Source organism: Miniopterus schreibersii, assembly GCF_964146895.1.
Source record: "Miniopterus schreibersii genome assembly, chromosome: 7".
Lineage (NCBI taxonomy): Eukaryota > Metazoa > Chordata > Mammalia > Chiroptera > Miniopteridae > Miniopterus > Miniopterus schreibersii.
In genome coordinates this window covers 8,979,923-9,052,011 of record NC_138108.1, presented here as the reverse complement: position 1 = coordinate 9,052,011, position 72,089 = coordinate 8,979,923, and the positions used below count along the sequence as shown (strand labels likewise).

The 72,089-nt window shown below is 42.1% G+C and overlaps 1 protein-coding gene across 2 annotated transcripts; it reads left to right on the top strand.

Moving 5' to 3' along the window:
• Positions 1-13,041: 13,041 nt before the first annotated feature.
• ACSL3 (acyl-CoA synthetase long chain family member 3) lies at positions 13,042-59,022 on the top strand. Of its 2 annotated transcripts, XM_081142777.1 has the most exons (16): positions 13,042-13,311; positions 24,055-24,112; positions 34,378-34,795; positions 41,041-41,218; positions 42,417-42,526; positions 43,387-43,525; positions 45,638-45,788; positions 47,197-47,320; positions 47,561-47,632; positions 48,841-48,980; positions 50,230-50,402; positions 51,965-52,039; positions 53,353-53,544; positions 54,867-54,981; positions 56,276-56,433; positions 58,315-59,022. In XM_081142777.1, the coding sequence occupies exons 3-16, from the start codon at positions 34,418-34,420 to the stop codon at positions 58,470-58,472; spliced, it is 2,163 nt and encodes a 720-aa protein (XP_080998903.1). In that variant the 5' UTR covers positions 13,042-13,311; positions 24,055-24,112; positions 34,378-34,417; the 3' UTR covers positions 58,473-59,022. The 2 variants fall into 2 exon arrangements, with proteins under 2 accessions (XP_080998903.1, XP_080998904.1); XM_081142778.1 differs by lacking the exon at positions 24,055-24,112.
• Positions 59,023-72,089: the final 13,067 nt, after the last annotated feature.

The window sequence follows — 72,089 nt, the reverse complement described above, 5'->3', positions numbered from 1 at the left end:
GAGCAAAGATTACCAGCTCAAGCACCAGAGCTGGTTATGGTATGGCGGCTGCAGCCTTTCTGCATATTTTTGAAAAATGTTTTATTACCCCCACTCCCTATCTGCAGCTTTAGGAGGGAGGGGTTGGAGTGGGGAGGGGAGTGAGATAATTTTTCCAAAAGAGGATTGAAAATGACTGTGAAGGGAGCATTTATTCACCCTTCTTAGTGAGGTAGCCATCCTCATTGACCCTTCCAATGCCTGGTTCTTTCATTTGTGTCTCATTCTTGACTCCTCTTTATCTATTGGGCTTTTAAATGTCGGTGAGACCCAGGGTTCTGCCCTTCCCACTTCTCTTTTCATGTTATACTCTCTCCTTGACTGGCCTATCTACATACATGGCTGCAACTACCCCGGGTCCCTGATGCCATCTCCATTTCCAGCTCTGATGGCTCTCCTGAACTCGGGACCATTGTATCCATTGCATATCTCCAACTGGATGTCCCCAATCATATACATCATCTTCTTCTGAAACCCTAGTTATTGTTGGAATGACAGCGTCAACCAACCAGTTACTCAAACCAGACACCTGGGAACCCTCCTCGACTCTCCTCTCTCTTCTTTTCCTTCACTCCCCTTAGTTGTTCTGTCAGTTCTGCCTCCTGCATGTTGCTAATCTGTTCCTTCTTCTCCATCCCCATTGCGTTTTGTTTAATTTCTCCTTCACACAGCCCACCAGACCCCTGAAGCAGACTGCATTGAAGTGGGCTCCCTACCTCCAGCCTTACTCCTCTGTAACCTGTTCTCCCAGGAATCATTAGACAAACAAACAAAACCACATTTAGTCATACTTTTCTTCTGCCTAAAAGCTTTCAAGATACACTTCAAACATCCAGGCTCGGCGTGGCTGACAAGTTCATTCATGTCCTTGACAGCCTGTCCCTGGCGCTTTCCTACACACACCTCTCGCTGGAGTTACCCTGACCTACTTAATTACTAAAGGCGCCGTGGCCCATCTTGCCTTTGGGCTTTGGCACTTCTTGTTTTCTCCGCCTGGAATGTCCATCCACCCCCACCCCCCCGCCTCCCCCTTACCCATTCTTAGGGACATGCTCCCTGTAGAAGTGTGTCCTGACTGTCCTGAGCTGATTTGGAGACTTCTCCTCCATAATTTCCCCTCATCTGCATGTGCAGAACTCTATCCTACTCTATATCGATTTCCTGGTACAGTACCCTCACGGGGCTAATCACTGTAGGCAGGCACTGGGTCTAGCGCCAGTTTGATACATAGAAGGGATAAAACATGTTGAATGAATGCTTCCTACCTGGAGAACTATTCCTTCTCAGCCCAAGACAGGGGGTTCATGGACAACCCCTCCCAGTGTTGAGAGTAATCTCCTGAGGGCTCCTTGAGATTCCAAGTTTGGAGAGAAAAGACATACCGTATTGGCTGAGGCCTGAAAGTCAGAGCATGTTACGTAGACATTAGAGATATAAAACAGAAGGTAATGGTAATGAACCTGGATTATTCAGTGTGGCTCCTTGTCAGGGAAAGAGGTGGACATCCCTTGTTTTTGCCTTCCAGTAATGTTTTCCCTGTCCTAAAATAATAGCACCTTCGTATGTCTTTGGGATTCCAACACCCCGGCACCAACCCAATCCTGTGGTTCAAGTGGGGTTGATCCCGGGTCCCTGCCTCATTGGGAGGCACGTGACCTCGGCCTGTCCGATAAAAACAGTCCATCCCCTTTCCCTTAGCAATTGGTTCAGAGATAGGCCCGTGACCCAAGCCAGACCAACAACACCGTACAACAGGATTCCTCTGGAGCTAGAGGTTTTCTCTTTTTACTGAGGTTTCTTGGTGGAAATACAAGGTAGAATTATAAACCTGCTGTGACTGGGTGCCAGCTTGGACTTCATATAGGAAAAGACTCGGGGGTGAAGCTCATGAGCAAAGAAGGAAGAGCTGAGAGGCAGAAAAACAAATTGCTGAGGATGCTATTTGAGTGCTGAATCCAACTTGACATGAAGCCAAGCCTGTTTTTTTCTAGTTGCATGATAAAAGAAATTCTCCTTTTTAAATAAGGTAATTAAATTTGGGGCGCTGTCACTTGCAACCAAAAGAGGTTTTATTAATACTAAAATCGGCAGATCTGAAAAGTGTGAGTAAGAGAGGACCCTGGTTCTGTGGTCATGCGATGAGATGCGTTTCTTTTCATTCAGGTCATTTCACCCAGTAACCCTCTAGGCTTAGGGTCATTGACCCTCTGGGCAGCTGGCAGAGGAAGGAGGATCCTAGAAGGAGCTATGAGTCCCAAACAGCTTTAACTATGGCCCACTTAGATGGGCCACACCTATTCCCCCATCCTGTTCACATCTGCCAAAAGGTGTGTTCAGATTTATTTTGTTGTATATTTACTTTTAATTACAAAGCATACATGAATATTCTTCTTGTGAAAATGGAAATATTATAGAACGTGCAGAAAGCCTCAACTTTACTTGACCATTCCCCCCCCCCCCGAGGTCACCCTATATTCAGCTTGTATGCTTTAAACCCTATAACTCAGTATGGACACATGTAGAAACAGGTGTTTGTTTTACATGGTGACTATGTAGGGGATGCTGACTGTGATCATGTCGATTCTGCCTACATGTGCAGTAAGGATAAAGTTCTGTGGCAGGCAGTTAGATGGGCGTGAGCAGAGCAAGGATGAACGGCCGGGTACAGAAGGTCACCAGGGCAGAAAGCCCCGGGTGCCTAGCAATGAGCAAAACTGGGAAGACAAGGACCTTGCCCCCAGAGTAACTTTCCTCACCTGGCATGTTGTTGGTCCTGCAGTTTGGATCCCCTGACCTTTTCTCTCTAGAGATAGCATCTAGACCACAGTTGTATTTCAGCTTCAGGCCCAGAAAAGCAGCCAAATCAGATAAGTGACCCCATGGCTGACCTCAGGACCAGCTGCAATGACTAATGACCCCCTGCCCTGGCACCTACAGATCAGTGGAGACCACAACCCTGAAAGGACACACCTGGAAAGCAGATGAATATTCTATTGGGATCTTCCCCCTGGGACCTCCCCTAAAACCTTCACCATAAAAGCCCTTAGGATGAAGGACCCAGTGCCCTCTCCCTCCAGAGAACACAGCAGAGCCTTTCCTCTCCCCTTGTCCTGCTACTCACCCCCCCAGGCTTGTTTTCCTTGCCTCTCTCTTTCGCCTCAGCTCCTAAGCTTCTTGTTCCCCTGTAACTTGTTTCTTGAGCCCATTTCTTCTACAGCTCACTTCTTCTACCTCCATGACTTTCTAAATAAACTTTCTCTTATAGTTTGAATTCTTTCCTAGCTGGAACTCAAGTACCGAGGTTGCTGAACCCAGGTCCTGTCTGACCCCACACGTCTGAAACCTGGTGCCATTCTCCCCATGCCAATGTCCCTTCTCACTCTATCATCCAGCCCCAGGGATATCTGCAACTGCCCCTTTGAATTTTGTCTATGTATTTAGGAATCTTCTCTAAAAGGTTGCTATTAGAATATGTCCTGGGAGGAGTAGGTTGAGAAACTATAATTTTTCTCATTTTTTTCCCTTAACCCTTACCCAAGAATATTTTTCCCATTGCTTTTCAGAGAGAGTGGAAAGGGGGTAGGGAGAGAAACACCGATGTGAGAGAGACCCATCAACTGGTTGCTTCCAGCTTGCGCCCTGTCCAGAGCCGGGGATTGAGCCTGCAAACCGAGGTAGGTGCGCTTGACTGGAAGCGAACCCAAGACCCTTCAGTCCACGCGCCGATGCTCTTAACCACTGAACCAAACCGGCTAAGGCTCTTGACTCATTTTTAAAATTTTTTATAAGTAATATATGAACAGGTACTTAATATACAACATTCAAAAAATACAGAACTACCTGGGTCAAAAGGTGAAAATTGCCCTCATCTCATGGCCTCACCTTGCCATTGTATTGTATACTTTTCAGCCCTTTTCTCTGCATTTTCGTTACATAGATATATGAAAAGCAGCAATATATTTTAGAAGCTTTTCCACGCTAGTGTCATAAAACTAAGGAATTAGGTCATGAAAAACAGAATGTACCTTTGGGCGGTGAGATGAGATAAGCATCGGCAAGTTTTGAAGGGCTGGGCGGGGCAGGGCGTCCTGGTGAGCAGGCCTGAATAGGGAGGGTGGGGCAGGGTGTTGGGAGTTTGTCTAAGGCCAGGCACTCAGTGGGCCACGTCAAAAGCACACCTCGCTGACTTCCCACCTTTTCCATCCCTGCTTCTCAAATCTCGAGGCTAGGAAGATGGTTGTGTTAGTGGCAGCGATGGGACTCTCCAATTTTTTCCATCTGAATCACTGCTTAAAGCTCAGTATTTAACAACAACAATACAACACACACTGTTTATTCTTCCTTTTTTAGATAGACATCTTTTTTCCTCCTATGTGCCCATTTCATAATGTGAGATGGATGATTTTTAATGAATGATTCTTGTTTTTTGAGTTCTCTCTCTCTCTCTCTCTCTTTTTTTTTTTTTAAATAAGTCTTTATTGATTTCAGAGAGAGGAAGGGAGAAAGAGAGAGATAGAAACATGCATGATGAGAGAGTCATTGATCGGCTGCCTCCCGCACACCCCGTGCTGGGGATGGAGCCTGCAACCCGGGCATGTGCCCTGACCGGGAACAGAACCTCGATCTCCTGGATCCTAGGTCGATGCGCAACAGCTGAGCCCCGCTGGTCGGGCTTGAGTTCCCTCTTTTAACTGGCAGAAATATCCTTGCCCTCTTTACCCTTCCTCTGCCTTCTCTTTTTCCACTAGTCTTTACTCCCTTCCAGTATTCTGCATTTTGGGGGGAAGGGGAAAGGCATTTTCTTTTCATTTTGGACTTTTGTTCAATTTAGGCTCAATATTATGGTTACTTACGTAACATGTTAACTATTTTACACTGAGGCGTAGACAATGCCGATTATGCTTCCAAAATATTTAGCACATAGACTTAGGGTGTGATACAAACATGCCACCAGGATGACTGACAGTGTTTACCTGGGAAGCAGTGTGGTGCCTCATGGAGAGGAAATCACGAGCTGGGCGTCAGAGCTATGTGTGGGTCTGGGTTCTACCACTCACTAGTTTGAGGATTTCAAGGAGGTACCTAACAAAATCTCAGTGTTTTCTTCAGTAAAACGGGGAAATGCTTTATTTGGGTATTTATCAGGTTAAATAAAATCATATACACGTACACATTGATTCAATACATAAGCTCTTTTCTCCCATTCTGACATTTTGCTTTAGAGAATCGTCAATGACAATTTATACCATCCATCCCGTTAACCAAATATAGGCAAAGAGAGTGATTCAGGCAAATGCGCCCAGAAGGAAACACTGTTTTATGCTTCTCTTTTGCTGTATTTACGCAGAAACCTGAGCTTGCCCAACCAAGTGCAGGAAGAAAAGGAAGGTCTGGAAATATGATTCCTGCTTTACAGAGACTGGATGATAGAGCAGAAGCAGAACCCCCAGTAAGGGGTAAATGACTCTGTTCCCTAAAGATGTAATTGCAATTTCATAATAATAACAAGCTACCTTCCTAAGCTTCGATACATTTTGCTTTGTAGCCCTCCTTGCCCTTTCCTGTTTGTGTATCAGGAAGCTGGAGTTGTGAATGACCCAAAACTAGCTAAAGCAAACACGATCTGACTCATTTTACTGGTCAAAACAGTCATGAGCCCTGACCTCAAGCACCGCTAGACTTGGGGTAGCAAACTTAAAAACACAGGTCCTGAAGAAGATGTCACCGTATTTCATACACCAGCATTCTTTCCTCCATCTGGTGCCTACCATGTTGACCCGACTCTGTGCTCTGAGGACAGGCCCTGATTAACTTGAGCAGGAACATTTTCTCTCCCTGCATGCCAGAGCTGGTTTTGAGGTAAGGATAGCAGAGTAATCCTATCATGGCCAACACAATGCAAGGTCTTCCCCAGGAAATCTGGAAAAGATAGCCATTCTTTCTTGGGCTCGGTTTGGTGATTTGAGGAAGGGTAGCTTAGAGCTGGATGATGAAGTCAACCCATGAAGGAAGACGGCTCCACAGAGGCAGAGAAACTGAGGAGCCTGATGACAGGCGTCTGGATGAAGCTGTCCCAGAAGCAAATGTTACCTCTGCCATTTCATTTACATAACTGAATAAATGTTTTGTTTATTTAAATCAGCTTGAGTTGGGGTTTCTGTCCCAATGAAAATGAAAATGATCCTAATTGACTGGGGTGTTCTTGAAAGTGCGTGAATATCATTCCTCTTGGCGTCTCTTCATCCACTGGGCCCAGCATGATGCTTTTGCACACAGTAGGTGCTCACTAATGAGTGATACAGTGGAAGCCTCTTTGGGTTAGAAGTTGAGGCCTGATTGTCCAATCCTAGTTTTTATAATAAGAAATGAGTGACTATGCATAAATCTTTTACCTGTTTGGATCCCATGTTCTCATTTGAGATACGAAGGGATTGGACGAGTTTGATATTATGCCAGTTCTCACCAATGTGGCAGCACTGGTTGGTTACATCCTGTGTCAATTGCAACTGGTACAAGGACCTATTCTGTCTGTCCAGTGCGTCTGTTGTGCTGGTTAAATATTTTAAACATCCTTCCCTCTCAAACTTATTAATTCAGCAAATACTTACTGAGTGCCTGCTATGCATCGGGCACTGTACGAGGCACTGGGATCAGTGGGGAAGTGAACCAGACGTGTCCTCTTGTTTTCATGCATCTTACAGTCCCGAGCTGCGCTGATCAATACAGTAGCCACCAGCCAGATGTGGCTGTGGAGCACCTGAAAGGTGGCAGGTCCAAACTGAGATGCTGTAAATAAACACCGTGTTTGTGCAAAAATACCTCATTAATAATTTTTATATTGATTACAAGTTGAAATGATGATGTTTGGGATATATAGTTTACATAAAATATATTACTAAAGTTAACTTGCCTTGCTTTCTTTTTTTAATGTGGCTACCAGAAGAGTTAAAAATACATAGGTGGCTCCTGTTATATATCCAATAGATGGCACGAGCCTAGAGCAAGGTAAAGCAATTCTCAAATTTTCATGTGTCCATGAATCACCTGAAAAATTGTGTTAAAATCCAGATGTGGTTCAAGTGATTCTGGGTGAAGCCTGAGATTCTGCATTTTTATAAGCTCCCAGGTGGTGCTGCTGTCCCAAGGATCACACATTGAATAGACTAGAAGAGACTAGAAGACTTATGAAATGGCAAATTAAATGCAGATTGAAGTATATGAGAAAAAAAATCTAGGGATGAATTCATTGTATAAAGAATGAATATTAAGATAAACTAAAGACACCGCAGAAGAAATAACTGAAGTAAATGTAGATGAGGACAGTCTTTGAGTCAAACTTTTAAGAAACACTTTGATTCCCTGGGAGAGATTAAAGGTACTCTAAGTACCAACATTGGTGTGTGTGCCTCTGTAAACTTACGCATGCATGAACAGTATTCAGGAGGTGAATTCAACACAGGTTTCTTGAGCCGACTTAGTGCAAGCATTGTATCTTCCAGCACATTGGATAGATCTGAGGGAAAATAAAATGAAGGAGGCATGATATTGCTTCTCAGACAGCTCATCATGGAGTTAGAGAGAGAGAGAAACACAACGGACTTGATACAGCACAAAAAGCACTAAGCTCGGGGTGGTGCCTACCTGTTTGTTTTTCACCTTTCTACTCATAACTGCACTCTGATTTCCCCGTGGGAAATCTGCACCTGCCTCCCAACACATTTCCTTAGTTCTTTTGGGATGTGGACTGCTAAACTCCACCCTAGGGCCCCAGGGTGCAGCCAGTGGGTCGGCTGGGATAGACAGAGCGGATGTAGAAATCTGAATGCACAGATTGGGTAAGGAGGGAGTAAGATTTCTGGGACGAGAATCTGAGTTTCTAGCGGGATAGGAGTCTGCAAGGGCCTCTAGATATCTTGCGGCCATGGGAGTGGTATGTGGGTGCTCAGGATAAAGTAAATACTGACACCAAGAAGCCGACTTGCGCAATGGAGAGTCAATTGCACTTTCGGATCTAACGGATCATATGCTATCCCTAAAGGCAGACCAACTCCCTTTAATTCTGTAAGCCAGTAATTCCACTTGCTTAAGCAAGTTTAATTTGCATTTTCTATTCCTTGTAACCCAAAGAGGCCTAACTAGTAAACCAATAGCATGAACAAACACAGAGAATGGGACAAATAGTTTTTCATGGGAGCTTCACAGAGCTGGTGACATTGGAGTGAAATGTCTTAAATAATAAAGCGAGATCCAATGGACCTTCCGATGATAGGACAGTGTTCTTTGTTACATTTTATGGATTCTGGAAATTGGTCAGGACTCCTAAACATGCCAGGTCAAGTCCATGTGATAAAAGAATATGTTCTTAGTCTGTGGGAGAGGCTCTCTAGAGCTGGAGGGTGGTTTTCCTGCAAAAAAACAAAACAAACAAAACAAACAGATAAAACAGCCAGTTCCTCGTTACTACTTAGGCATCACCTCTCAGAGTTGCCTTTTTGACCTTCCTATTCAAAATTGTCTCCATTCCTCCTTTCCTCCAGTTATCCCACTTAAAGGCCTGAAGAGCACTTGTGATGCTGTAATTATTTTGTTTGCTATTTTTATTTATTTATTATAATGATCTTATCTTAGACTAGACGCTCCTTCAGGGTCTTTGTCTCGATATGTGTTATTTTTGCAGTACTTGTCATTAGGTGGCACTTAAATATTTGTGGAATTAATGTTCAGTTGATTAGAACATTGAATCTAGGTTTGTCTTCCAAATAGTTTGTAATGATGTACAGAAACTATAGCAGGTCCAGAGAAAAAGAAACAAAGATGAGAACTTTAGTAAGGAACTGAAAGACATGAAGACAGATGGCTTAGAGATTATCTATTTTTTCACAGTTATAGGAAGGCTTTTTATCTGAAATACGCAGACTAGTTGCTATTGTCCCAAACTTCTAAATCAAAGGAAGAAACAAACAGAAACACTTTCGTTGGTCCTGGCAAGACATTGAGCATTATCATATTAAAGGTACGTATTTCAGTGCCAAACATATTGTAAGTTCCATCAGCGGCCTTACATTTATCGAGGGGGCAGAGAATGTTGGCTGCTTACCCAATAACTATTGTCCCCTACATGGTTAGTAACAGAACTGTGATTTTATTTAAGATGGCAATGTGTGCCTCTAGGAAATTTCTGTCCCACCCTACTTTGTAAGTGGTGACATTCCGATCAATGAGATGGAAGGCGAGATATTGTGTGGGGAAAACAATTCCATAATTCTTTTTATTTCCTTAAAGGAATTACTGGGAGTTACATGAGTCATATATTCTTCTTTTCTTCCTTCTGGATGCCTGGAACATAGATGTGATGGGTGAAGCTCCAGCAACTATTTTATGACCTTGAGTAAAGAAGTCACACATGAAAAAGCCTCACACAAAGAACAGCAGGACAGAAAGAGAGAAGCACCTTGGATCCTTGATGAGTACATCTTGGAAAGATGTAGCTCCCCAGTAAACACATACTGGCATGTAGGTGAAACTGGCCTTTCCATTCTGGCTTTGGATGTATTGTGTAAAGATAATGCTTGGACAGTTGCAGCCACCTGGTAACCATGAAGGAAGAGAACATGAACACTGAGAACGGCACAGTAAAGAGACAGAAGAATCTGGTTCCTTGGTGACACCAGTGAGTCTTTGAAGCAACCCTGGAACTGCTTTCCTTTGGACATTTCAAGTGAGATAACAGACGGTTTTATTGTTTAAGCCACTTCTTGTCAGAGATGGGTAATTTCAGGTGATATTCATTCCTTCCCGTGGCTGCTTCTGTATGGATAGCGCCTACCTTCCATTGGAGAAGCCCCAAATGCTGACACTTGCCTAGCCTCCCTTGCAGCTAGAATAGGACCATGTGACCCAATCTGGCCAATGGGACTTGAGGAGCAGTTTCTTGTGAGCCTTCTGAGAAAGGGTTTCATTCTTAACAAGAAGTGGTGTTTAGGAAACATGTTCCTATTCTTTAGCCAGATGCTGTTATGTTTTCATGTGACACTTGAAGCTGTGGCTCCTTTCTGTCACTATGACAACCTACAAATGAAACCAAGGATGCTAAGACTGACAGAGTAGAGTGAAAAATGATAAAAGCTCAGGTCCTCAGTGACATGGCAGAGTCCCTGACCCATCTTGGACTTACCCTGGCCCTTTATTTACGTGAGGTAAATAAATGTCATAGTTTAAGTTGCCTTTTGTTGAATGTTCTGCTCCTTGCAGCCAGAGCCATCTTTTTTTTTTTTTTTTTAATATATTTTTATTCATTTCAGAGACAGGAAGGGAGAGAGAGAGAGAGAGAGAGAGAGAGAGAGAGAGAGAAACATCAGTGATGAGAGAGTCCTTGATCGGCTGCCTCCTGCACACCCTCTGCTGGGGATCGAGCCCACAACCCGGGCATGTGCCCTGACTGGGCATCCAACTGCAATCTCCTGGATCCTAGGTTGATGCTCAGCCACTGAGGCACACTGACCAGGCAGCCAGAGCCATCTTCATTCAAACATATCATATATCAACTCAGCTCTCCCTTATCTCCCCCCACCCCAATCCACCAGAAATGGAAGAACAAAAAGTTTCTGTTAAACTTATAAACATCAGCTTCTCCTGGTTTTACATTACAATGATTATGGGAAATGCTAGTAGTAGTTTTGCAATACAGTCACAGGCTACTTCTTAGGTCTTTAATGAAACAGATCATTAGGCATTCATGAGAATTACAAAGGCATTTCCCTTCAGTGCTTCTGTAATTTGGAGAAATAACAAAATGATAAAAGAAACCCGCTGGATGTTTTCATTCAGTTGCCATTATAGTTTCTGAATTGAATTTTTTCTAACATGAAGGAAAATGCAGCCAAATTCCATAACTCTCAAAAGCTCTAAATAAACATAAAAATGTACTGAAACCCTTTCTAAAAGAAAAGCAACTGCTCATGTATTGTTTTATTTAAAACACAAACCATCACCTGGCCGGGCATGGATCAGCGATTGAGCATCCACCTATGATCTAGGAGATTGCAGTTCGATTCCCAGTCAGGGCACATGTCCGGGTTGCAGGCTCCATCCCCAGTCCGGGCCCTGAGGGAGGCAGCCGATCAATGACTCTCTCATCATGGATGTTTCTGTCTCTCTCTCTCCCTCTCCCTTCCTCTCTCTGAAATCAATAAAGATATATTAAAAAAAAATTAAAACACAAACCATCTAAAGACTAGAAATATTGCATTTCTGTTTAGCCTAAGCAAGCAAGGTGAAAATTTAGAATTTTAATTTCAAGGAATATATATATATTTAAAATATGCCATATATATGTACATATGCGTATATATATATGTGCAATATATACATGTATGTGTATATAAATGCATACACACATTCACACACATACACTTTGGAATATAGAAAGATAGTAAAGAAAAAAAGAAAGATAATGCAGAAAGATGTTAAGATGTTTCTGGAATTTGACTAATCTGCTTTACACGTATTGATGGAAAAATAAAGTTCAATATTGTTTTTCCTCCCTTAGAATATATCAAATATACTTATTTTTCTAGAGACTTTTCCTGGTCTTGGAGCTCCCACTTCTAAAATATACTTCCGCCTGCATGCAGAATGGTGGTAGTCTTTTCAGGTCAGAAATTCTGGATTCCATTTATTGTCAGGGTGTACGCTTTGATAGGGGTTTGACAGATTAACAAGCAACGGAACATACAGTATTTTCTAGTGGAAGAACAGGTTGCCTGAGTCAGGTACCTGCTGCTGTATGCAGCATGAATTGGCCTGGGCCCAAGGCCAGCGAACTTGCTTTGCTCTGTGTATCATCACTCCACCCAGTTCAAGTTCAGGCAGCTTCCCCGATTTGGAGATTCCCCTGGGAATTGAGCCCCTGCTTTATTTTAGCCTGGGGCTGGCTCCTGACGGTCACCTTTCACCTACTTGACGGAAAGGTTTGCAAGGCAGCAGTGAGAGCTGCTGTTCTAGCGCTGTTTCCAGCTCCATCCCTGCTTTTAAAAAAGCAAAACTCTCCAAGTCTGTTCTATTTCCTGTGCTAGCAAATTTAATTTGTTATAACTTTGTGCATAGACTAAATAATATGTTGAATTAAAAAAAAAAAAAAGCCCAGACCTACTACTAGGGTAGTGACGGTTGTGTTTCCTATAGTGCACTGGAGTTGTCATTTTAGTCATTTGTGTTTTGGTTTCTGGCTTCTGGGTTTTTTGTTTTTTTTTGGTTTGCTTTCCGGAGGCCGTCTACCTCTCCTCGAGGTCTTCTTTCCTGTCTGTAGCGTCTAAAATGAGATCTAATGGCAAACTCCATACAGAGACACTTTTAGATTCGTAAGAAGAACGTCCAAAAACAGTAATTTGGAGTAACCTTTATCCTTTGAAGGCAAGCGCGTCTTGCCTAAACAGCGCGCGCACTTAGGGGGACGGGTTACTGGCCCGGGTAGGAGAGGCCGAAACAGAAGAAAGAAAGGAGCGCTCTTGGCATTTTTGAAACCCTCGCTCGGCTGGCATTTCCAAAAATCATTTTTATTGGGCAAAAATGACAGAAACTCGTGTAAGAACAGGATAACGAATCCAGGTAAGAGTGAAAATCATGAGCACGTTATTTCACGATCTAGACGAAGATTTATACAGCGATAACCGGGCGCTTTCAGTTCCCTTTTTGGGGGGGGGTCTTCTCCCCCAGGGGGGCGGCCCCTCCCGCAGACGCCGCGGGTCCCGCCTCCCCTCCGTCCTCAGGTCGCGGCCGCGGGACCCGGCTCCCCCCTCCCGCCGCCGCGGTCCCGAGACTCCCGGCGGACCCGGGTCCCGCCCCGCGGCGGCCGCGGCTGAGCCCCGTCGCCGCGGCCCGCTCGAGTGACCCGTAGTAACCCCGCGCCGCCCGGCCGCCCGCGTCGCGCCGGCGGCCGGAACTCGATAGGCCGAGCCCCGCACGCGCCACCGCCCGCGGGCCAATGGGCGGCCGGCTCTCTGCATATACAACGAGCGCGGCCGGGAGCGCGTCCCGGGCGGTTCAGCTCAACAGACGCTGGCGAGCCGGCGCCGGGAGCGGCGCTGCGGTTGTCGCCGCGGCCGGGGTCGCAGGAGGCGGCGGCGGACGGGGCAGCGGGCGGTCGCTCCCTCGCAGTGCGGCCGCGGCGGCTGCGCCGGGGTCTCCAGGAGGCGGCGCGGGACGCGACTGCTCTGGGGCGCAGCCAGGCCTGCGTGGGCCCGAGGTCGCAGCAGCCGGAGCCCCGGCGTCGCGGTGAGCGCGGGGCCCGCTGTGGGAGCGGCGGGGCCGGCTGGCGGGGCGGCGGGGCTGGGCCCGAGGGCAGCCCCGGCGCGGAGGAGGAGCGCGGCCGGCCTGAGGGGCCCCGGGTTCCGGACGTGGCCGCCGAGCCCGGCCCTGGGGGGGCGGGGAGGGTGCGCGCAGGCAGCCGCCGGGTCCCGAGCCGGCCCCGCGGCGTGGGGACCAGCTGCGGGGCAGAGCGGGAGGCGCCTTGGTGGGGGTCGGGGAAGCGGGCGACGTGGGGCCTCGGCCGAAGCGCCCACGTGAGAGGGATGGGGTGGGGGCCGCGGCCGGAGACGCGGCGCTGTCCCGGGGAGGCAGGACGCACGGGGTCTCCCGGCGCTCCGGGGGCGGGGCGGGGCCGGGTGGGGTGGGGTGAGGGCTGGCGACTCGCATCAGATGGGCTCTGCCGCGGTCCCCGGGGGGGAACGGCCCTGCGGTGTCGGAAAACCGCGCTGGAGGGTGGGGAGGGCGTTCTGGTGCGGGGTGCGGGGAGAAACTGGGTGTGCGCGGCGGGTCGACCTTGGTGTCTGCTCTGGTCACGCGCGGCGGGGGCGGGAGCGGGGTTGCGGCGCGTCGGCGTTCCGGCGTGGAGAGAGTTGGTTTACTTTCCCCGGAGTGCGTTTTAATTACATCCCAGGAGCGGAACGTGCGGCTCCGCGGGCGGGCTGCCGACCAGAAATCCTGGGGGGGGGCGGGGGGGTTCCCAGGCCCGCTGCGCGGACGCGGCGCCCCAGGCCGGGAGTCGCTGGACTGGTTCGCCCAGTCCGCTGCTGGAAAACGTGCTGTGGATGCGCGGCCCGCAGAAATGGAAAGGTCGGAGCGACGTCTTCAGAATGAATGACATGGAAGCTAGAGAGGGACTAGGCCTTGCGAAAGTGACTGCAGCTGAATAAAATGACAAATAGCTGACATTTACTGAGCCTTTATTGTATGCCAGGCGCTGAATGTACTTAGAGCTTTATGCGTGGTATCCTTTATGTTGTTAACAACCCTCTAGGTGGTTATTCCCATTTTACAGATGGGGAAAGTGCAGTCTGGACAGGTTAACTCGCCCCAGATCACAGCCAGTGAGAAGAGATGCGGGGCTCCTGAGCTCGCGCCTTTGGCCACCGCATTCTGCTGTCTGTCCTTGGTGGCTGGCCCAGTAGTTGCCTCAGTGGGTTTTTGTGAGGACAACCGTGGTTGGGTGATACCGTCTTTCATGATCATCACGGCCTTTCTTGTTTCCCCAGATTAGTCTCCAGAGTGGAAGGGAGCTGCTGAGTTGCTCCTGGAGTTTCAGAAGGTTATGACTGGGAAGAGGTGTTGTCACTGGGAAGTCTGCTGCACAGACTTCATCCTTTTGTTTTCTGGCATCTTCCCGAGAAGTTCTCACCCTGGGGATGAGTATGGCTTCTGCAGTCACTCTGGCATTTTCTCAGCAGGCTTTTCCTGGTTTCTCTCTTCTTCTACGAAAAGGGTTGAGCCCTGGCCTGTTTGGCTCAGTGATTAGAACGTTGGCCTGTGGACTGAAGGGTCCCGGGTTCAATTCCTTCCGAGGGTGGCATGTACCTCCGTTGCAGGCTCAGTCCGACCTAGTGCAAGTGGGAGGCAACCAATGGATGTGTCTCTCTAACATCCATGTTTCTCTTTCTCCCCCCCCCCCCCTCTTGAAAAGCAACGAAAAAAGAATCTTTCGGTGAGGATTAGAAAAGGTTGATTCTGTGGGACGGCAGTGTTGTTGGGTGCAGGGCAGAGAGGCCCATTGTATGTAAGGGTTGAGGTGACAAGTCACCTGGTGCCTGGGTCTCAGGTCCTGGATTTGTAAGACGTGTGGACTGGATGGTTTATAGTGAGCTCTTCTGTGAGTCTAAAATGTCCGCCTCGAAGGAAAGAAAAATGGAAGAAATGAAGGATGGACAACTATGGGGAAGAGCATGCCCTGTCTGACTTGGGGGAGCCAGATCTAAAGCCCCAAGTTCTTTCTCATTGCTGTGTGCTGCCCTGCTGTCTGATTCTGCTTGAATGGTTAGTTCACTGCTCATTCAATTAATGGCTCAGCTAGAAGCTTTTAATTCCTGTGGTATGTCAGGCACCCTTTAAGGTGCTGGGGTACAGCAGTGAACAGGATTGGTGTGATCCTTGACCTCACGGAGGAAACCAGAAAACCGACGTGCAGCAAAGTCATCATACGAATAAATGTATAAATACAAGTTAGGATGTTCAGTGAAGGTAAAGTAGTGTGTGAATGAAGATTATAGTGAGGATTGTGATGTAGATGGAAATCTAGGAAGTTTTTTGAGTTGACATGGTGAGATTTACTAGAATGACAATCAGTGATAATCTTGCATTCAGAGGCTATAATTAAATATACCTAATAAGTTTGAGAACTTTATTAATACTAGTTTTTAGTTTTTTGTTTTAAATATATCTTTATTGATTTCAGAGAGAAGAACTGAGAGGGAGAAAGAGACAGAAACATCAATGATGAGAGAGTCGTCATTGACTGGCTGCCTCTTGCATGCCCTCAACTGGGGATCGAGCCTGAAACCCGGGCAAGTGCCCTGACTGGGAATTGAACTGAGATCTCCCGCATCCTAGGTTGATGCTCAACCGCTGAGCCACGCCCGGCTGGGCCTAATTTTATCTTTATTGTTGAAAATTTTACAGACATCTCCTTTTTACCCCCATTGATCCCCTCCACCTCCCCCCCCAGGCCCTCCCCAGACCAGTGTCTGTGTCCATGGGTTATGCTTATAAAGATGTAAGTTCTTGCCCGGCCGGGTGTTGCTCAGCAGTTGAGCGTCGACCTAGGATCCAGGCGATCGGGGTTCGATTCCCAGTCAGGGCACATGCCCGGGTTGCGAGCTCAATCAGTGACTCTCTCCTCGTTGATGTTTCCCTCCCTCCCTCCCTTCCTCCCTCGCCTTTCCTCTCTCTGAAATCAATAAAGATACATTTCAAACAAACAAAAAACATCTAAGTTCTTTGATTAATCCCCCCCCACGCCTTTCCTCTGAGATCCCTCAGTCTGTTCCATGCTTCTATGTCTCTGGATCCATTTTGTTAATCAGTTTATTTTGTTACAGTCCACATACAGGTGAGATCATGTGGTACTTGTCTTTCTTTGACTGGTTTATTTCACTTAGCGTAATACTTTCTAGTTCCCTCCATGCTGTCCCAAAGGATAAAAGATCCTTCTTTATAGCTGCATAGTATTCCATGGTGTAAATGTCCCGCAGCTTTTTTATCCACTCATCTCCTGATGGGCACTTGGGCTGTTTTCCAGATCTTAGCTATTGTAAATTGCGCTGCTATGAACATAGCGGTGCATAAGTTCCTTGTGATTGTTGTTTCCGGTTTCTTAGGATATATTCCCAGAAGTGGGATCACTGGGTTAAAAGGCAGTTCCATTTTTAATTTTTTGAGGAAACTCCACACTGCTTTCCATAGTGGCTGCACCAGTCTTCATTCCCACGAGCAGTGTACTAGGGTGCCCTTTTCTTCATACCCTCGCCAGCACTTGTTGCTCATTGATTTGTGAGTTTGAGAACTTTCAAGCAACGTTTCATGTCAGGGCATTTGTTCCTCATCAGAGTGTCACTCACATTGCAAGACAGGAAAATGAGATAGGGAACTTTTTCAAGTAGTCATTCTGCCCACCTTCAGGGTACTTAAAGCTTAAACATTTCGGTAATGCTTAAGTTTTCTCCTTTCAAAAGAAACAGTTGGGAAGCAAGAATGTTTATGTGAGATTTGGATTTAAGGGTGGGATTTGGATGTTTTTAGAGAAGGCAGGCCCAGAAAGGTGACAGGATTTTCTAACTTTAGATAAGCAGCATTGTAATTATCAAAAGTATCCAGTATAGCTTATACTTTACTGAGTGATTCTCACCTCTTAGGAGATAAAAATGATGACATGATTTGGAAAACATAAGCTGTTAAGTATGTGAATATTTCATTTGAACACGTATTAAACCAATACAATAATTCATTGCATTATGTTTGCTAAAGGCCATCTGCATGTAAAGCACTGTGCTAGGTGTGTCATGGGGAATAAATAAAAAGATGAATTTGAGAAAGACATTGTTTTTAAAGTTTCAATTTAGTGAATACTAATAGATTTGTGTTTTTTTCCCCTTTTTCAAAGTACTATCATATTGGCCTATTTGATACTCTTAAGAGCCTTATATCGTGAGGAGAAATATTGAGAAAATGGAGATGTAGAGGTGAAGTCACAGATATAGTGATTAATAGTATATGGGAGGGAGAAGGAGATGTTGCGTGATTACTAGTTTACCATTTTGGAGCCGTCAATGTGGAAGTGATGGCTGAAACCTGGCCTGGGTGAGATGGCCTTTGCAGAGACTAGGATAAGAACAGGAGGAGGCCTGGGATGGAGTTGGGGAGAGAAGGCTTAGTTTGCAAAGGAGACCTGAGGACTGGCTGGGAAGTGAGAAGACAGCCAGAAGCTGGTGTCCCTGCAGCCAAGGTGGGAAGCTGTTAATACTGTGGAATGTGCCTATGAGAGGAAAATTGAGTACCATCTATTGGATTTAGTAACTCTGGGGAGGTGTGAGTTGAGAGGAGAGGTTGAATACAGATGAGAAAGATGTTACTTGTTAGCACAAAGTTCCTGAGAGGCTCTGAGGAGGGACACCTCTTCTGTAGTAATCGGAGGCAGGCCTGTCACCTGATACAAATCTGTACATTTTCATGGAGCCCTGAGCAGTTTCCAAAAAATTGCCAAGGGCTGTTCATTTCATATAAGAATCAGCCCAGTTTAGTTCACTCATGAGTCTTTCGAAAATGATACTGCAGAAGCATTTCTCCTCTCTTCCTTTTTTCCCCGTCTCCTTTAATTGATACACCAATATCTGTGCATATTTAGTGCATACAACTTGATGAGTTTGGACATGCATACATCTGTGCAACCATCACCACCGTCAAGGTGGTAGACATTCATCACCTCCAAGTTTCCTTGTGCCTGTGGTTTTGTTTTTCTCTGAACTTCAGTAGTTTTTTGGTAAGTAGTAACAAGGTATTCTGAACCTGGTGTGTGAGCAAACCCATTATATAAATAAGAGCATACATCATTTAAAGGGTACTAGGAAATCTTAATCACCTAAGGATGAGTATTCAAACTGTATGAAGTGTGTACAAGATGTGGTTAACGCTGAGTGAGCAATACAGAGGACTGTAGTCACGGAGAGGTCAGCTGAGCAAAATGAGATAGTTTGGATTTGAAGGAAGAGTTGAGTTTGAGGAAGGTACTCAAATGGGGATGTTTGTCCAGGGCAGTGGGGGAAGAGCAGGATTGAGAGGTAAAATTAGGCATCAGGTGTTTTGGGGGAGGAGGGAAGATGTGAGGGTCAATCACATCCCAGGAGAGAAGCAGAAAACAAAGGCTTAGATGACACAGTTAAGTCGTGGCATAAACTCACTTATTTATCGATTCCTTCAACTCAGAAAGGAATTGTTGAATGGATGGAAGGTCCTAGGAATGGATGGTCCTAGACTGAGCTGCCAGCAGGAGAAGAGAACCATGTTGGTGGGCTCTGAGTTGTTACAGGAAGGCCATTTGGGTTCTGGCCCAGGTGGTTTCTAATCCTGCTGCTGTGACTGTAGGTGGGCACTGTGGTGTGGCATTGTGTACAACAGGCCTGGCATGGCATTGTTGTGGCCATTTAGCCTGTCTGGAGCTGTTTCCTTGTCTGTAATACTTTCTTGCTCAACAAAGTTATGATCTGCTTTTCCATTAGTGTTCTTTTACTTTTACCTCCCTTTCCACCTCTTCATTTTACTAGGCTCAGGATTTTGTTATCTCTGTTAGCTGTATTTCTTTCTTAGGTTTTCTTTGGAATTTTATTAGTTTTGTGCCCCCCCCCCCCCATGTTCATTGATATGTTTATTACTTGGAATTGACTGCGATACTTGCAGAGAGGGCTCTGTGAGGGCAGGGATATTTGTGCTTTAGTCACCCAGTACTGCTGAGCATATAGAAGATACTCATGTTTGTTGAATGAATCAATCTTTGCATCTCTGCCACCGAGTATAACAATGGACATGACATACTCAGTAAATGTTTGTTAAATTGAGTTGAAAGATTTGAGCTTAATACCAGAAAAGTTTTGGAAGGCCAACAGCCTGACATCAAAGTAACCAGTATGCACTCATTAGTGGAAGCTCAGGATTCTCTAAGAGTAGACTTACTGTTGATAAAATATGTATTTGAATAGCCAGCAGGTTGAGCAATATATACAGATACAATTTAAAAATTATGTGGTATAGAAGGCAAGAAAGCATGATGGATTGTTTCAGGCCAGACGAACTGCTTGCTGCATTTTAATATCATAACCGTTTGTCACCTCTGTGGCCTCTGACAGTGTCCTCATCCACCGTATCTGTCTGTCTTTCTCTTCTAGGACACTTCTCTTGGCTTCTTTACCTTTCTTAGCTGGCTTTAATAATCTGTCCTTAATCCTTGTATCTTATAAGTGAATAGATAGTTGACTCTTGAACAGCTTGGGTGGGGGGGCGGTTAAGGCATAGTTGATAATCCTCATAACTTTTGACTCCCCCAAAACTTAATTACTAATAGCCAGTCATTGACCAGAAGTCTTACCAATAACATACAGTTGATGAACATGTTTTGTATATGTATTATATACTGTATTCTTACAGTGAAGTAAGCTAGAGAAAAGAATATGCTATTAGAAAAGTCATAGGAAGAGAAAATACATTTACAATATTTGTACATATTTACTGAAAAATTTCAGAAATGAGTGGACCCACACAGTTCATGCGCTTGCTATTTTTGACGCATTTTATGGTTTCGACGCTGATACGGATAGAATCAGTGGTGACTAAATTCTACATCTTCAACTCTATCTGGAGCCCCAGTCCTGTATTTCTGACAGTACTCTGACTCTCTTCTGGTCAGTCCCACACACTTAATAGCCAGCCCTGTACACATTCACTCTCATAGGTATCTGCTCTTTCTCCCGTGTTCCTCATTTCTCTTGTAAGAAATGTTGACGTTTATCTTCAAAGATTAATATTCACACCTCCCCATATTCTGTTGTCTTCCTTCAGAGAAGCCTCTACATTGGTCCTGCTGCTGCTGTAACTATGGCCATAAACTCCGGACCTTCTGCTGCTCCCTTGGGCTCGTGTAGTAACTAATACCTGGGGCCCTTTCTGGTCTGTTGTCTGTGGAGACCTAAGGAATCATTCTGAAAACAGATTGGTCAGATGCCTTGCTAAGCCTGCTGCCTCATTAGCTAATCTTAAGATGTTTTCTTCTAGATAAACTTTGGGATTAACATATCAAGTACAGTGGTGCCTCGGTTTTCGAACCTGTCCTTTGACGAGCGTTCTGGTTTCCGAACGCCGTGAACCCAGATGGAAATGCTCTGGTTTTCGAACACACCTCAGAAGTCGAACATGCCTTGTGGCTTCTGCTGAGTGCAAGATCCTGAGGCCCAGCTGTCGCCTGTGGATCCCTTGGTTTTCGACAGTTTCAGAACTCGAACTGTCTTCCGGAACGGATCACATTCGGAAACTGAGGTACCACTGTACTCATACAAAACAACCAAGTCCTAGTAAGATTTTGTGATTGGGATTGTATTTGGTTTAGAGGTTAATTTTGGCAGACATATATTTATCCTTTATACCCAGGAATTAGTCTGTTTCTGCATATATACAGTTCTTTTAGTGTCTTTATGTAGCATTTTATATATATGTATACATATATAAACACACGCATGTTTAAGGTCTTGTGTATGTTAAGTGTTTAAAGTTGCTTTTGCTATTATGACTAAGATCTTTCCCCTTTTCATTTTCTGACTGGTTATTGGTAGTATATAAGAAAACTACCAATTTTTATTATGTACCTAATATTGAGATATGTTAGTGAATTCTCCCTCTGGTTGGATAGTTTTCATATAGTTGTTTTGGATTTTTCTTCTCTTGTCAGCCAGTTATCTGCAGACTGATGATTTTGTGTCTCCCTTTGCTGTATTCACGCCCCTCATTTCTTTTTCTCGTCATTGCAGCCTCTGTGATTGCTTCATTGGTGGCCCACTCCAACCTTCCAGGCCAGCATCTTCATATCCTTCCGTTCCATCTTCATATCGCCTTCTCTGTGTGTCAGATCTCCCACTGCCTCCCTCTTACATGGACACTTGTGATGGCATTGGTTCACAAGTATTTAGTGTTGTCTTAAATTGCTCTTTTCTTGAATTTCTCGGATGTTTACAGATACAGTTATTACTGCCTACAGTTCCCTCTCCTTGACTCCTTGGCCAGAATGTATGGATCCAGTCAGCTCATCATAGTTAACCTTTTTTGACTTTCTCTTTTCCCTCCTAGACAGAGGACTGTATTTGCCTATCTTTTTTCTTCAATATAGTCTTCTCCATAGCGTTTCACATGTCAAAATCATGCCTGTCTCTCACCACTGGAGTAGGAACTTATCGAGTACTGTGAAATGAGAATCATGAGGTATGGAGCTGAGTAGGCATTTAGTAAATATTTGTTCAGGACATGAAACATTTTTTGAGGGCCCATTAAATACTAGGACCTGCCATGCCAGACCATTTAATTAACAAAACAAAACCTGGTCAAGTAAGTAAGCACATGTGCTGATTTTCTTCTCAGAAGGGATTTGCTAGGTCATAGGAATTTACACTTTCAGCTTTTGCTAGATGCTGCCAGATTGCTCTCCAAAGTGGCTGCACTTTCCCAAGAATGGCAAGAGTTGTCTTATTTCCTATATCCTTGCCAATACTTGTGACTTTGTTTTTCAGTAAAAAAAATCTGATGGGAAAATGATATTGTTTTAATTTGTATTTCTTTGATAACTAGTGATGTTGACCATTTTTTCATAGTTAATGGACATTAGGATTACTTTCTATGACTATACATAGCCCATTTTTTTTCTACTGAGTTATTTTTTATTTATAGAAATTCTACAAATGTTATGGATATGAAATTTTTATATATGTTGTCTTCATTTCTATGCTAGGAGACTGGCACAAGAAATAACAACATTTATAAGAATCTTTTTCCTTGGATGGACAAACTGATAGGTAGATGAATAAATGAATGAACTTGTCTAGAGCCATAGCTACTAAGAAACTGCAGGGATTAAGGCCTGTTTTTTTGGTGTTTTTTTTTTTTTTTTAAACGTATATCTAGCTGCCTTCCAGGGAATGAGGAAACTAATAATGGGGCAGTAGTGTGTTGAATTTTGATTAAAAATACTTAACTGTTAGCTCTACTTACTAGCTCTGTGAGTTTAGGCTGATGTTAATATAGTTTTTTAAATAACTATGTTGACAGCTAACTATCTGCTTCCCAAGTGATAAGAGAAAATAATTGAGATAATATATAAAAGTGTTGTGTACACAGTGAAATATTGTTTATAAATATTAGTAATTCTTGCCTGGCTGCCCTGGCTCAGCTGTTGAGCATTGACCTATGTCAGGACGTCAAGGTTCAATTCCTGGTCAGGGCATGTGCCCGGGTTGCGGGCTCGATCCCTAGCAGGGGGCGTGCAGGAGGCAGCCGATCAATGACACTCTCATCATTGATGTTTCTTTCTCCCTCTCTCTCTCTCTCTCTGAGATCAATAAACTCAGTATATTTAAAATTTTTTTGGATGTACTTTTTTTTTAAAAAATAGACTATTTTTAGAGCAGTTTCAGGTTCACAGCAAAATTGAGCAGAAGATACAGAAATTTCCCATATACTTCCTGCTCTCACATATGCACGGCCTCCTCCGTTATCAACATCCTGCAGCAGAGTGGTACATTTATTACATTGATAAATCCACAGTGAATCTACATTGACATGTCTTTATCACCCAGAGTCCTTAGTTTACATTATGGTTCACTCTTGGTGGTGTATATTCCATGGATTTTGACAACCAGGTAGTGATGTGTATCTACCATTATAGTATCATACTGAGTAGTTCCACAGCTTTAAAAAAATCCTCTGTACTCTGCCTACGTATTTCACTTTCTTTCCTAACCCTTGACAACCTTTTGCTGTCTCAACAGCTTTGCCTTTTCCAGAATGTCGTATAGTTGGAATCCTATAGTATGTAGCCTTTTCAGATTGACTTCTTCCATTTAGTAATAAGTATTTAAGGTTCCTCCATGTTTTCATGACTGATAGCTCGTTTCTTTTTGGCATTGAATAATATTCCATTGTCTACATGCACCACAGTTTTATCCAGTCACCTAATGAAAGACATCTTGGTTAATTTTACATTTTGGCAGTTATGAATAAGGCTCCTGTAAACATTCATGTGTAGTTTTTTCTGTAGACATCAATTTTCAACTAATTTGGGTAAATATCAAGGAGTTCAGTTGGATCATATGGTAAGGATATGTTTAGTCTGTAAAAATCTGCCAAAGTGTCTTCCAAAGTGGACATGCCATTTTGCATTCCCTCCAGTAATGAATGAGAGTTCCTGTTGTTTTACCTTCTTGCCAGCGTTTGGCAATGTTAGTTTTGGATTTTGGCCATTCTAATAGGTGTGTGTTGGTACACAATATGCTTTTTTGGTGAAAAGGTTGATGCTAGTGTGATAGATGGTGCTTCTAGAAAGTCAACGGAAGTTTTTCTGTGAGGTTTGGAAGTAGAAATATCTCCAGGGAAAGATTGATATTTGGCTTGATTAACCAACCATGAGTAGTAATGGCTGTCTTCATGTGTTTGTTTTGACAGGTGTTGAAACAAAGGCATATATCTTGAAGACACTAGCACCTCCTACCATTGTCAACTGGTAAAATGTTTTAATTACAAAATATTTGTTAGACATAAAATGTATTATGTTAAAGTGTGGCTAAACTGAAAAAAGGTTAATTATTCCCATTTTGTGATTGTGGAATACTAGTTTTAATTCCATACAAACCCTTTGGAACATTAAGCCATGTTATTCATCAGTGTCATTTACCTTTCTTGCCTCAATTGGAATTTCATTATGCATCTGTACAAGAGTTTGAATTCAGTAGCCCCTTTATTTTGCAAAGTTTAACACTAATTAGGCTGGTGTTACTATTTCAACATGTGATGATCATTTTAAATTTGTGTGAGTGTTATTTAAATTTCTAACCAGGCATTTTAACAGAAGCAGTATCAAATCCAGGAAGTGGGCAGCGGGCTTTTTGGAACCTATAGCAAATTCTGCATGTTAATTATAGTTGTCATGGGAGTAAACTGTATTCTTTCCTTCTAAAGGGAGGAAGAGCTTGTGAAATTTTGGGGCAAGAATTTAAGGATTAAACAACCTGAAAGATTTTTAGCATTCTGAGACGTGAAAGTAAAATTGGATAGAATGATGTAAAGAATAGTCCATGTTGGTTAAGTGCTTTGAGAATATAAAACAATAAATGTAATTTAATTTACTTCTATCTAATTTTATTTATTAGAATTGATTGTTGACATTTGTCTTCTGTTTCAGAAAATCATTTCAAAATCTTTGCCCACATCAGTTGACTGTATTAATCCTTATGTTTTTTACTGATTTGAAAAAGTTTATACTTGTGTTTATTATTAAAAACTATAAACAGTATCGGAGTGTGTAAGTAGAAGGGAAACTTCCCTCTCCTGCAATTCTTTTGCTAGGGATTGCTCCTTACCAATTTGGAGTGGGTCTCTCTGGACCTTTTATGTTGTGCATGTCTGAGATTATCATCTTTTAAGAATTTTACTGATTGATTGATCGATTGATAAACATCAATTTGTTATTCCATTTATTTATGCATTCATTGGTTGATTCTTGTATGTGTCCTGACCGGGAATCGAACCTGCAACCTTGGTGTATCAAGACTATGCTCTAACCAACTGAGCTACCTGGCCAGAGCGCCAAGATTACCATTTTTAAATGAAGCAAGTGTGATGGAAAAAGATAATACACTGTGTCCATTCACTTTAATTTATTTTAGACATTTCTTTCCTACGTCGTCTTGAGTGATATACTTGGACAAATGAAGAGTGCTTTGAAGTGACACTAAATACATTGGAACACCACTTTCTCTCTGAATTGTTTTAGTGATTAGTGGGTTATGGAAACCCCAGACCCCAAACTTTGAATGTCTAGCCAAGAATGGACCAACAGAGTTTAGATTTACAGTGAAATTGACATTGCAGATATAATTTAGTGCGTATTAAACAATAGGTATGGTATTTACATAAATGACTGCAAGTAGTACAGAGAGTCAGCTAGATTGGGATAGACTGTGAAGTGGTTTTAAGAGTTTAGTACATCTACTTAGGGAAGAAGGGACAAAGATAACTTTCTCTCATAATTTTGCCTAGAATTGAGCAGGTACTCTGTTTGGCTCCAGAGCTTGAGCTCTCAGTAAGAGTACAGTTGAATTGACTTTGGTATCTATTGGCAGGGTGTAAGAAATAAAAATATTGTACACATAGTTTTTTATAAACAATAAAGTTTTAAGTACTATTAAAACATATGTTGTGTATTGTAGTTTATGTAGAGTGCTTTCACCTGCTTTCCTTGTTTATTCCTAAAGGGAGTTTTATGTGATATTTATTATTGTCACCCCAGTTTTACAGTGAACCTGAAGCTGGGGTGTTCAAGGACTTGTCCCATGTTACGTGATGAGTAAATGGAGGGGGAACAGCACCAGAACTAACCCAGGACTTATTGCCATAGTTCTTAAAGGAGCAAGTTTATTGAACGTTTTTTATACAGACTTAAACCAGTGTTGCAACTAATAGTACCTTCAGTAGCTCACATAAAGTATATAAATAAAACAAGTACCTGCTGGCTTTGAAACTGCATGAAACAGTGCTTTGTACCCATACCAGCTGTACTAGTGACTAGCATTCACAATGCCTTTACGTTTCCCCCAAGTCCTTTATGTCTACTGAATTTGATTTTATTCGCACTGTAAATTTTGTGTATTAGATAAATGGTGACATATGCGGAAATCAAGTACAGGAACCCTATTTCAAAGACAAAGGTCAAACTTAACTAGTTTTGGGGCTCAGGCTACAGTGTGTTTGCTTACTCTGTGAGCTTTATTGATTGTAGGGTGACCGGCTTGACCTCATTTGCCTGGGACTTCCCTGGTTTTGTGTCCTGGGAAACCCCTCAGTCCCAGGCAAGCTGGAATGGTTGGTCATCCTATTTACTTGTCATATGTTGTGGGGACTGGGCATGGGAGTAGGGTTACCTTATATAAAATACAAGGCACTCATGTAAATCTGAATTGCAGTAAACATCAATTAATTCTTTACTGTATGTCCCAAATACTGTGTGGAACATACATACTTTGACATTTGTTGGTCGTTTATCTGAAATTCAAATTTAACTAGGCATTTGTATTTTTATTTGTTAAATCTGGCAGCCCTAAGTAAGAGTGAAGGAAATTCTGGTGTGTGAAAGTCCACTTATCTGCTTTTTGGTGAACCTTAGTCTTCACACATTTGCCTACTTAAGCACCATCTGGTGGTTTCCTTTTCTGGGGTATAACTTTTCCTTCCAGCTGTGTGGGCAGGATAGATGCCAGAGGTCAGAATGAAGATTTAAAACCAGATTTTGCCTAGTGCATTAAAACGTGTGTGTGTGTTTGAAGCAGTTAGTTCTCTTTTGTCAGGAAACCAAGTCCAGATCTGAGCCCATTTCATCTTTGTTGGATCAGTCTGTGAAAGAGCAGCACGTTCTCACAGACCACCATACTGTCGTTAGCCTGTTTGTTAAAACGTATGCTTGTTGTTAAGATAGCATTGACAGTGATTCAAAATGAAAAGGAAGCCAAGGCCTCACACACCTTGCACCCATCGTTCATCTACCCTCTGTGGAGACCATCTGGTCTGATTGGAAAATGAACTTTTGAAATGGACCTTAGAATTAGAAGTCTTCTTGAGTGTTTTTTGCCTTTAAAAAAAAAAAAAAAAAAAAAATCAGGAGAATTTTTCCTCCCCCCTCCCCCCCAAAAAATGTGTGTGTATGGAAAAGTACCTTATATAGAAGAAAGAAGTGGGTTTTTAGGGTTATTTAAATCTTCATTGTTTGATGATTTTCACTCCTTCCTTCATTAGAATATAGTCTTAAATAGATTTCATTGAATTCCATCAACATTAATGTGAGCAAATTAAGATTTAGTGACTTGGACAAGGTCTCACAGTAATTATTGGCAGAGCAGAGAGAGCCCTAGTGTCTATGTATGCATGTGTGCATCTGCATGTGTGTGTTACCATTACTATTCTGTGTCAAGCTGAAAAGGGTGTAAGTTTTCTTGACCAATTTTCTATTTCCTATTTGATTTTATGCCAAGACCTAGTGTGTTTTTTTTTTGTTGTTGTTTTTGTCTTAAGAACATCTTGGACTTTATCTAGAAAAGGAAGATGGAATAAAAGTAGATTAAAAAAAACTGTGTCTGGCCCTGGCCGCTGGGTGGCTCAGTTGGTTGGAGTGGTGTCCTGTGCAGCAAAAGGTTGCGGGTTCAGTTCCCAGTCAGGGAACATACCTAGGTTATGGGTTTGATCCCTGGTTGAGGCACTTATGGGAGGTGTCCGATGGATGTTTCTCTCTCCCCCCTCCCCCTTCTCTTTTTCTCTCCCCCTGCCCCTTCTCTCCTTTCCTTACTTTCTCCTTTCTCTCTTTCTCCCTTGGCCCCCTCTCTCCTTTCCTTCCTTTCTCCTTTCTCTCTTTCTCTCTCCCCCGGCCCCCTCTCTCCTTTCCTTCCTTTCTCCTTTCTCTCTTTCTCTCTCCCCCTGCCCCCTCTCTCCTTTCCTGTATCTCTCTCTAAAATCAGTGGACATATCCTTGGGTGAGGATGACAAAGAAAATGTGCCGGGATTAGGGTTAGGGAAGTCCCAGGGACTATTTGTGGTCCAAGAAGACTACCTATTGTAATAAAAGGACTGAAAACGTTTAAAAGTTACAGTAGACAGCTAAAGATGATGGAAAGTAGTTAGTTGGCTCTATTCAGCTGCTTTTCAATTTTTAAAATATATTCATAGTAAAGACTTTCTGGTTTTCCTTCCTTTTCTTCCTTTTCTCCCATTATATGTCTTTAGGGCCAAAATTCCATTTTCTGAGGTTAGAATAAATACAAGCTTAATAGTTTTCTTAAGAAAAAGACTGAACTATTATTTTTCAGGAAATTTTCTAGTTGTGAACTGAAAATGTATCTAATCCAGATGGTGCTATGACTGAATCCTCTAATAATGTCTTTAACTGAGGTTCTGGTCCAGAATTTCTTGACCTTTTTATTTGTGGAATAGCGAAAAGTACGTACATGGATTAATGATCTTTATTTTCAGCTGTATAGTCTAATTTCATTCATAGAGAAGTGACTGGTGCAGTCAGTTGAAATCTTCAGGGTGGTTACAGATTGTGTTAATAGGGTTTTAGAACAGAAAAATCCTTTGTTTTCCTTCAATAAAAGGGAGAGTGAGACCCACTGTATTATGTAGTACTGAGTTCTTATTGAGCTTAGGCAGACAACAGTATTGCAGTGAAAATAAGAATACTCACTGAGAACCTACAAATTCTGGAGGGATCAAATGGGCAGAAAACGATAAATGTTTCAATTCTGCTTATAAAGATATTGACCATATTGCTCTAAGTCTTAGGTAACGAAGGAGAAAAGGTTTCCTTATATCTGGAAAACAAGAGAGTAAAGAACTAGTACTATTTCAAATAAAAAGTCATAAAATTATAATCGTCCTCAGAAATTCATTCAGTCTCATGTTATTAAGCCTCATTGGTCTTAATCTTTTTGTTAGAAGTTTTATGAATCCAGTTTTTCAGAGTTACGCAAATTTTCACCCAGTTTGAAGGTATGACCTGTATTTTAGAGTATCAGAGTCTTTCACGAATCTCTGAAGATGAAACATTTGCAAAAAGTATGAGTAGTATGATGACTCTGTAAATGACAGGCTTAAGATGACATGGTTAAAGATCTCTGATTACATGGCAGTTGAGAAAGTAATTTGCTTTTTTCTGCAACACAGTATTTCCAGATAACAAGTAGAATTTACAAATGAAAACATTATATCAGGATATTGTAGATTTTTTTTTTTTTTTTTTAAATATCTTTATTGATTTCAGAGAGAGGAAAGGAGAGGGAGAGAGAGAGATTTAGAAACATCAATGATGAGAGTCATTGATCGGCTGCAGCCCGCAACCCGGGCATGTGCCCTGACTGGGAATCGAACCCTGATCGCCTGGATCCTAGGCGACGCTCAACCGCTGAGCCACGCCCGGCCGGGCAGGATATTGTAGATTCTTAAAAATTCTTTAAAAACACCTACCAGGGATGGAACCCACAGCCCAGGCATGTGCCCTGACTGGGAATTGAACTGGTGACCTTTTGGTGCACGGGACGATTAACCAACTGAGCCACACCGGCCAGGGCTGTGTGTGTTTTAAATACTGCCAGGTTGCTTCAGCGGACTCTGGGTATTGCAATCTTTTTCATATTAGTGAAACTGTTGGGTGAAATTGGCAAGCTAAGGAGAACATATTGTCTATATGTATTAGCCTTCTGCATTTCCTCTTTTTTTGGCTTCTCTGTACATAATTCTTTGTCCAGTTTTCCTTTCTGTTGCTTGATTTAAATTTTTAGGAGCTCTTTGTATGTTTCATCATGTGTTATTTTTTCTGAGTCTTGTTTTCCTGTTGATTTTTAAAATTATTCATCATGGAAATGTTAAGTCTTTAAAACTTATGTGGAAGAATAAATCTGTAAGAATTAATAGGAAAATTTTGAAGAATAAAGATAGTGAGGGTCTTACCAGATATTTCGAGCAGTAAGTTCTCAAGCAGTAAGTTCTCAAGCAATAGTGTATGCAAAAATCACATACAATATCCTGATATAATGCCATTTAAAAATGAACTGCCACTAGAGGTTTTGATGTAAAGGTATTTGGGAGGTGAGGAAGGAGAGAGACATGTCTGAGGAATCATCATTTGAAAGGTTCTCTAATGCTGTGATAAGATTGGTTCAAGGGTCCAGATCTACTACATCTGGAATGATATGGTGTTAGCAAGGCAGTCAACAAATAGATCCAAGAAACGGAATAGCGTCTGGAAACAGATCCAAGTGTGAGGGAGAACGTACTGAAGGCGACATTTTGGTTAACTGAGAAAAGGGTGGCTTATTTAATAGATGGTTTCAGGCAGTTCATCTGAAAGAAAGTTTTCTCCCTTACACAATGTAGATAAATAAACTCCATATTGATTAAAGATCTAAATGTAAAAATTATGCAAATACTATGAGAAATATAGGTGACCATTACCCTGGGATGGAGGAGCCCCTCTCAAACTAGACTGGGAACCTAGAAGCTTTGAAGGAAAAGATTAACAGGTTTAATGGTCCAAGTTTACTTTCTGAAAGGTGATGCTCATTCTCAAGTGGGGCAACGTGATAAAGTACCTGTGACTGGTTTTCTCATATTCTAGATTTTCCACACCCACTTCAGTAAGTAGGACGCAGTTGGCCAAAGGTTTATTTTACTTAGTTTATGTAAGACATTTTAGGAAAAGGAAATGTCATATTTACATGTGGCTGGTACGTCTAGGTTGCACTTGACACTACTGAACACTTACTCCTTGGCTCTCCTTCCCCTCGGCTTTTGTGGCACTGCCTTCTCCAAGTTCTCACTTTATTGACTTTTCAGTGGGTTTTGCCTCCTCTCTGTCTCAGCAGTGGTTTTCCTTCAAAGTTTTCTGACCTTGAACTTGATCTTGGAGATTTTCTGTATGTTCTTTTGGGGCACTCTCATCCTCCATCTTTTTATGACTCCAAAATGTGTGCTTCTAGCTCTGACCTCTCTTAAGTTTCACAGTTTATATATTTGGATGAGTCATTGGCATCTTAAACCCATTATTTTCAAGAGCTGTATTTATCTCCTTTCCAGCAACCATCCAACCACTGACCCCCCATTCTCAGTTTAAGGCACCGAAATATTTTCTGTCTTTCACTGCCACTGCTAATTCGTGGCTTTATTCTGTTCAGGACTTGGATACAGAAGATCCTCACTGTGTTAAGCAGAAAGATTTCAGTTGTTGGGAAGGGCTGGAGGAGGAACAGCTGCCACCGTTGCCACCCTCTGGGCCATCAGGCACTGGGCATCGCAGCTGCTGCCTCCCTGTCATGCCCCCCCCCCCCCCCCCAGCCTCCTGATCTCTGAGTAAAGGATTAGTTCAGCCATTTAAAAAACCTGATTTCCTCGCCTTCAGTTTCTGCTGCCTTCAGGTTAGCTATACACTTATTTTCTAAAGCTATGCATTTGTGGACACGAATACAAACTTGAGTTCCTTCCCCAGCCTCAAAGGCCACAGCCATTTGACCTTCACACTGTGAGGTCTTAAACACCTGCTCCGCTGGGTGGCTGATTGTTTCCTGAGCACCTCCTGCCTGTGGTGCTTGTTCACACTGTGTAGTGTCCTCTCTTCAAAATCTCCGTTCTTCCTCCTTCCCCTCAGCCTTTGAGACCCTACGTTGCTATTTGGTCTAAGAAGACTCAGAAAATTCCAGAACTAGCCTCTACCTTTCACTATACTCTTCCTGAAGTATTTACGCTCAGTGATCAGTCCTTAGTTTTATTAGTGTTAGCTCTAATATGATCCATTTCGAGTTAATTTTTTGTGTGGTATAAGAAAGGGGTCTGTCTTTCTTATTTCGCATCTAGATGTTTAGTTGTTGCAGCACTATCTGTTGAAAAGACTGTCCTTTCACTGTTGAATTCTCGTCATGTTGTTGCAGATTTGTTGTCCATAATGTAAGGGTTTATTTCTGGACCCTTAGTTCTAGTCCATTGAGCTATATTTTCTGTTCTTTTGCTGGTGCCGGACTGTCTTGATTACCATTGCTTTATAGAAGTGTTGAATTCAGCTTTGTTCCTTTTCAAGTTTAAATTTTGTCTGTTCAAGCTACTTTGAATTGCCATCTGAATTTCAGGATTAGCTTACAGATTTCTGTTTAAAGGCCAACAAAGATTTTGATAAGGATTGTGTTGAATCTACATCAGTTTGGGGAATGTTGCCACTTTAACAATATTGTCTTACAATCCATAAACAGAATGTTTTTCTTTAGTATCTTCAAACAATTTTTTGTGGTTATCATAGTACACATTTTGTACTTTTTGTTATATGTAATCCTAAGTGTGGTAAATATAATTCTTCATATTCTGAATGTACATTGCTAGTGCATAGAAATGCAATTCATTTTTGTATATTCATCTTACGTCCTGCAACCTTTGCTAAACTCTTTGTTGTATTAGTTTTTTAGTGGGTTACTTAGGGATTTCTTCTTTTTTTTTTTTTTTAGGGGCATTTTAAAACCTTTTTTTTATTATGAAGAAAATTAACTGTACAGAAAAGTAGAATGGTATACTGGATCTCCGTATACTCACCACTTAGGTTTAACAATTATTAATATTTTGCCATATTAGATTTACATATTTTAACTGAAGTGTTGTAATATAAAATTACAGACATCATGATTCTTCACCCTGAAGTAGTTCCGTATGCATCTCTACTCTGCCACCCTGACCAGGAGTCCTGTAGAATTTTCTCTAAGTACAATCATATCATCTGTAGATAAATAGGTTTTTTAATCACAGTATTACTTCTTAATTCAAAATGTACACATACAGAAGTGAATCTCAGAGGGAGTTCTTCAGGAGATAAGGTCCTTCTCCTGGGTTACTGAGATGCAACTGTTCCTGCAGCTCTGACTTCTGGAAATGGCAGGACCCTTTGTTTGCATTGTGCCACTTCCCCCACAGAAACTTCCATTGGCTTTCCCTGCCCTTTATGGCAAAACCCAGATTCTCTGGGCTCATTCTCCAGAGTGTTGAATACATCGTCAGGGAACAGCTTGATGTGGCGGACAGAGCCCTGGTCGGCCGGGAGTCTTGGCTTCTCACCAGCTGTGCGTGGGCAGATTTGGAGGTGTCCTTGTCTTGTAAAACTGCAGGGTTGGACTTTTAATTTTTTTAAGCACCATGTCCTTTAGTTCTTTGAACATATTTATATTTGCTGTTCTGATGTTTTGTTTGCAAAATTATTTGGCCCCTTGAAGGATGATTTCTGTTGCCTGCTTTCCCCCTGTGTATATACAAGTTGCATGCCTTGTAACTTTTGGATTTAAACTGGCTGTTTTAGATGTTTTATAGCAATTCTGATTCCCTCCTCCCCTTTTCCTCAGCTTCTTGTTGTGGTGGTTTTGGCTTGTTTATTTGTTTAACAACTTGGCTGCCCTACTTCAGAGAAGTTGATCTTTTTTGCAGTGTGCATCCTGTTGCTCTGCAGAGGGTACAGCCTAGTCTGGATGCTGCATACAGTGTATGTGTCTGCTTCTCCCAGTGACTGTGCAGGATTCATGAGGGAAGGGACTTGGACTCTCCTTCACTGTTACAGTCCTTGTATTTCGAATATTATCTGACACACAGCAGACACTCAGTAAATCGAATGAATGCAAAGTATAAAATGACCGATGTTTACTGCCTTCGTGCTTCACAGCTTACCTGTCTAAATTGAAAAATATCCAGAGCCGCTAGAGGAAGTGAAGGTCATGTTTGCCAACTCCAGTTGCTTGTTGCTGCCTCAAGGGAGAGAGTGGGGCCTGCTGGGAAGGAGTGCCGAGACCAACAGGAGCCGCTCCGCTGGGGCAGGCAGGGAGAGTGCTGTGGAGATGCAAAGTGCCTCCTGCCCTAACTTAATGCAGCTGAAGTGCAGGAGTGGGTACAGTTCTGGTCTCCCCTTGTTTGTAGGTCTGGCTTGCTTGATCCTCACCACTGGGAAGTGTTTGTGGATACTTGGGGTTAGTTTAGAAAAGCTGCCCGTTTTACAGAATGTAGAAACTTTTCTGTGGTAACCTCATTGTTATTAGATACGTACAAATGAATCTCCTACAGATATCGAGCATGGACAGGGCTTTACTGGGGCCAGTGCACTAGCTGCTGCTTGATGGGAAAACAAATCCCTTTATTGGCCTATCTAATGGGAAGATTTTTTCTTTAAAGTTATTTAAAGTGGACTAATATCTTTCTTTCTCTTTCTTTTAGATTCTTACAGAAATCTGTTACTTCTACATTTTGAGCACTTATGAATAACCACGTATCTTCAAAACCATCGACCATGAAGCTAAAACAGACCATCAACCCCATTCTTTTATATTTCATACATTTTATAATATCACTTTATACTATTCTAACATACATTCCATATTACTTTTTGTCTGAATCAAGACAAGAAAAATCAAACCGAATTAAAGCAAAGCCTGTAAGTTCAAAACCGGAGTCTGCATTCAGATCTGTTAACAGTCTGAATGGCTTGGCCTCAGTGCTGTACCCAGGCTGTGACACACTGGATAAAGTTTTTATGTATGCAAAAAACAAATTTAAGGATAAAAAACTCTTGGGAATGCGTGAAGTTTTAAATGAGGAAGATGAAATACAACCAAATGGAAAAATTTTTAAAAAGGTAAGGTGATCTTTGGTTGCCTTTGAATTTTCTCTGCATAAGATGTACTTTAGAAGTGGTGGCAGGGACAAGCCTGGCCTGCTTCTATTGGACTTTTGCTGACGTGGCAAGAAAAACAGAAGGAAGGGGCTAAAAGTTAGGTGCTCTAACCTCTTTGTACTCCTGGCACTGATTTTTCCTGAATTTTCACACACACATTGAGACTACCACTCGTGTGGGGCACTTCTGCACCTGCCTGTCTGCCAGGGCTTGGGATAGAATGTCTAGGGCAGTTTTGGGTGTGAAACCTCGAACTCATGGTAGTTCCAGAAGCACCTGTTGTGCTTGAGATTGCTCTGGGCTTTAGGGTGGGACCTGCTGTTTCTGGTTTGAGTGCAGCTTCCATGGGCACTTATCATGTCCTGGCCCTTTGGTTGTGGCAAGAGCATGGATTTTAAGGATTTCTTTTTACAAATACACGGAAGAACCTGCCATTGTTGATTTGAAACGGGATGGGACATCCTAGAGGTGGTATAACGTAGTGGTTAAGAGTTTGGACTCTAGATCCAGACTGTGGGTTTTTCACTTACTTGCTGTGTGACTTTGGAAAAGTTATTTCACATGTTTGCCTCCATTTCCTTTATTTGTAATATGGAGATAATGATCGTGGCTGTTGTATTAGCATTTCTTTGAGCAAGGCTGTTGTAAGAGTTGAGACTTACAGTAGCTCTATGAGTTGGTGTCATCCTTACTTTACAGATGACAATGGAGGCGCAGATGGGTTGGGTGCCTACCCAAGGACATTGCAGCTAGCAAGTGGTGAAGCTGGAACTGGAACCCAGGCTCTCTTGCATTATTTGTGATTCATCAGACTTTTTCAGAAGTCTTTATATAAACTCCAATACAGAAAACATATTATATTTTCCTTGTTTGAAATCAAGCTCGTTAGAAAGTGAATTAATTTTTAGGTTTTGTGGATAGTAAACGAGACAGACGTTTTCTATTGGCCTTCCTCAGTGAGAAAGGATGCAGTCCTTTCTCCAGCCAAGGGCTGTCCGAGGCTTGTTTCTGCTGGTCTGTGTGGCGGCTGTCGCAGGTCTGCAGACTGGTACACTGGGCATCTCCACTGGGTGTTAAATGAGCAAGGCCTTTTTCTCCCTCTTGGCTTCTTATTTGCACCCATTGTATTGCAGCAGTAACAGCATCTGCTCTCATAGGGTAGTGGACGGGACCATTCACAGCTGATGTAAGAGTGGGGTTGCGAAGGCCATGTGGGTTTTACTCAGAGTGCTTGCCAACAGGGAGCTCCAGAAGTATTTTTGACAAAGTGTGTCTTTATTTCATAGTTTCTGTATTTTGATTGAGGGAAGAAAGCTAATGATGTAGCAATATCTAAAAGTTTCCTCTCTGTTTTGAGGGGCTGAGCTTTGGAATTGACTCTAGGATGTATCTGATATGGTTGAAGCAAAGGTACTAAAACCTTTATTTCCAATTAACTCTGAAGCTTTGTTTCCGTCTTATCCGAAAAGTCTATTTTGAGCTACCAAGGGAAGGTAAGTGGAAGGAAAAAGGCAGTGGGATGATTCTGCTCTAATTACTCCTATGATAAGGTAGACATCAGCTCCACCAAGATAGGCCTCTCTTTAGGGGGCACAAGTAGAAAAGCAGAAGGCAGACAAGCAGAGGCTGTGTATACTTGAGGCTCGGCAAGCTTTTTCAGGACTGCAGTCTTCCATTTTAAGTGTCGTATAGTTTTATAAGACTCACAGGGTGAAGCACCTGGGAAGTGTCAGCATCTCCCGATTGCAGCCTCCTGAGGCAAATGCACTGTCCCAGTGTCTTTGAAATGAACAGCAGTGAGACCGTTGGTCTCCAGAGCATTGCTAAAGTACATGTACCTGAAATAGAACAAAGTTGCAAAGAATAACATAATTTTACAGTGAAACAGAAAAGAGCACAGTGCTGGTTCAAACATTGTGATCTAATCGCCACCAACACTACATTTTTTTCTTATGTTTTATACACATTAGAAGAAAACAAGGAATTATGTAAGCAGAGTGCTTGCAAAGAGAAGATTTTGCTATGACATTCCCTCTAAGTTGATCCAAAAAGATAATGGAAACCCTTATTTCTGTTCTTGGCTTTCTTTTCCTTTTTTGTAATGCCCACTTTGTGTCATTTCTTGTTGGAGTCACATTTTTTTATTATATTTACATTTGTGCATGATATTTATTTTCTGAGTTACAGGACACTTACATCATAGTTAATCTGTACAGCGCTGGTCTCTGGGCCAGGGCTTGTGGTTTGGTTAGTGCATTGCTCTGCCTGACCAGAGCTCTCGGTTTGCCTTTCGGTCCTTGTTCCCCTCTCTCAGCCCCTTTGTTAAAGGTACCGCCTGGACCAAATGGCTCAAGACAATAAAGCAAGAGTCTGATTTTTTTTTTTTGCCTCTCTTACAGGCCCCCCCCCCCCCCCGCTTTTTTAAAAAATAGGCCTTGTGCTTCCACTCTTGCCCCTGTTCTAATGCACTCACGCACAGCAGCTGACATGGTCTTCTGTGACCAGCGCACGGTACCCCTACCCAGTCCCATCCCAGCTCCCTTCTTTAGTGCAGGCGAAGCAGTGTGATTTAGTACTTGGTCCTGGGATGAGGCGCTCTGGGTCACATTCATGTCCTGTCACTCTTTTTTTTTGTTAAATATATCTTTATTGATTTCAGAGAGAGGAAAGGAGAGGGAGAGAGAGAGATAGAAACATCAATGATGAGAGAGTCATTGATCGAGCCCACATCCGGGGCATGTGCCCTGACCAGGAATCGAACCCCGATCGCCTGGATCCTAGGTCGACCCTCAACCACTGAGCCACGCCCCTCCGGGCTGGTCCTTTCACTCTTAAGCTGTGTGATTTCAAGTAAAGTGTACTTTCTCTGTGCTTTAGTCCTCTCATATGTAAACAGGTAAGAGTAGCAGCTGTCTCTAGAGTTACTGTGAGAGTTGAGTAAGCTGATTCTTGCAGCACACTTAGCACAGGGCAAACGCTAGCGAGGGTCGGCGGCCTTCCTCTTTACCATCACCGTGAGTTTGTGAGTTTGGCTTTTGTCTGGGACACCAGCCATTGTAACACCAACCATCCAGATTGCTTGAGTATTTGCACTTTCTCTGCCTCCCTCACAATAATTTGTTTATAATGATCTTTATTTGCAGGGAGAAAGGTTAAATGAAGCCAGCTGTACTTTGCTAGGAAGGCAGGACAGTATGTAATTTTGAAATACTTTTCTTCTGAATGGTTTAAAGTAAAAAAAAGTCCTTGTGCTTACAGAGGTTAGGCTCTCAGTGACCCGGAACTTGATCTTAACAGACTGTGTCCTTCTTCAGGGCCCCGAATGGTTAAGTATTTGTGTGCTTTTATAGACTGTTCTGTATGTTATCTTTATTTTTATTGTTTTCTTTTGAGATAAGAGAGCCTCATTTTTCAGCATTATCGAACATCTAATCTCATGTTCCTGAACAAAGTAAGTTAAGTTCTTGCGGTCCAGGCAGTGGTAGGCTGAGTGAAACATTGACACTTACACTGTGTATGTCGTGCCTGTCCTAGAATAAAATCAAGCCAACTAAATGTGAGAGAGGAAGTGAACGGAGGGGTCTTCTTTTCTTTTTTTTTTTAATATATCTTTATTGCTTTCAGAGAGAGAAAGGAGAGGGAAGAGAGAGAGAAACATCAATGATGAGAGTCATTGATCTGCTGCCTCCACGTCCCCGACTGGGGATTGAGCCCGCAACCCGGGCATGTGTCCTGACCGGGAATTGAACCCCGATTGCCTGGATCCTAGGTTGATGCTCAACCGCTGAGCCACGCCTGGCTAGGCTGGTGGGATTGTCTTAATCTTCCCTAGGTTTATAGACCAGGGGCAGAACCTGCCAAGACTTTCAAGACTTCTGGGCTTGTGCGCCTCCTTCAGCTCTGTGCCCCAGGCACCTTTTTGACCTCATCCTAGTTACTGCCCTGGCCCAGCCAGTCTGAAGGTCAGAAAGGACAAAGTTGAATTTCCAGGAAGGGAGTCGGGGAGGAGGGCTTGGGGTGAGCGCAGGGAACCAGTAACGTTAGGTCCCTTACGGCCTTGTAGGCCAGGTATGGTCTTCAGACTCCATTCCTTCTGGTCAGGGAAAACACTGGACAGAGTGTTAAGCAGAGCAGCAAGCTGACATATATTAAAAACCAAACCAAAACAAAAAAACCTCACTACTGTAGCGAGAATGGATTGTAGGGGAGTAAGAATGAACGCGTTTGGCCGGTTGGCCCTTGTGAGTTCAGGGGAGAAATAGTGGGGACTAGACAGGGAAATTTGGGAGGCTCTTCGAAGCACAGTCCTTGTGAGTTTGGCTTTTGTCTGGGACACCAGCCATTGTAACACCTGAGAGACTCTGCAAAGAGTGTGAGTACAGATGGGCGAAGGTTATTGAACTTGGCGGTAGGAAGTTAAGGGAGTTTCTTTTTAATTTCTAATTTCTCAGTGAAGTATGAAACGTTATCATCACCTGGAAGTGGAGAAGGCAGGCAGTGAGTAGAGGATATGTGAGGAGAGAGGTTTCAAATACCATTTTCGAGGGTGAGAGTGAATATGCCAGGGAAGTGTATTCGGATTGCTGGGTGGTGAGATCTCTGATTCTGGAATTAAAAAGGTTGCGTGTTCTTTAGCAGTGTTCAGAAGTATAGGCAGGGAATAAATAAAATGAGTTTACTCTCAGGATGGGCTCATCATAGGGATAAAATTAGGGTTAGAAACTTTTCCAGCACAAGTCAAATAAAATTATGGGGTCCTCTAATGTAATATTTATGGGAAAGAGCACTACTAGAAGATTCAGTGTTTTAAAGAGTTAAATGAAACTTAGATTTTGGTTATCCTTGAATTAAACTCATGATTTGATTTCTTTGCCACAAGGTGGCGCCATCAGATGGCTTTACATATTTGGATTCTATATTGTATGCCTTCTCGGGACACTTACTCTCTGACACTTATAAAGCTAGTCATTTAGGTTCTAGCATCTAGGAGGTAGCTCATGCTTATCTTTGGAGTGTAAAATTCTTAATTGCAATCCAGTTCCTGCACATTTTGGCCAAATTCTCATCTGTCTTCTCACCCCCACAGAGCTCCTTTTGAAGTCATTGGAGCTCCCGTCTGAGCATGTCGTGGGGGTGCAGAGCAAGGTGAGAGTTTGGGACCACTAAAATTAAATAAGTATTTTAAATACAGTGTGTTACCCATCAAAATAAGTATTTCTTCAGTTTATTATGGATAGGGCACTAGAGGGCAGCATTTAGCTTTTTTAGTTTTTAACCTTCACCCAGCCTCTTATTTCTGGAAGTCTCTTAACTGTCGCATGTGTTTTGAAAATGAGTATGGTCAGATGATTTTAAGGTGACAGAACCATGTTTGGGAACTGTCTATATTCTTGCAGTGACAGGAGCTATTAATTCAGTTTGTTTGTAGTTGGGGATTTATAGTCTCATCTAAGTTGGAGAAAATTCCTAAAGACAAACATATGTTAACCGGTTTTAAAAGGAGATTGTTACTAATACAGACTCGATGTTGCCTGGACTTCTGGAAAGCACAAGTAAAATGTAGAAAGTCTGACGTTTCTTCTGGGTATTAAAGGCTTCAACAGAGGGACTTTGTAGTACACACCTGGTGCCCAGCTCACCATAGAAATAGACATGTTCACTTCGCTTATCTAGCGCTAGGTACAGCCATGCACATCGAACCGCTACACGCATTTCTCTTTGCCTGGGTCTGGCCACTTCTCTGTGAATCGTATTTTACCATTTGATGTGGAAGTCCAGGAATTCATAAGTAAAGGCAAAGTAAAATTTTTGTATCAGTAGTATTTGATTCTAGGCTAAATTTTCAACTAATAACCAAACCCTTTAAGTAAATAAAATCTATAAATGAATGATTAGTATATGAGCCTTCAACCAGGAAGGTGACCTTTAAGATCCTGTCAAACCCTGAATATTTTTGAAAACAAAAACAACCCCCACAAAAACATTAAAATCAGCATAAAATTTGAATTGTCATAGAAGATATCACAAAAAAGCTAATTTTCAAACTAGACTTTTCAGTTGGAACCCACTTTCTGTTTTTTTGTTTAAAAAAATAGTTTAATTACATGCACTTTCTGATTTGTCAAAATTTGGGACATACCCTGGCTTTCTAGAAACTAATATTTTGGTTATATTGAACACTACTATTATGTTTTTTGTTTTATCAGGTTATTCTTGGACACTATAATTGGCTCTCTTATGAAGATGTCTTCGATAGAGCTTTGAACTTTGGAAATGGCTTACAGATGTTGGGTCAGAAACCAAAGACCAACATCGCCATCTTCTGTGAAACAAGGGCTGAGTGGATGATTGCGGCACAGGCGTGCTTCATGTATAACTTTCAGCGTACGTGGGTTTTCTTATCTTCTGGGAGAGCGGATCTATGCTACTGTGGGAAAAATGACACTGACTTTGATTATAAATATTTCACTGCAAGATTAAAATTCTGATGTTATTTTTCACCTTGCATTCAATCAGCAGAGAACCCCTTATTATAATTTAGAACTATTGATCTGCTTTGGAAAAGGAACCAGTTATGGAACAAATGGTGCAGTCACTATATAAGGGACCTTGAACCTATTCATAGGGGACTTTCTGGGTGTAGGAGCCCGGCCTGTACACTGCTATCATCTCTCAGCATTTCCCCTTTGAAGGCGGTGTCATTTTGTTATGCCATTTCTCTCAGGAGTAACAGTTTACCTCTAAAACATTTCCAGTACTCAAATGCAGGCGCTAGGCTAAACAATAGAGAACTTTTATATTGTGATTATTTGAGTGGTGGTCATGATGCCTCAGTCTGAGGTAGTCCTGGAAGCTTAGTTGAGAGTTCTTGGTACCAAAATGTGAAGTATGGACATTGTCTTCTTATCCTTTATATGAAACAGAAAAGGTACATTTACCAGGTTTCTTGCTGTACGTGTCTTCAGTGTTCTTTTGTTTTTTTGCTTTTTTAAATTTTCATTCCTTTTTATTTTCACAGGTTTCTGTTTACAAAACATTTCTTTTGAAAGCTTTAAAATAGTCGTCTCTTAAAGTTACTTTAAACCTGCAAATAAAAATCTACTTTATTTTAACATTTTTAAGAATGTTTTTCTTTGGATTTTTCTGCTTTGGAATGAGCAGTACTGACGCTTGTTTATGCTGTTACTGTAACGCATAATACCTTAAATATGACCTCCAAAGTGTTATCTTATTGGTATATGTTCTTTTTCATATTTTAATACCTAGTAGTTAATGACTAAGACTTGACATTTTAGAAATTGGATATAATTACTTCCAATATGACAGTCCCACAGTAACATCTGTAGGTGAAACAAAATTAAATTTAAAAAAATTTTATTTTAAAATATTAAGGAAAGGTGAGTAGGCATAATGTTAATTAGCATATTAAAAATTTGAGAAAATAGCACAGATCATAAACTATGGACGTAATGATTCAGGGTTCAGTGTGCTCCATTATGATTCATGTCCTTTCAAGGCTTTACTTATGTTTAGTATACCCATGAAATGTTCCAGTGTTGACTTGCCTGTCTTTTCCCTGTAGTCGTTACGCTGTATGCGACTCTAGGAGGTCCGGCAATTGTTCATGGATTAAATGAGACAGAGGTGACCAACATCATCACTAGTAAAGAACTCTTGCAAACAAAGTTGAAGGTGAGGACTGGAGTTTTTTTAACTGTCTAATACTTTGCAATTTTCAATGTCATGAGCTCTATTACTGATACTTAGTTCTTTTATGATCTTTAAAATTCTTTTCTTTATAAACTTATAGGAATGTAATTTTATTCCCTTAAGAAAAGAAAAAGTGGATTTCATATATTCATATAACTAGTGCAGAGAGTTAAAACATTAATTATTAATATGCCCATATCTAAGGTGAAAGGATTATAGCTATTCTTTATTGTGCTTATCTGTTTTCTAGTCTTTTTAAAATACATTTTAAATTTTGAAGGGTTATTTTTAAACTAGTAATTTTATTTTTTTAAGCATTAGGTCATTAGGAGTTTTTAGAATTTTTTAAGGGAAAAAGAGAGACTTTATGAAACTATAGGAAAAAAATGGGTTTCTTTAGTTTCTAGACAACTCTCCGTAAAAACAATAATCGCTGGTTTAATTTTTTTAAATACGCAAGTTTATAAGTGAGTTCCACCTCTTTCCCCTGTAACTTTATTAGCCTCTTACTGTATGAGGGCGTTTGGCTCCCCTGCAGTTCAGTGTAGGCAGCCTATGTTCACATGCCCCTTTTGTGAGGAAGTAACTTTGTCGACCAGGGTTTTACCAAAAACTACAGGTAGAGTAAATCTAGTGCTATAAAAATAGTAATTTAAATTTCAGACCAATGTTTCTCCATCTGAAAAAGTGGTATTCATACCAATGTACCCTCTCCCCCTTTTTTTGAGCCTAGAAATCAATAATTCACTGAATATGATAAACTGCTTTTCTTGTGATCTGGCCCATTGGCTAAGCTGTTTCATGAAGAGTAATGAGCATGATGAATGCTTGTGTGTTTCCAGGATATAGTTTCTTTAGCCCCACGCCTGCGGCACATCATCACTGTCGACGGCAAGCCTCCAACCTGGTCCGAGTTCCCCAAGGGCGTCATAGTGCACACCATGGCCGCAGTGCAGGCCCTGGGAGCCAAGGCGAGCACGGGTAGGTCGCCTCTGCCCCTCCCTGCTTTGTGCTCTGCAGGGACCATGCTCTGGGTACACTTTCTCATCTGCCCTTCAAGGAGGGTGTAAGCAAACAATTTATAAACGTACTAGAAGTATTACTTCTTTCAAATTAGTTTAAAATATGTTTTACTTTGTACAGTTTTTCCGTTTCCTTTTTCTGGTTGTTTTGGATGGTTTAAAATTAGTTTTATAAATAATGGCATTAAACTTGTCCTCTATGGATTAATTATCCATGAATATTACAAGATAGCTAAACCCGGATCTCTCCTTTAACTCCCTGTTCCAACTGTACCTCTTCCGAAGGGGACATCTTATCCTCCAACTAGCACATGTAGGCACGGTGACTGGGAGTCCCTCCTCTCAAATAAGTGTCATGAAATGTTGGTGAGTACTCTGGCATTCAGGGATATCATAGAAAAGCTCCTTGGATGCTGTGGTATATTTCCTTTATAGTTGGACACTTAGTGATTCATTCGATATAGACATTGGCTCAGCTCTGGACTGGGGTTATGCTGACGTTAATTTTGGGCAGATTGACTTTGAGGAGCTGGTGGGACATTCAGATGTCACTCACTATCTAGTGGGCAGTGGCCTGTACAGGCTAGTGCTCTGCGGTGAGATCTGCAGTTAGGAGAGTTAGAAGCCAGAAGCAGTTGGGTTTTTGGTTTGTTTTTGTTTTTCTACCAGGGGTGAAGAATCTCCCAATTCACTTGGAGGGGCACAGCCACAACCCCCAAAGGAGACAAGATTGCTTGCTGTCAGCAGCTCTGTTTAAACTGCTGCTATGACAGACAGCTTAGGTGCCTGGCAGTTAAGTTTTAATTATAGCTGGGCGTAGGTGAGGTCACCCATGGAGAGTGGTGCATTCAGATGCCACCCAGGATTGGTCAGAGAGGAAGGGAGAAAATGTCACGGTGAGGCAGGGGTTGTCACCAGGACCAGGTGCACTGGACGACTCAGGTAACAGGGAGTGCAGGAGGCCCATCTGACTTAGCCAGTGTCACCTCAGAGAGAGCAAGCTCCAAGAAGTGTTGGGATGAAGGAGTGGATGCAGATAAGGGAGTGAGGACTTGAATAAGAACAATTGTCAGGAAATGTGTCTGCAGGCAGGAGAGAAAGGGCTCATTTAGGGACATGCTGAAACTCTCCCCTGCTTATTTAAGGAGTCCACATTTAGGATAGTTCCCGGATTATTTCGGGCAGGTCGTCGGTACCATCCACGACCCACTTCTCTCTGTCTACCCTGTCTCCTCTGTAGGATGTTTGCTGCTGTCCTTAGGCTTGTCAAGTGGAGGACGTTGCCTTTAATCCAGGATTCCGAGTATAGCCAAGTTAACTTACCACTGCGAAGCAGAGAACATTGTTAGCAAATGCCTAGGTACCCTTGTCCAACCGCCCTAATCTTTAGTTGCATTTTTGGAATAGCCTGTTCTCTTTCTGCCTCCTTCCTTCCCTTTCTTAAGTTAGGTAGCCACACAGTAGCCAAAGTGATCCTTGCCCCGAATGATGACAAAACAGCATTGTGCTCCCCCCACCCTGCCCCAGGGAGATCCTGAGTCCTGGCGTGGCCTCCGGGGCGCTACCTGGTGCGGGCTTGGCTGCTGCTCCCCCTTCCTTCCTGCCACTTTTCTCTTGTTACTTTACCCCACCACATTTCCTCCTGTGTTGTACTTATGCCAGACACATTGGCACCTCAGGACCTTTGCACCTGCTTATTTTCTGCTTGAAACAATCGCCCAATGCCAGGGTGTTCCTGGCTCTCTTTCTCACTTTCTTCAGGTCTTTACTAAAATATCGACTCCCGAAAGGCCTCTCCTGATCTTTTCATCTAAACAGCTTCTACTATCATCTTCTTACCTTGTCTTGGTTTATCTTTCTTCATAGCTCTTACTATATTATAGATTTATATGTCTATCCCAACAGACTGTATGTCCCTTATGTGCAGGGACTTGATCTGTTTTGTTGACCTCTGTGTGATTACAATGAAGAATTGTTGAATTGAGTGATAAACACATGATTATGAAAAAAATTGGTGCTTTGGCTACATTTCTCACGTGTGTGTGTGTGTGTGTGTGTTTCTCCAATATAGAAAACAAACCTCAGAGTACACCGGCACCATCAGATATCGCAGTAATCATGTACACGAGTGGATCCACGGGACTTCCCAAGGGGGTCATGATCTCCCACAGCAACATCATCGCTGGCATCACTGGGATGGCTGAAAGGATTCCACGGCTGGGGTAGGTCGTAGTGAGGAAATGTGGACAAGGCCAGTATTTATGTCTGTTATAGTAATGTTTGTGACATGAAGTCTCATGTGGTTAAATGAGTCTTTCAGTCTGTTTACAGTAGGCATTTCCTTCACAAGACATTAGTATTAATTATAAAATCGTCTTAATTGTGAAACTTTAAAATATAATTTATAGATATCATCAACAGTTAACCTTTTATTTTAAAAGTACAAATTTCAACTGACTTAACCCGTAATTTAAATTATTTTAATCAGTTTGTATTGTCGCCTCTATAGTCATTTTTATACCTAAATATGTTATTCAGGTAAACAACTTAATATATCCAATAAGTGTTTAATGAGGTTCTGTATTCAGTCTCTGACTTCTTTTTAGGACAAATTTCATAGCAGGGGGAGAAGGGTGTACTGGAGGGGAAAGATGCATGCTGATGACTGACCTGGGCAGTGGTTAGGTATTTTTGAAGCTGTTATGCACAGAAGTTACACACACACACACGCGCACACACCGGTTACTGTGGAATAGAATTTGGGAATGGGGAGAGAAATTTGTCTTGCATACATAACTTTCAGAAAAGTATTAAGAACAACAGTGTTCTGTGTTTGCTTCAGTTGCCCTTTGTAGTTTGGGGATGGGGCAGTTCTTGAAATATGTGCCCATGCACCCATATGCATTTTCTTACCTAAGGTATAGTTTATTACTTATAACTTAAATCTAGCTCTTGGGACAGGAGTCTATTCTATAAGATTCCCGGCAGACCCTTGTGGGTTCTGTGTGAACTTTGTGTGGCAGCCCACTAGCTTTAAAGACCCTTCCTCCTTGGATTTCTTCTCCTTCCAAAGAACACTTTCATTTTTAAAAATATATCTTTATTGATTTCAGAGAGAAGGACAGGGAGAGAGAGAGAGAAACATCAGTGAGAGAGAGTCACTGATTGGCTGCCTCCTGCACGCCCCTGACTAGGGGTCGAGCCCACAACCCGAGCATGTGCCCTGACTGGGAATTGAACCATCTCCTGGATCCTAGGTCGCCCCTCAATCGCTGAGCCACACCCGGCGGGGCTCCTTTCATTTTTTTACCACATTCTTCTATTTCTTAGCTCTGCAGCACCTGTAATTGATTAGTGAGTGCCTTCGAGTAGGAGTGGACACAGGGCCACTTGCTTAGAGTGTCTATATCCTTGTTTTAGGCTGAGCTGGAGTTTTTATCTCTGACACCCCCAGTGTCTGTCTGTCAGTGTCTGTCTCTCTTGCTCTCCTCTCACACACACCACCACTACCAGTGAGTCAAATGGATGCCCTGAGGGCCCTTCCATGTGCCTTTTCAAGCTCGCTCCCACTGTAGTCACTTTCAGCAGAGAGGCCTGACAGTTTCTTCTCACATCTCCCTTTTCTTTCAGAGAGGAAGATGTTTACATTGGATACTTGCCTCTGGCCCATGTGTTAGAATTGAGTGCTGAGCTTGTCTGTCTGTCTCATGGATGCCGCATTGGCTACTCTTCCCCACAGACGTTAGCAGATCAGGTAAATGCCATGTCCGTGACTTGAGATACTAAAAAAATCATCATTTTAAATACATTTCCCCGTCAATTTGACACTGTATTATGAATATAACAATTTAAAAACAGGCACTTGGCTTTTTAATTGCTTTTTAGAATATGAGTAAATTAAAATCATGAATTTATAATATACTTTTTGATTTAAGAATTCCACTGAATTTTAAAATAAGAATCACTTTATGTGGATCACTTTTTCTCTCTATAGTCTTCAAAAATAAAAAAAGGAAGCAAAGGGGATACGTCCATGTTGAAGCCAACGCTGATGGCAGCGGTTCCGGTAAGAGTTGAACACTAACTAGTACTGAGTTCTAAAGAAGTGTCACATGCCACAGACATACATGCTAGTGGAAAGATTCTGTTGTCAAGGTAGTTCGTCTAGGTTTATTCCTCATTCAGTCTCTGCATTACTTTAAGCTCTGCGGATTTATTCCATCTTGTTTTAGCTTTACTTTTTTTTTATTTCCAGCTTCTGTATGTATTATATTATCAGCTCCTTTCTCTAAATAGCTGCTTGTTCAAGTTTTTTTCATGAGGTTTGTTTGCTGTTAGTAGAAACCCGAAGTGTAGCAGGAGGTAGGAGTGAAGGCTAAGTTGAGATCACCTCCTTCTAAGCAGGTAGTGTAATTACCTCCTGATTCCTCAGGGGAAATCTGGCCTGGACACCAAAAAAATTGCTGCTACTTGGCATGACCTGCATCCTGATGTGATACCAGGCATGGGGAGGGGCCTTGAGTGTGAAGTCAATGGAAATGAGACACGATTTTCTCTTAGTGTAAGTCTTATATGACTTTTGGATTTTGTTTGAAAGTGTTGGGAATTATGCTCAGATTCCTGAGCCCTCACATCTAAGTATAATTACATAGTTATTCTAAAATCAAATACAGGAATTTCTATAGGTATATAGTTTCCTTAGTACTATCTTTAAATTTTCAGTTCATGTAAAAATTCCATGTAATTTGAAATTGTAGGGGATAAACTACTTGAAGTCATTAAAGTATACTCCGTCGTAGTGCTAGGCCTAGCAAGTAAAAGACAGGGTAGACAAGGAAATTCCCAAGTGCAGCACTGAAAGACAAAACCAACCAGGATAGCCCAAGGTCCTCTTGTGATTAAAGAATGTGGAACTCTATAACCTAACCATTTCATGTAGTTGCTTATTTATTTAGTGAGTTTAATTTTTAGTTCAGAATAAATAAGATGAAGAAAAGCAGTATAAAAAAAATCAATAAATAACATATTACTGCCCCAACGCTTTTATTTTTTTACTACTCACGAGCACCTGTATTTTTGCTATTAAAAATTATTTTTACAGAAACCTCATTTTTAAACTAATTTTGACTGTATTTTAAAAATGTGTGCCTGATAGGATATATCTTTTAGAATGTCTCAATATTGATAGAAATATTAATGTGATGTGAAGATTTTAATATGTATAAGGCATCTGCTAGCATCATTAACTGTATTAACTAATTTTTATACAATCAGGAAATCATGGATCGAATCTACAAAAATGTCATGAATAAAGTGAATGAAATGAGTAGTTTTCAACGTAATCTGTTTATTCTGGCCTATAATTATAAGATGGAGCAGATTTCCAAAGGGCGGAGCACTCCCCTGTGCGACAGGTAAGGAAATGCTCTCCCTCCGGGTAACAGAGTTGTTTTGTTCACATCACTAGCCCCCTTAGTTGAGGTAGTTGTAACAAATTTATTTTAAAAAGTCAGAGGGACTCTTTAAAAAAATCCATCTTGCGTAAGAATATGAGCAATTAAAAAACATTGCCATCTTATGTGAAAAAATTTTTCACTTACAATTTTACTCAGTTTAATAATGTGCTTATATTTTTATATGGACACTTATGTGACTTTATTATTTTGAGAAATAATTTCTCTTTGCTTTAAATTTTTTTTCAATGTAAATATAAAATGGCAACAAAATGTGATTAAATTTTTTGGCTTGAAGTGTTAAATGACCAGTTTTACCACAGACTTGATTTTTTTGTCTTGTTTTTGTAGTGCTAATAGAGTAAGTAGATTTAAATATAAAATAGTTTAGAATTTAGAAATGAATTACTGAGATTATTTTTTTACAGGAATATTAATATAGTTTTCAAATGCTTCACTTTATTTAAAACTTTTTAAGTTTTCCCCCCTGCCTTTTAGTTATCTCTTTAGCAAGATATATAACCTACTTTGTAAAAAGCCTGTTAATATTATTTTATTACATGATTGCCACTTGGCCTTGCCTTTTTCAAGGTTACTTAAAAAAAAAACAACCCTTTCTTCTTTTGATCAAGATAGTAGGTAATCTTTTTATATTAGTGTATTTTCAGAAATATTTCAATTAAACATTTGAATTGTGTTTTTTTTTGATTTACCAGATATTTTTAAACAATAAACATGTTGAAACTGGAATTAGTGAAGTTTTTTAAAAAGTTAGATTGCTGTATATAAATATGTACACATTTCTAGTGAAGTAATAAGCTAAAGCAAAAAGTAATTTGTTTTTAGTACTAAATTTATAAATGCAATAGGATTATTCAGTATTAATACAATGTGTATTCTAGAATGATACAAAACAAATTGCTTTGGCTATTAGCAAGGATTTTCCATTATTATACAAAATTAAACCTTACAACTTTGAATTCAAATATTACTTGAAAAAAATTAAGGCAAGCTCATAGATTGTTTACTTGGTTGATCTTTTAAAAATTAAGATTTAAGTAGTGCGTCAAGAGAATCTCTTGAATTGGGAGTGTGGCCTTGGTTAAGTCACTTAATATCAAAATTGGGAGATTAGTCTAAATGATTTGGGAAATCCTATTCAGCTTTAAAGTCCTGTGGGTCTCTGATTTAATATATATATTTTTTTAAGGTTTATTTTCCGGAAAGTTCGGAGCTTGCTGGGTGGGAACATTCGGCTGCTGTTGTGTGGAGGTGCTCCGCTTTCTGCCACCACACAGCGGTTCATGAACATCTGCTTCTGCTGTTCTGTTGGCCAGGGCTATGGGCTCACGGAGTCAGCCGGGGCTGGAACAATTACAGAAGGTGAGAGCCCCACAGAGTGCAGTGTCCGGCAGAGGCCGTGTGCACCACCTGGCTTTTTTGGGTATGGGTGGTTTTCTACAAATATGTAGGAGAAGAGGGGTTAAGGTGTGTATCTACCACAGTAATGGTAAGTTCTGTGTTCTGTGATTATTGATACGAGGTTTTAGAATATAAGAGTAATTCATTTAGAGGAGTTTTTCACTTAAAACTAGGCAATATTATAAACTAAGTAGTTTTCTGGAAAAGTTCTAATAAAAAGCATTGGCTGTGTTGTATATATTTATTTTCTTACCTTAGTTCTTAAGTTATGTTTATGTAAAAAGTTAACATGTTTTGTCTAGTTGTTTAGGTATGTGTATTAAGGCTCAAATTCAGAAATGTTTGTTGATGGGTGTGTGTGTAAGTATAGTGAGAAGGTCTGGAGAGAAAGGTCTAGAGAATATAGTTTTCAGAGCTTCCCATGATGATGTGATTGAGGGAGAGATCTGCTTGCATCCTAGATGGTTCCCAGGTCAACCCCATGGGGCCTCATGTGTCCCTTTTGTGGGAGGCAGCTACTTTGCTTCCAGTACTAGAGAAAGCCATGTTTCTACTTTGTTTTTTGGATACTGATAGATATCAGACCTCTTCACTGTTGATTTTTTCTTACTTACCTTGAGTATGTCTATGTATTGTTCTTATGCCAGGTTAATCTTGCATTATTCCTGTATTTTCCTGTTTTCAGTTATGGTCTCTGTATTTTTATATATTTTTGGAAGCTACTTCTACATTATGTTTTGCAGGAAATAAACAAGCAATCTTAAGTGTATGCATATATGGTCGTCTGTCCTCCCCAGGATCTTAATTTCTTCTCTTTAAGATTCACATTGAATGTGTGATTAATCAGTTACTGTTTGTTGTAAATAAAACTCTGTAAAGTGTTAAATATCTGCATTTTATCGCTGGTATTTGAATGATCTTCAAGAGGAAATGCAATGCAGTAGTAATTTATAATGGTGGGTTCTTTCCCCAGATGCTTCCAAGTTAGCAATCTTAATCTCCAGCCAGGCCTTTGAACTCTCACTGTGTGAATTTAAGTAGGGTTGCGGTAGCCTAACTGATGTGTGAGGGAGGCTTTCGAGGTCTCACATTGAAATAGTGATGCATGAGGAACATTAGCTTATTTGTACTGCAAAGCTGTAGAGTCTAATGAGGCAGGGGAATAGGTGTAAACCATTCTGCTCCATCATTTCTTAAGATAGGGAGCTACAAACTCATGAACTGGGCCTGATGTAAGAAAATTCGATGGGTGAGGAATCTGGGGAACTGGAGCAGGCATGTGCCATGCTGGGAAGGTGGGCCTATTGTTCCTGGAGATTCCACCCTTGTGAGTAAAATGTAGATTAAAAACAAAAGAAAAACTCAGTGTGGGCCACACAGCCTGTGGTTCACCAGTTTGTGACTTCTGCTTTTTCTGGGGTTAGCTAAGCTTTGGGATAAATCATCGTTTTTGATAATTTAGAAAAATGAAGCCACTTATTTTACCTACTGTAATCAAAGACTTTTTTTCATTTGCCTCTTAGTGTGGGACTACAATACCGGCAGAGTGGGAGCACCGTTAGTTTGCTGTGAAATCAAATTAAAGAACTGGGAGGAAGGTAATAACGTATTTTAAGCACAGAGCATTAATATGTATAGCACTAAACTTTAATGTTGTATTGGCGTTACTTTCTTCCTTACTTTAGGATATAAAGTTACTCACAAGTGCTCATTTTGTCACTTGTAATAGATATATTTTATCTAGAGCTATATGGATGCATTTACTTTGCAAGTTTTAGAGATGATTCTGAAGAATTATAATTGTTTTTATTTTGCTTATTATCACTTAAATACAAGTAAGAATTATGGCAAAAACTTGAGAAATATGCTAAATAAATGTCAGTTAATTAAGAATGATCATAACTTTTATTTTGTAGAAGAAAATTCATAAAATTCTATGAAATTGAAGATTTTTTTACATGTGTTTTTTCTTGTCTTTCTTTTCTCTGAGGGCTTCAACCAAGAATGATCAGAAATAAATTTTTACTATAATTCCACTTAAATACCAATTACTTTAAAAAATTTTTACTTGATCCTGTTAACATGTACATATTATCTATGATTTGTTTGGATGCTCTTTTCTTTTATACAAAATAAAGATAAAAATTCTAAGGCTGAGATGTAATTTTTCAGCTATCTTTTAGCAGAATTAGTAAAAATGTTTAATAAATTTAAACTTGGAGTATTCTGAAATTATCTCTAAGGAATAAATCTTCTAAATATATAGTAATTTGATTTTATACAGAGATTTATCCTCTTATTAAAATCATGATTTAATACTTTTATTAGTTTATTAGCATGATATTTCAGAATCTACAGCATTCTGTTTTGTTTTTGTTTTTAAATAAGTCTTTATTAATTTCAGAGAGAGAGAGGAAGGGAGAGGGAGAGAGATGGAAACATCAATGATGAGAGAGACATTGATCGGCTGCCTCTTGCACTCCCCTGACTGGGGATCAAGCCCGCAACCCGGGCATGTGCCCTGACCGGGGATCGAACTCGGATCTCCTGGATCCTAGGTTGATGCTCAACCGCTGAGCCACTCAGGCTGGGCTCTACAGAATTCATAAAGGAGTTTACCTGTGTGTAGTATATGTAGTTATCTTATTCATTAGATGTTGGATTTTCGAGTGTAATTTTGTTTTAGAATTGTAGTTTAAAAGCATAAGTGCTTATGTTTAAGCAACTGAAGTTTTGTACCTAGTTTTATGTTGATGAGTTTTGTTAATTCATGGTATCTGCCTTATTTCTTTTGGGAAACTAGAAGTGGATTGAAATCAGATATCCCTGTTTAGAAACTAAGTTTCAGGTTTTCACATGATGCATATAGGGATAAAAATACTGAATTAACTCTAAATATTCTGCTTATTAGGTGGATACTTTAATACCGATAAACCACATCCCAGGGGTGAAATTCTTATTGGTGGCCAGAATGTGACAATGGGATACTACAAAAATGAAGCAAAAACAAAGGCTGATTTCTTTGAAGATGAAAATGGGCAGAGGTGGCTCTGTACTGGGGACATCGGGGAGTTCGACCCTGATGGCTGTTTAAAGATTATTGGTGAGCCATGTAATGCTTTCTTGTAATGTGGTATTTCTGAAATAGTTTACAAAAGAGGTGTTGTGTATTGAGAGAAGCTGCTGAATAATGTAAGTGTGTCTTTAGGAAATGTTGGTATGGTCTGTTGCATCATCCCTGTAATATAAAAGTTTACAGTGGGGACTTTGTGGAATTGTAAGGCATGACAGATTATGAGGTCTCAGAATCTGTTCAGCAGCAGTGGTATCTTTACTTACTAGCTAACCCTTAAAGAGTCAGATTCTTCATAGGGAGCATTGATTTTGTGATGACTTTGATGTCTAGAGGTCACTGGACAGGGCTCTGTTCTGTCGGAATATGTCCTTGCCTTGCCTGTGAGAACTAAGGAAGGCCTGGCTGCTCGATGGGTGACAGACACCTTCCCCCTCTCCTCCCTGAGCTTCGTGTCCTCAGTCACTGGCGTTTCTATCCCAGTCATGACTGGAGTCCTGGGAAGAGATGCTTCAGGCAGCTGCCTGTATCTAACCCACAGCCCAGATTGACCTTGTGATGTAGGCCTCTTCTCTCTCTGTCCCTCTTACTGTGGTCGTAGGTTAGGCTGTCCGTCTGTGACCCTATTGCAGGAAATTGCTCTCTGTTGCCATGCCAGTCCCCTTTAAACACACCTTTGCGTGGCCACTGTGTGATTACTAAACACTGACCCCACTGGACCACTTCCTGCTGAAACCTGGTAGTGGCTCTCAGAGGCTCAGATCAGGGTTCCTCTGTTGTGGCCCGGTTCACAGCTCCACCTTCACGTCCACTTCCTGCGGTTTCTTTCTTCCCTGCTGTGGTAGTGTGAGCTGGCCCTGCTCTCTCCTCTGCCAGCGCTGGTCCACTCGACTGTCACTCAGTCTTCCCTCAAGAACCAGCTCAGGCCTCACTGGCAGGAATTCTTTCCAAAGCAGCAGGTTGGAGAGTCTTAACACTTGGCACTGCCATAGAGTATGAAAGTGATATGTTTTTGCATCATGCGTGTCTCCAGGTGGAGTGTGATTTCAGGTGGCACTGAGTATATTCTTTACCTTCCTGGTATTAATGTGTTCCAGACACTTTTCCATTCAGTGGAGCATATCTAAAGCCCAGACAGTGGGGTGGGGGGGCCTTATTCAGAAGCTAATTAAAAATGAATGTATTTAATATCAAAATTAGGACTTATTTTTTATTCACTTTTAATTTTAGTGTAATTTTTATAATGTGCTTAATTGATAGCAAATTGCTTAGAGAATGGCCAGTATTTATGTGTATTAAAGGTGTTATTAATGTTGTCTTCTCATGTATCCCCCCCGGCCTTTGTCCTGCAGATCGTAAAAAGGACCTTGTAAAACTCCAGGCAGGAGAATATGTTTCTCTTGGGAAAGTAGAGGCAGCTTTGAAGAATCTTCCACTGATAGATAACATCTGTGCTTATGCAAACAGGTAAGAAAGTAGAATTCCTGCAACTTTTCCCTAGAATGTTTGGTATGTTACTGGCATTGCCTTCCTGTATAGGTCTTTGTAAATTCTACCAAGAACCCTTCCTTCTTATCTGTTGTCTCTGGGAACAGCCTCTTCTCATTACAGCCATTCACCCACCGAGTCTTCCTTTTCCCATCTTCCTCTGTGTCCATTCTCTGCTTTATGTCTCACTGCAGTGTCCTTTGAGGGTTCCTGCCGCCTTGGGACCCCAGCTCCCTGTCCCTCTGCACAGGGAGGCTCTCCAGAGCCAGTCCAGAGGAAGGGGAGTTAAGAAAGGAGTTGGGGATTGTGGGGGTCCCTGCTCTAACCATAAGTCTGTTTGGGACCCTGGCCAGGGCTGAGGCCTTCTTCCTTAAGCTCTGTAAGCCCATGATGATTTAGTGACAGCTGGGGAGGGGGCTTAAAGTTCAAACTCCAGAAGTGCAATCTTGGTAAATGTGTTGGATTTTAGATTGGCACTCTGATCACACTTTCCCCGACAGTACTGTATGTGAGGTAGTGACTCTCAAGTATTAGTCCCAGGTATTGTGTAGCCAGCCTGGGAGTCTGGCCACAGCATCTGACAGAATTATGAAAAAATAAGCTCTGGTATCAGAAGAACCAATTTGAAAACAGACTTTGAGATATAGCCCCGGTTAAAGATTTGTTTCATTTATGTATAAATGATTTGGTCCTTCAACGAAGTATTTTTGTTAGTGATGCCAGGGTTCTGGGTTTTACTTGTGTGCTATTAACCAGAACTCTTGCTGCTGCTGCTGCTGCTGCTGTCGTGAGGCTCCTGCCTTTAGTGGGCAACTCGGCTCCTCTTTCAACACAAATTCTCTTGATAACAAAAGAAGAAAATCAGTATGATCACATTACTTTGATCTGCCAAATTTCTTTAGATACAGTTTATGTTAGGTTTTGTTTTTGTTTAACCTGTTGATGTGAATTAGTGATTTTATAAAAGTGAATTTTCTAATAATTTGTAATTATCTTTTAAAAAATGTGTACATGGCACTATTCCTGTGCATATTTGAAATTGATCATGAAGTGTCATATTAAGGTCTATTCAGCAGTGAACTCTGCCAGGGCACTGGAACGTGCTGTGAGTCAGACAGTAAAGGTGGCTCTTGCATGAACAGTGCCCGGTGTGCGTCATGCATTTTCTGTAGAGCAGTGAAGGGCTGGCTACTGAAACGTCAGTGTAATCATGACTGCAATTAAATGGTGTGCCAGTCAGTCCCGTCACTAAGCTGTCCTTTGTCTATTTCAGTTACCATTCTTACGTCATCGGATTTGTTGTGCCAAATCAAAAGGAGCTAACGGAACTTGCTCGAAAGAAAGGACTTAAAGGGACGTGGGAGGAGCTGTGTAACAGCTCGGAGATGGAAAACGAGGTACTCACAGTGCTGTCCGAAGCTGCTCTTTCAGGTGAGTGATGCTCACACTGATTCTCATAGCCAAAGTGGGATGAGAGCACTTAAATGTGTTTATCCTGTTATATTACAAGGCCTAGGAAACCAATTGTATTTTCCTACCGTTAGTAGAAGAACATGCTTATCAGTCCCCCTTTCGAGCCCTGGGACACACAGGTCGTTTGCTTCCTTGACTGGGGCACATGTCTCAGAGTGTTCTCATTGCTATAGCTTCTGCTTTCTGGGTGGCCCCTTTCTCTACGTTTCTCTGCTGTTTCCAAGGCCCTCCTCGGTGTCCTGGCCACCCCAGCCCTCAGGGAGTCATCCAAGATTCTCCTCTACCTTCCCTGTATCCTGGGAGTTGGTGGTTTCCACTTTTGGCTGTTCTGAATAATGCTGCTGTGAGCATTTGTGTACAATTGTTTGTGTGGACATGCTTATTTCTCTGCTGGGAGTGGAACTGCTGAGCCTGTGCTAACTTTATGTCAGACCTTTTGAGGAACTGCCAGACTATTTTCTAGAATATTTTTTTCCAAATTATTTTCTGAAATGGTAGCACCATTTTACATTCTCACTAGTGTTGCATGAGGCTTCCTGTGTCCTTGTATCCTTGCCCACAGTTGTTGTTGTCCACCCTTTTGATTGTAGCCATCCTAGTGGGTGTGAAGTGGTATCTCATAGTGGTTTTGGTTTGTGGTCTTTTGGTGGTGATGACGTTGAGCATCTTTTCACGTACCTGTTGGCCATTGTATAGCTTCTCTGGAGAAATGTCTATTCAGATCCTTTGCTCATTTTCTTAATGAAGTTATTTGACTTTTTATTACTGAGTCTTATGAACTCTGTATATTCTAGTTACAAGTCCATCACCAGATAGGTGATCTGTAAATATGGCCTCCTATTCTTCTGCTTATTTCTTTTTTCCCGATGGTATCCTTTAAAGCACAACAGTTTTAATTTTGATAAGATACAATTTATTTAAATTTTTCCTTTTGTTGCTTGTGCTTTTGGTATCTGAGAAACCATTGCCTAATCCAGTCACAAAGATACACCCCTAAGTTTTCTAGTTTTTGCTCTTACGTTCAGGTCCTTAGTCCATTTGGAGTTAGTTTTTATGTGATGTGAAGAAGACATCCAGCTTCATTTGTAACCCAAATCTACATTAGTCAGGCTTACAGCACTACAGAACCAGTGGGTTACAGATAAGAGACTTACTGGGAGGGGTTGGTGTACACCATTATTGGGGCTGGTGGTCAGGGTTGGGACTCCGTGGGGCAGACTGTTGAAGGGTCCACAGCGAATCACTTCTGTGGGGGCCTCCTCAGCTCTGCTCTGAGGCCTTTGACTGACGGGCCAGCCCCTCTGAGATGATGGAGGGTCACTTTCCTCACGTAGATTATGCTCCTTATAATCAATTCAGAGAAAACAAGCAGGTGTAAAGTAAAAAGTGACCTTCCTTCTGCTTAGTCCTGGATCCCACCCTAGAGGTGTTTATAGTTTACAGTGTGTGCGTCTCGTTCTACATGTCTAGATGCCAATAAGTTTATCTAATATTAAAAAAACAACACTTGCCTTTTTTAAAACCTTGTTGCAAAAACTTTATACATCCATACCATGTACACCTAACTCATTTTGATGACTGAATTGCATTCTATTTTATGCCTAAATCATAATTTACCTAACTTACTCTGTTGATGGACATGTATTATTTTGCTATTCTAATTCTCATATGTGTCTACTTTTTTACTTATGCTAGCATTTCTGAGGGATATAGATTGCCAGCAATGAGAGTCATGGGCAGTTGCTTGTGCATTTTGATGGGTGCTCAGCGACTCTGCTAAGAATTTCAGTGGTATGTTTTTCATGACTTTGTATTTGTATTTTCCCCATACCACCTCAGCAAGTCTGGAAAAATTTGAAATTCCAGTGAAAATTCGTTTGAGCCCTGAACCGTGGACCCCGGAAACTGGTCTGGTGACAGATGCCTTCAAGCTGAAACGCAAGGAGCTTAAAACACATTACCAGGCGGACATTGAGCGAATGTATGGAAGGAAATGATGATTCTCTTTTGGCATCAGGTTGCTGCAAGGAGCTCAGATCAAATAGGAAAATACTTGAAATGCACGTCTCAGACTGTGAGGCAAACTCCATTCCTCATACTAAACCTAAACTGTTACTTCTCATGACATCACTATTTTTAATGGGCAGGATGAGTAAAATACTAAGACAGCAACCCTGTGTCTGTCTCTTCTTTCTCCCTCCTGCAGTTTTCCCCCAGGACTGCACTTGTCAGCATGTGGAGGCTCCTGAATCCTATGGGGACAGTGATTTTAAAACCTCAAGTTTTTAAATATGATTTATATGTTCTGTATAATGTTCAGTTTGTAACTTTTTAAAGTTTGGATGTATAGAGGGATAAATAGGAAATATAAGAATTGGTTATTCGGGGGACTTTTTTACTTACAGTATTTAAAAAATGTAAGGTTCTGGATGTGAAATTATGTAAATTTCAGATGCTTATGAATCAAATCATTGTTGAACAAAAGCTTTGTTGCTGTGTAATTATTGTCTTGTATGCATTTGAGAGAAATAAATATGCCCAAGCTTATGTTTTAAGAAATTGAGACTTTGTTAATATATGCCTGATAGCGTCTTCACACATTTAATTTTTATTAGATAAAGTGAAGCTTGGTTGGTGCTGCATGGAACCGAGTAGCAGCAGAGGGTTCTGGTTTATAGTAAAGACGCAAACACAGCAAGTGTAGCACCAGTGGGTAGCTCATCCCTGGAAGCTGACCGTCAACGTGCTTAGTCTTTTAGAGCTGTGAAAATGAGGAAAATAGGCAGCCTTTAGAATTGGAAGCAATTCTGAAAGTTAGACGGTAGAACTTAAAATGCAAAGGAAAGAAAGTTATTCTTTATTTCATTGACTATATGTACATTTTTTCTGTATTTACGACACATTTATAATGGAAACATTCTGTGTCCCACTCCACCTTTTAAAAAAGATTTATCTTTGTTGTTGAACGTATTACAGATATCCCCTCCTTTCCTGCACTGGCCCCCGGCACCCGCATGCACGCCCCCCAGGCCTTCACCACAGTATTTTCTGTGTCCCTGGGTTATGCATATATTCATATAAGTTCTTTGATTAATCTCCCCCCACCCATCCCCGCCTTCCCTCTGAAGTTCGTCAGTCTGTTCCATGCTTCTGTGTCACTGGATCTGTTTTGTTCATCAGATTCCATGTATGAGTGAGATCATGTGATACTTGTCTTTCTCTGACTGGCTTATTTCCCACTCCTACTTCTCATTTACATGTTTAATCTGTTTCCCTTTCAAATCAGGATTCTTTGTTTTGATGGCTTGCACTGGGGCATGCGTGTGTTGGTAGCTTGTTGAAAAAGCACCTACCCCTTTCTGTCAAACTTTCTACACTAGAAAATGAAAATGCTTAGAATGCTTCATATAATAGTATTCTTAACAATTTACATGAGAACTTAATGAGGTGAGTTAAGATTTAATTTGTAGGTTTTTATGTTTGTGTGCAACTTATTTGTGATTCTAAAAACATTGCTTGTGTGAAGCTTAGTTTTTTCACATGTATTGCTTATCTCTTGTTGTTTGAGCATTTTTAAGGGTAATATTACGCCAATTAAGATGTGTTCAAACCAGGACTTTAAGAAAACATAGGTCCATGTTTTTTATATGTTATATTAGTTATTTTATTGATTCTCACATTAGGTATCAAAAAACAAAACAAACAAAAACCAAAACAAAACACGAACCTGGGTTGGTGTAGGGCAGCGGGCATGTTGAGCCCCGGGGCCTGTGGTGTTTGGTATCACAAACATCGTCTTTGGAGGTATTGCAATACGGTGTTGGGTTTGGTTTTGAACTTTACTGGTATCCTTGTATATTTGTATTATGTTTTGGATGCTTTTCTCTCCATCATAGTTTATCATAAAGTTTGGAAAAACTGCCAAGAAGTAAAACTGTGAAAGACACTAAATGGAAGGAACCTCTCTTATCGGGATGTTGTGATCCAAAAAGTAAAACAGGGTGGGTGGGATGTGTTTCTGATGCTTTATCTTCAGAATAAATGTTTGCTCTCCACTGGTTTTCAAAAAGTTGTACTTAGAAAAAGAAGGTTCAATTCTTCAAAGGAGAGATGTTGATCATTGTGACTTGAAATAGTGGCGGATGAATATGTAGCTTGTCACAGATTCGGAATAAATGTTTCTTTTTAGAAACATAAGGCTGGTTCCATCTTAATAATTTTTTGAATGATTGCTTTCAGTCCTAAAATGTCAGATGTTACAGCAGAATATGAAATTAAATATGTAGAACCCCTTTTCAAACAAATGACTCTCTAACCCAAACTGTCTTAAGTGACTTGAAACAGTGTCTTTTAATATTACCCTTTGAAAAAGTTGCTTGATTAAAAAACCACACACACAAAAACTACCCAACAACTGTAATCCTATGATAAGAAATACTGCTTTAACCACAAGTTGCCTGCGGAGGCAAACTTGGAACTTCAGAGTCAGTTGCCAGATCTAATACACACCTGGATGTAGGCTAGATCCTTAAAGAATGGTTTCTAAGAGCCTCTGTTTTCCCTACTGGAGATAAGCTGATGAAAAACCTTTCCTGTGGCAATAAGTAGAGCAGCTCATAGCATAGATTGACGGCTACCTCCACTCTTCTTCCCCAGTGGTATTTTTAGCTTAAACTTCATTAAAAGGTTTTTACAGATTATAGAACAAAACTGAAGGTGGGACCTACTTTCTAAGTACTACTTTGTTTTTAAGTAATGGGGTTTGATATCCACGATGTTCTCTAAAAATTTGCAATTTTTGCAGCAATGTTTAAAAATTGGTGAGCTTGGTATAAACTTGCTGCTAAAATTCACAAGATTTCATAGTTTTGAAACAATTAGTCCCTGTGATACAACTTTAAAATTTAAACAACGGATGTGTGGGTTCTTTTGTAGGGAAATTATGTACATCTGTAATGTTTTATCGGGGCATCCACGTTTAAACGGTCACGCAGGACCACGCCGAAATGTCACTCATTTTCTATACTTACCAGTGGTACTTACGTGAGTTCATTTTCAATGTTTTCTTGGTGATTGCTGTTTTCTGCCTGAAGTTTCATCGTGAAGAAACTACATGGTATAGACTATTTATTTGTAATTTGACATGAAGTTTGGAGAATAAAGATATGTAAAAACATTTCTGATATTGAAACAATATTGTCCTAAATAAAAACAAACACCTCCATTCTTGAAATTCTTGTTGAAAATGAGTTTGGGGAATTCTTTCTTGGCCTAGCAATCCATTTGAAGTGAAATTTTTTATTCTAGAAATTCTGTTCTTGACCTTCGCGTCTCTGCCGCCTTTCATTCTCCGTTTGCCCAGCCCATCCCAAGTTCCTCTCCCTCCCTTCTGGCTCTGACCGCACAGAAGCTCAGCATTTTAAAGTCAGTGCTGGTAATGTGCTTCCTTCACTTATTTACACGGCATAAAGCCTTGACTAGAGGTAATAGAAAAATTAAAGTTGGGCATTAAAATGTGTGGGGTGAGAAGCAGACGTGGCATATTGTGTGCCAACCTTTAACCCTTTATGGGAGAAAGCACTATCAGTATTAGGTCAGATGGTATGTAATTTTTTTCAGATCACCCATTTTTAGTGCAGATAACTTGCTAACCTTTTAAAACAGGCCCCAAGAGAAATGGGAAATTCAGAGAGGTACTTTTCTCCTACCTCTTTCCTGAAAGCTGCTCAGTTCTTGGCCTCTGGTTTCATTTTTGGTGGATTTTCTGATTTTGATTTTTTGCGCTGGGGCTGCCCTGCCTTCCTTCAGCTGCTTCTGTGGGGTGATTGCACAAAATGTCCTTTAAAGACCAGACCTGTTGCTTTCCCTATAGTGATACATTTAAAAAAGAAAAACTATTCATAAGTAATTTCAGACAAAAGAATGGAAAAATATCAGTATTTTTATAATTTGCTAATGTAATATATGAATTTATTACCAGATTTCTAGCAATTCAGAAATATAAACTGTATGTGAAAGTCATATGCACATAGAACTTTTAGAGAGCACATTACTGGCTGGCAAATTCATATATTGAAGTCCTAATGTCAGAATGCGACTACATTTGGAGATAGACCTTTTGGGAGGTGTAAATGAGGTGGTTAGAGGGGCCCTCATCCTGTATGACTGGTGTCTTTATAGGGAGAGGAGATCAGGACAGACACACACACGGTCGACAATGAGAAGGCAAGCCAGGGAGAGCGGCGTGCTGACGCCTTGATCCCGGACCTCCAGCCTCCAGAACTGAGAGAAAATGAACTTGCTGTTTAAGCCTGCCGGTCCGTGGTATTTGTTAGAGCCGCCTCCTGTGACTTGCCTTCCTGGGGAGTGTACATTGGACATTTTGCTGTGTCAGTACACATACAAGTTGACCTGGTTAATAAAGTGACCTTTTTGATGGCTACATAATATTCCACAGCATGGGTGTATTTAATCATTCTTTTATTGCTGGACATTTAGGTTATTCCAGTTTCTACTACTAGGATTCTTGTGACAACAAACAGCCCTTGGTCACATTACTGTGCATAAGTGGAAACGAGCATCTATAGGATATTTCCCTAATAGTGGCCTGGCTAGCTCACACCTTCAGCGTTTTTCCAATTGGTATTTTGTTTTGAATGTATAGATCTTGATCCTCGGTAAGTTTAAATTCCTGAGGATGTGAGCACTTTCGTGATTCCTTGTATCCCCCAAGTTCAGTATAGTATCTTCTAAGATCCTGTTCGCTGCAGTATTATCTTCATCAGTGTCAGTCTCCAGTCAATCATGTCAGCCTTCGATCCAGGCTAAGATGCAGGGACTGGGAAGGGTGGTGTGCAGTGGGGCCCAGAGGCGCCCATCCCGGGAGCTTCCCTGGGTCCGTGTCCCGTTAGGCTTTTTTGGTTATACGTTCTCTCTCCTCCCTCCCTCCTTTCCCCTCTGCTTCTAAATAACAATGTCATATGGCGTTAAGTCGTTGGTGGAGTTGTTTTGGTCCACCCTCGGCCAGGATCACACAAATATGAGTAAACTAGAAGTGAATGCAGTGCCGTTAATCAAACAGGCTCCTGCAGGCATTTGATGTAGAACCTTGAGACCCGGCCTCTGTGCCTGTGTCCGCCCCACAGCGGTAGGAGGAGGCGGCAGGGACTGGGGATAACGGATGTCCTCTGCCACCCAGTCCCCTGTGCGACTCCTGCCGCCCTCCAGCTCCGCCTTCCCGGGGTGGCCTAGCTGCAGCCTCTTACAGACCCAGGACAGTCTGGGGGAGCAGGAAGCGCTGTTTTCACAGAGGGGATCACAAACAGGCTCACTGTAGCAAGACACCCATGGTCACCTGTCACCTACATGCCCTGGAAGTTTTGGATCATGAGATAAAAGATGGCTTTTGCCTTGGAGTATTGGTAACAAGAACTGCGTTTTGAGTTTTATGGTCTCTCCCACTTTTTTCTCCAAGTCCTTCCTGCGCTTTCGTTTGCTTGAAAGATACAGGAAAGTGGCCTGAGTGTGACTGGAGGAGCCTCGTGGGCAGCGTGCTCCGTGGGCGCTGACAGGTCTCAGGCCCGAGGTACGGAGGAGTCGTGACTACAGTTGGTCACGCTGAGAATTTTCCAGGTGTCCGGTGCGAGTTACGCGCTAGTCCCCGTGTCAGCGCGTGAGAATGGGGGTCCCTTCACCCTGCTCTACAGGCGGGGAAGCCCAGGCGCGGAGCCGGGGGAGCCGGGCAGTGGGGCCACGCTGCAGGCCGCCTGGCTGGACTAGGATCGCAGGCTCCGGGCGCTGGGGTGAGTGCCCCTGGCCTTCCGGGGCCACCTGGCTGGTCCCGGCGGTTGCCTCTCCACACCTCCCCCCTGTCGCCCTGCCTGCTAACCACATCCCTGCGTCTCGGGCCTGCCTGTTGTCCAGGCCTGGCACCAACCATCTGCCCTGAGCAGGCAGTGAAACCCCACTTAGCTGATGGCCTGTGTGTGCCCAGCACTGTGCCAGTGGCCTTAAATAGGACCGGGTGCAAATGAGCACATCGGCTGCGTGCAAACAGGACGATTGCTGTATTCTTAGGGTTTGGTTAACCTTGGCTAAGGGTAGGCAACCTAGTTACCTGGCTCCTGACACAGTCATCCTGGCGATTTCTGTTTTGGTTCGCATACAACAATGATGCCACATTTTCCGTCTGAATTTTCCATCTAACGGTTTCCTTTAAAAAAACCAAAACAGCTTTATTGAGGTATAATTTATATACCATAAAATTCACCCATGTTAAGTGTGTAATTTAATGATATTTAATCAACTTATAGAGTTGGGCAGCCATCACCACAATCCAGTTTTAGAACATTTTCCAGGCCTCAGAAAGTTGCCTCGAGCCCATTTACAGTCACTCTGGGGGCTTCTTTGGTGCCCTCCTGCCCCCTGCCCTGGGCTGTTTAATACTTTCTCAGGGATGAGGGTGGTGCGGAATTTGCACAGTGGACTCTCTGGGCCTCCCTTCCTTCTTTTTAGCTCCAGCTGTGGTGTCGGGCACCAGTGCTAACAGCCTGGCTGTTGATTCTCTACACCTGGGTGGCTGATTGATTGATTGATTGATTGTTTGATTTTAGAGAGAGAGAAAGAGAGGAGAGAGAGACATCCATTTGTTGTTCCACTTATTCATTCATTCATTGGTTGATTCTTGTATGTGCCCTGACCGGGATCAAACCCGTAACCTTGGTGTTTCCAGACAACGCTCTAACCAACTGAGCCACCCAGCCAGGGCCAATGCTGGCTCCTTCGGGGAACCCTGGACGCCTGAGGTCTCTCTCCTGGCACCTTCACCCAGAGCCTCCCGTGTGGGACTCTCCCCATCAGGACTCCCCTCAGCCTTTCTATGGGGCCTTTCCGCCTTGATGGGAGGCTGTGGGGAGGAAGTGGAGAGCTGGCATGTCCTTACGTGGTCCACTTCTCTCCGTGTCCACCACGACCCCTGTGGTCCAGTCTGTCATCAACACCCACCTGGATTGTGAAAGTAGCCCCCTCCCTGTGTTGATTTTTTACACTCCTTTGATTTTTCCCACACTGCTACCAGGCCGATTTTCCTAAAACAAATCTAATCATGCCTTAAAAAGCATTATTGACATATGATTCACATACCATGCAATTTACCCATTTAAAGTATAAAACTCATGCCTTTAAATATATTTGCAGGGTTGTGCAAACATCATCACAATCTAATTTTAAGAATATTTCCATCATCCCCCCCCCCAAAGAAACCCCATACTCATTAGCAATTACCGCTCATCCCCCCATTTTCCTAGCCCTAGGCAGCCACTAATCTACTTTCTGTCTCTATGCATTTGCTTACTCTGGACATTTTCTATAAATATAACCATACAGTACGTGGTCTTTGGGGACTAGCTTCTTTCACTTTGCATAATGTTCGCAGGAGTCATCCATATCGGTACTGCATTCCTTTTGGGGGGGAGTTGGATAATATTCCATTGCATGGATCTGCCATTTTGCTAATCCGTTTACCACCTGGTGAGCATTTGGGCTGTTTCCACTTTTTGGCTATTGTGGTCGCTGCTGCTGTGATTTGTGCTTTCCTATGTTTTCCTTTCTCTTGGATATATACCGGGAATGAAACTGGGTCACATGGTTAATCACACCTCTTCTGCAAATGTTCCCGTGACATTCCAGGGCCCTTAGCTGAATTCAGTCCTCTTTGCTTGGTGCCCCAGTTCTCCCCTGCCTTGCCAGTCTTTCTCTCTATGCTCCAGGACTTGGCCACAGTGGACTCTATTTCGGCCCCTTGTCTTTACTCAGCTGTAGGTCTGGAAACCTCTTTGGACCTCCCTCCATCCTTCCTTCACTTTGTCACCTTTCCACTGGCATTTCCTCAAGGGAAGCCACCCCTGAGCTCCCCGGTGAGATCAGGCTCCCCTTCCCCACTGTAATTGCATCGTATGTATATTCCTCCTTTGTAGCACTTGTCACAGCCACATTTTTTTTTTAAATTTATTTTAATTTTATTATTATTATTTTTAAATATATCTTTATTGATTTCAGAGAGAGGAAAGGAGAGGGAGAGAGAGTTAGAAACATCAATGATGAGAGAGTCATTGATCGGCTGCAGCCCGCAACCCGGGCATGTGCCCTGACTGGGAATCGAACCCTGATCGCCTGGATCCTAGGTCTATGCTTAACCGCTGAGCCACGCCCGGCCAGGCCATTTTTTTTTAAAATAGGTCTTTATTGATTTCAAAGAGAGGAAGGGAGAGTGAGAGAGATAGAAACATCAGTGATGAGAGAGTCATTGATCGGGTGCCTCCTGCACACCACCGACTGGGGATTGGGCATGTGCCCTGACCGGGAATCGAACCGTGATCTCCTGGATCCTAGGTTGAAGCTCAACCGCTGAGCTGGACCACAGCCACAATTTTACATGTCGTTTAGAATTTTTAACCTAAGGTCCTTCTCTCCTAATGCTTCCACAGCCTGGGCCCGGCCCATTTCTTTGCCCCATCACTGTATCTCCAGCATCCACACGGCACGTGGCTTGTGTTTGTGGAGTGAATTGTTCCGTGACTGGAAATGCCATCGCCCACCGACTTCATGGTGAACTCTGAGGCATTATCTTCTTCAGCGATTTTCAACCGTGTGCCGCAGGAATTCTTAACACATGCAATATCTCCCTGTTTAGTCGGGGGGATGGACCTCTTTCCCTGAAATTGTTAAATAAAAAAAATGACAACAGCCAACACAACAATAGCCGTCTGGTGTGAATGAATAAAAATTATACCTATTTTTTTTGTCAGATTGGCAAAAAAATACATTTTTTGGTGTGCTGCAGAATTTTAGTAATTAGTTTATGCACCATGAGATGAGAAAGGTTGACAATTACTGATCTAGGTGACTAAGGGTTTTCTGATGTTCATTTCATGAGAATAGAATGCGTGAGTCCAGCAGCCGTCAGCACTGTTCCCGCTAAATGACATAAATACCAACAGGGAAATGGCAGTCTCCCCAAAGGCCGCACCGGAGCCCAACGGGGTTTCGCTGGTGGAAAGTGAACCCGCCAGGGTGAGGATACTGTTTCCCGCAGAGCAAGGAGCCCCCAGGCCCACGCACTCCAGGGGAAGGGATGCGTGTTTCTGGGGGTCAGGACCTGGTGCGGCCCCGCCGACTGTCTGACGGCCGCACGGGCTCCGGAGGATCTGCTGCGTGAGGTCAGACCGTAAGCTGAGCCTCCCCGGCCCGCGTGCCACCTGCTTGTTTTCAGGGGTCTCTTGGAGGCCCAGGTGGGGGGACGCCTGGCCCCCAGGTGCTTCGGGTGAGGGCAGCGGGCAGGCCTTCCTCGCACCCCTCCGTCGTTGCTGCCGAGCCTGAGTGGGACCTCCTCGGGGTTTGGCAGAGGAGACGGGCTTCTCTTCTGGAAGGTGCTCCCTTCCGCAGACCGCAGGCTGCGATTTCCTCTGACCTTCCCTTTAACATGCCCTCACCCACCCTCCACCCTCCGGACATGTTGAATTTCCATCAACAATAGCCTCCTTTTTATTTTTTCCACTGTTGTGGGTTTATGTCCTTTAAAATTTTCTTGCTACCATTTTTTTTTTTTAAATCCACACCTGGGGATATTTTTTGCATTGATTTTTTTTAGAGAGAGTGGAAGGGAGGGAGGAGGGGAGAGAGAGAGAGAGAGAGGAACATTGATGTGAGGCAGACACAGCGATTGGTTGCCTTTCCCCGCAGGGATGTCGAGCCCGCAACCGAGGTATGTGCCCTTGACCAGGAATTGAACCCTTGACCCTTTGGTCCTTGGGCCGAGGCTCTAACCACTGAGCAAGCCAGCCAGGGCTCTTGCTGTCATTTAATGAGAACTTGGAGGGGGAGGAGTTAAACACACACAGTCCCTCTTCCATGTGGGGCTGGAATTCCCACTCCCTGTACTCCTTATTTAATGAACTATTCAAATCTGGATAGTTTCTGGTTTGTGGAACTAGATTTAAAAAAATGCACTAGATTCTAATCTAGAATGGGGACAGGACCACGTCCTATTCTTTATTTCTTGGAGCCCAGCCCAGTACCTTTTACGTGGCAGGCACTCAGTTAATGTCTATCCCCCGAGGCGGCTCTAACATTTAAGCTTTGCTGCTTTTGCCCCGTTTCACATTTTATCTGTCCTCACAAGCACGGTTTCTCATAGCACGGCCTCCGCCTCTGGAGGGCCATTCACATGTCCGTTTTATGGCCGTTTATACTTCCAGCCTTGACCATGGACTTCTGCAGCGTTTGAAAGAGATGAGAAAATATGGTAAGTGCCCTGTGTGGACAGGTTTATGCTCTGCAACTTGTCTTCAAAGTTACGGTCCCCTTCGCTCCCTTTCCTTCCAGGTAAGAGCATCACTCGGGTGTTTTATTGTCCCTGATTCCTTGCTTTTTTTGGATCACTAGGAAGAGGTGATTTCCTCTTGTAAGGTCTAGAGTTCCCAGAGCTAGGGGGCCCCCTCCCCTGCTCCCCACGGCTGTGAGCACGTGGACATTTGTACCTGCACGTGCAGCCCCCACCTAGTATTCTCTGGACATTCTCCCCCCTCAAAAGAAAACTAAATTAGTGGTTTCATTTCATCCAAATAAAAGCCATCGAGTGGGGGAGCATACCATGGTCCTCAAATCCCATAGGTCACATTTTTGGCAGAGAGCTGTGTCCTGTAGCTGTCTTCCCATGATGTCCGGCTTACTCATCCTGTAACGCATGACATTTCCTGGTCTCGGGATGCTCCATCTCAATTAAATCTGGAGGGGAAAAGTCATTCTTCTGCATTACAAATGGAAAAAAAGTGCATGGTGGAGCCTTTTCTCATCAAACTATAGAAGACGAGAACTCGCCTGCCCGGCAGGGGTCTCCCTGGGGAGAGAGTTGGTCCAGGGAGGAATCCGCTTGGGGGAAGCTGGAAGATCCCTTTCCACTTTGAATTTTGTACTTGGAAAAATTCAGTGTAGTGTTTTTCCTTTTTGTGCTTCAGTAACTGAAACTACCCAATTAATTCACAGCTTCTATTAACACACTCTGTGTATAGTAAAATACATCAAAACCACAATGCAACACATTCGAGATTGGACAATATAGTAGAAAGAACGTTGATTTGGAGGCTAAGACAGACATATACTGAATAATAACTCAGCACTATTTCCTATCTATCATCTATCTTTCTTTCTATCATCTATCATCTATCTATCTATCTATCTATCTATCTATCTATCTATCTATCTATCTATCTATCTATCATCTATCTATCTATCATCTATCTATCATCTATCTATCTATCTATCATCTATCTATCTATCTATCTATCTATCTATCTATCTATCTATCTATCTATCTATCTATCTATCTATCATCTATCTATCTATCATCTATCTATCATCTATCTATCTATCTATCATCTATCTATCTATCTATCTATCTATCTATCTATCTATCTATCTATCATCTGTCTCTCTCTCTCTCTCTCTCTCTCTCTCATCTATCTATCTATCTATCTATCTATCTATCTATCTATCTATCTATCATCTATCTATCATCTATCTATCTATCTATCTATCTATCTATCTATCTATCTATCTATCATCTATCTATCATCTATCTATCTATCTATCTATCTATCTATCTATCTATCTATCTATCATCTATCTATCATCTATCTATCATCATCATCATCTATCATCTGCCTATCATCTGCCTATCTATCTATCTCTATCCCTATCTATTATCTATCTATATCTATCTATCTATCTATCTATCTATCTATCTATCTATCTATCTATATCTATGTCATCTATCTATCTATCTATCTATCTATCTATCTATATCTATGTCATCTATCTATCTATCTATCTATCTATCTATCTATCTATCTATCTATCATTATTGCAGTAAAATACATATAATATAAAATTTACCATTTTGGCCACATTTAAGTGTACAAGTCAGTATGACTAAGCACATTCGCAATGTTGTGCAACCATGACCACTATCCATTTATAAGACTTCATCATCCCAAACTGAAGCTCTACCCACTGACACTGACTCCTCACTTCCCTTCCCTTCCCTCAGCTCCTATTAACCTCTACTCTGTCTCCTGTCTCTACGAATTGACTTTGCCTACTCTCGGTGCCTCATGTAAGTAGAATCTACAATATCTGTCCTTTCGTGTCAGCCTTATTTCACTCAGCATAATGCTTCCAGGGCACATCCATGCTGTAGCGTGGGTCAGAATTTCATTTCTTTTCAAGTCTGAGTAATATCCCGCTGTGGACATGTACCAGTGTTTATCCATTCATCCGCTGATGGGCATTGGGTTTGTGTCTGCCTTTTGGTTATGGTGACGAATGCCGCTGTGAACTTTGGTTTAAGTTCCTGTTTTTACTTCTTCTGGGTCTATCCCCAGAAGTGCAGTTGCTGGGTCATACAGTAATTCTATGCTTAACTTTTTGAGGAAACATCAAGCTGTTTGGCATCAGCATGATTTCATAGGCGAGGAAACTGAGGTCCAGAGAGGTTAAGTTACTAGCTCAAGGTCACAGAGGTGGCCTCTAAAGAGCTTATTAAATTTAGATAAATAACTATAATATGCCTATTAGTGCTTTCCATAAACAGGCTCTTAATAAATGTTCATTTTCTTCCCTTTTGCTTCTGATGATAGTTTAGATATACTGGCCTAAAGTTGAAGTTTACGTAAGACTCCACGCTCTTTCATTTTTACAGGTATCACAAAAACAAACCATCCTCATCTTGGCTAAAGTGACTCAAGAACCTTCTCACACCACAGAGGTGCAAACTCCTGTCAGACAGTTCATGTGCTGATCACAGATCCTGGGCCCTTGTCTGCAGTCTTTCCCGGGCACACTCTGGTGGCTGTAGTTGACATTACTGGGGGTTCTCGAGAGCAGTAGACTTGCTTTACAAATTAATGTCCAATTTTCACAGGAGGTTGATCTGCCCCTTTTCTCTCCCAGATACGTGGTAGTGACACAGCATGGCCCGCGGCTAGGCAGGAGGAGCGGGAGGGAAGCCGGGAGGTGTGTGGAGTTGAATTTGGAGGCCCAGTTGGCCTTTCTTTGTCACAGGCTCTGCCCTTTGATGTCCACCTTTGGGCCCTCGCAAGCGGCCTTTCTCCCCGGCCCGCACCCTTTCACACCTGCCTGTGGGCCGGCAGTGGGTCGTTTAGGTTGGTAAGATTGGAAGTCTTGCTGTGACCTCTCCCAGGGGTATGTGCATCTAAAACCTAGTGCTGAGAGTGGAATGAGAGGCATAGTACATAGTTCCCATCAGACGGCTGGGTATTAAGTTTTGGGAACTGGCAGTGGGACAGTCTCCTGTGACACGCTGAAATCATGCCTCCTAGGGCAGCCCTTCCAATAGTAAAGACTGTCGTTCCCTCCAGGGTTTCCCGACGGAGGGAGATGATTCGATGGAGCTAAGTGAGGGACAGCTGGAGAGAAGTCAAAGCCTCAAGTGGCCTCGGTTCTCTCCTTGTTGGGCCAGGAGGAAATTCATTTTTTCCCGAAAAAGAGTGAGAGTCACCAACCTAAAGCACACACGTAGTCAAGGAAACTTCGAGAAG

Bases quoted from the DNA above. Each gene is read 5' to 3' on its own strand.
- ACSL3 (XM_081142778.1), top strand. From the start codon at position 34,418: ATGAATAACCACGTATCTTCAAAACCATCGACCATGAAGCTAAAACAG. The intron at 47,633-48,840 runs GTAAGAGTTGAA...TTATACAATCAG, and splicing joins CGCTGATGGCAGCGGTTCCG to GAAATCATGGATCGAATCTA. The intron at 54,982-56,275 runs GTAAGAAAGTAG...TGTCTATTTCAG, and splicing joins ATCTGTGCTTATGCAAACAG to TTACCATTCTTACGTCATCG.